This window comes from Asparagus officinalis, chromosome 3, assembly GCF_001876935.1.
Source record: "Asparagus officinalis chromosome 3, Aspof.V1, whole genome shotgun sequence".
NCBI classification, from domain to species: Eukaryota; Viridiplantae; Streptophyta; class Magnoliopsida; order Asparagales; family Asparagaceae; genus Asparagus; species Asparagus officinalis.
The window spans coordinates 77655309-77724125 of NC_033796.1; the positions used below are offsets into that span (position 1 = coordinate 77655309).

The following is a 68817-nucleotide window of genomic DNA, read 5'->3' on the forward strand; positions in this document are numbered from 1 at the left end:
TTACGAGAAATGCGAGATGTCTCCAATGCCGAACCATTTTTTGAGGGATGATAGTGATGATGAAAAGCCTGATCCTCATTTAGCTAAGTACAGTTCAAAAGCATGTAACCTCATGGAAAAGTAGGGATACAATCTAACACTTGGAGAAGGACTTTGCTTCGGTCGAGGTCCTCAAGCTCTGATTAAGGCTGCGTATGTCCCAAAAGGAAAACCTGATAATTACTACGTGTACAGAAGAGGTCTAGGCTATGTCTCTTCATTCGAAGATGAATGCTGCTGGCAAGTCATTGGCCAATTAGCGAATAAAGACTCATCTGATTCTTCAAATTAGGACTCTGACATCAACATTGGAATGATGTTCAAAGGCATGATGTCGAACATGGCCATTGTCGACCCTACCACATCGAGGAAGATGACCAACTACCAACTTAGGAAGATCCTTGGATCCACCACCTAAATATCTAATATGGTGACCAGTTCGAACAAAGAGAACCTTCCACTGAGGAGGAAGTGGTCCAAGTAAACATGGGTGACGAAGCCAATCCGAAACCTATATTCGTCAGTGATAGCCTTCCAGCAGACGAGAAAGAAGAATTGATTGCTCTCATCAGAGAATATATCGATGTTTTCACCTAGAACTATGAAGACAAGCCAGGACTTGATCCGAACGTGGCGATGCATTGCCTAAATATCAAATCAAATGCCAAACCCGTCAAGCAACAACAAAGATAGTTTCACCCACAAATTATGGAGGCGATTGAGGCTGAAGTTAAAAAGCTAATCAATTCAAGCTTCATCTGGGAAGAGCAACATTCTGATCTTCTCGCGAACATCGTTTCGGTTCTGAAGAAGAATGGAAAAATCAGGATCTACATCAATTTCAAAGACTTAAACACCGCCTGCCCGAAATGTAATTTTCCTCTCCCTATCATGGATGTCATCATCGACAACACGTGTGGGATTGAGAGAATGTCATTTATGGATGGATTCTGAGGATACAATCAAATCAAGATGTATTTGAGGATGAGAAACATACTGCCTTCAGGATACCTCTCGACGTCTTTTGTTACACAGTTATGCCTTTTGGCTTGAAGAATGCAGGCGCTACATACCAACGAGCAATGACAAAGATTTTCTAGGAACACCTCTGAAAAACCATCGAGTGCTACTTTGATGATCTGGTCGTTAAAGATGAACCCTACCAAGTCTTTCCTCGGAATGTCCAGTGTCAAATTCCTCGAGTTCGTCGTCACTACGAAGGGCATCCATATTGACCCTGATAAAGTGAAGGCAATAAATGAATTGCAACCCATGAGAAACCTCAAGGAACTCAGGGGACTACAAGGAAGACTGGCTTACATCCGAAGGTTCATTTCGAACATGTTCGGGAAATGTCAACCATTCTCAAAGCTCACAAAGAAGGGCGTATCTTTTATCTAGGACGATGCTTGTCAGAAGGCATTCGAAGATATCAATGCATATCTCTCAAATCCTCCTGTTCTTGTAGCACCGAAGTCGGGTAAAGCATTCTTGATTTACATCAAGGCGATGAACCACTCGTTAAGTACTTTACTTGCACAGGATGATGACAACGGTCACAAGCAGACAATATATTACCTAAGTCAAACTTTTGTAGGTGCCGAATCTTGGTACCCAATGATTGAAAAGGAATGTTTCACGTTGGTGTTCATCATCCAGAAGATGCGACACTACCTCATTGGGCAGACAATTTACGTCATCTTTAAACGTTAACCCAGACTGGGTTTTCATGACACAACCGGCCTCTATGAATTAGCGGTTAGCAAAATAGGCCATTCTCCTATCCTAATACGACTTGCATTTTATGCAACAGAAGTCGGTTAAAGGACAGACAATTTATGATTTTCTGGCAGCTAACCCTACAACGGATACAACCGAATTATATACAGATTTACCCGATGAAACCCACAAAGTCAACACTACCTTGCATCAACAGGTGTGGCAATTGTACTTTAACGGGGCTTCCAGAGTGACTAATATGGTAAGCGTTCCTGATAAGTCTAGAATTTTTGCGGGAGTCAGAGTTGTCCTAGTTTCCCCAGAGAAACATGTGATACCCTGAGCCTACTCATTGATAGGGAAATGTTCTAAAAATATAGCCGAATACAACGCACTGCTCATGGGACTCAGTTTCACCAAAGAGTTGGGGGTCAAATATCTTGAAGCTTTTGATGACTCCCAACTAATAGTCAACCAAATATGTGGAGAGTACGAAGTCAGAAATCACAGCCCGATTCCGTACCACAATGCGGCCGTCGAGATGAAAAACTCTTTTGAAGGATTTTTTATTAAGTACATCTTGCGTCCCCAAAATGCATATGCAGATGCACTGACAACCTTAGCAGTATCTCTGACATAACCTCCCAAAACAGAACAATTGGTCACCTTGAGAACTCACCAACTCTTCATACCAGAGTGCGCCCTAGATGCCAAAGAAGCGCACGCGACCAGAATTGAACTCGAACCCTAAGACTGACGTTTCCCTATTATCGAATATGTCTTGCACGATATTTTACCAGAAGACATAAAAGAAAGAGACTCAGTTCGGCGAAGAGCACCGAGATTTTATTATAATACGATAACTCAGACGCTGTATCGTCACACATATGACGGTTTGTTACTCCGATGTCTTTCAACCAAAGAGGCAAAGGAGGCTCTTAAGGAAGCGCTTGAGCGGAATCTGCAGTATATATCAGCCCGGTCCCAAGCTCTATGATCGTCTCGGAAGAATGAGATATTATTAGCCAACCATGGTCAAAGATGCGGTTGACTATGCCCGACGGTATCACGCGTGCCAAGGGCATGCAAATTACATGCACCAACCCCGGAGCACTTGCACCCTTCATCCACTTCATGGCCATTTGAGACATGGAGAATAAACATTGTTGATCCTATCTTCCCACCATTGAATAAAGGTGACCACTTCATCCTGACGATTACTGACTACTTCTCTAAATGGGCCGAAGCTATTCCGCTCAGAGAAGTAAAGACGAGCAACATCATCGCGTTCATCAAAAACCATATTATTTATCGATATGGTGTTCTGAGGCGAATCGTGCATGACAACAGCCATCAGTTTGTCAGTAACGCCTTCATCAAATTATGCGAGAAGTTCAGGATTGAAGACGTTTCATCAACGGCATACAATCCCACTACAAATGGATTGGCTGAGGCCTTCAACAAAACAATCATAAAAATTTTGTCGAAGCTCATGAAAGATAACAAATAAGATTGGGATGATAAACTTGGAGAAGCTCTTTAGGACTATCGTATGATAGTCTGCATGCCTACTGATACAACCCTGTATTCCCTAGTATACGGAAGTGAAGCCATCATCCCATTAGAGATTCAGATTCCCTCCTTGCGTATTACTCTCACAACATGGATGACGAATGATGAACAACATCAGAAACATCTTAAAAGAACTCGAGACGTTCGATGAAAAGCGCTTAGAAGCCTAGCAACAAATTTAATTTTATCAAGCCAGAATCTCCAGGGCTTTCGATAAGAAAGTCCGGCAGCGAAACTTTAAAGAATGAGACTTGGTCCTTGCCGTTCGACGACCGATGATTCTCAATTCCAAGAAGAAGGGAAAATTCCAACACAAATGGGAAGGTCCGTTCATGGTAGAAACATTTTACTCGAACGACGCATATCATTTGGTTACCGAAAACGGTGATAAAATCATAATGCTAATAAATAGAAAGTTCCTAAAGAAGTACTATCCCTAGTAAGTTCGGGATAACCTATTTGATGGGAAGTTCCTTGAGAATGCTACACATGGTATTCTTAAGGATAATCCAAAACCTATCGATTCTTAATCATTATATATATATATATATATATATATATATATATATATGAGTGCAAATGCACAAAACATGCATGATATATAAATCTGGAAAATATTTACCAGTAGAGAGATAATGATTAAGAACCTCCCACTGTGACTATTTAATCATTTACAAGATGATTAAAACCCTTCCACTGTGATTTTCAAAATGCCTTTCGTTGATATAAGATTCAATAACTTTATCAAGTTAATCTTCCCTCACGAAGTTCCCACTGTGACTTTGAGGTCCCTCAAGGAAAAAGCATAGTCCATCTGCCCACAGGCCAAACCCTTTCTCGGTCATCAGTATTTTCATGATAACCAGGATTTTGTTGCAAAGTGAAAGATAACAAGAATCTTCTTTTATTCGTCCATAATCCTTGGTTGATTTCAATCGTTAGGATCTATTCCATCCACTCCCACTGTGTTTTGGAGCCTTCTTTCATCGAGATGAGATTTGATGGTCCCATTCGATCAATCTTTCCTCGTGAAACTCCTACAATGCAGTTGTGGAGTACTTAATGATTCATGGTCCTCCACCACAAAATTCCTCACTGATCAAATCAATTGACAGTGAGTCCACAAAATTCTTTCGACTGAGTCCATCCAAGTTCCCACCATGTCTGTGTACTTAACACTCCTACTATTAAAGTCTTGGCACAATACTTGAAATCTCAATCTGATGATCTATGGTGATCATTGAACCCCCTTCGTGTCAAGATCTTGTCACTTGGCACCGAAACCCCCACTGAGTGATCTGTACAAGTCAACATTCCTATAGTTATTTGTATCTTCACTCCCACTGTTTCTTAGTCAAATCTTCCTATAGTTACGACTAAAGCCAAAATCTCCTCTTGATTCTTTTAATGAACGAGAGGTCCACTTTCCACTTTCAAATCCGGATTTCCCTTTCGATAAATGAAAGGCCTCTGCCCAATTTGAATGATCAAACCTATAAAAGTTAGGGTCGTCTCAATCTTCCACTTAGTCAGACCTTCTCACGGTTTCGATCAAAGTTAGAATTCCATCTCGATAAATGAGAAAGTTGTCTTCCGATAGTTAGGCTTATCCAAATCTCTTTGATTCTCGGAGTGGAGATCCCACTCTTAGTTTCACCATCCAGGAGTCTTAAAGTGGAGATCCCACTTTGAGTTTCTTTCATAGGAGATACAATATAAAATTCTACCTCTCCAACATCATCTCGATAAACGAGAAAAATTGGTCTTCAGATCGGGTAACCAATCCGATAAAAGTTAGGTTTATCAAAATCATTTCGATTCTCAGAGCGAAAATTCCGCTTTAAGTTTCTTTTGTATGAGATAGAATATAAAATTCTTCCTCTCTGGCGCAGGGTTTGTTTTTACCCCTAAGAGAAGACAGGAAGATAAAATATAAAATTATTCATCTCCAGCGAGGGGTTCATCTTTGCCCCAAGAAAAGACATATCTTTCCACTATATAGATAAGTCTACGTCTAACACGAATTGCCAGTTAATCTTTCGCTGTGAAAAAGACACCAGGATTCATGCCTGGGGGAATTTGTCTCAATCCCTAATTAGAGACATGTCTGTGCCTAACACGCGTTGCTGGGTGGTCCGTTCCCATAAAAACGATCAAGTCTACATATTCAACATCGTAGCACCAAAATCCATGCCTTTTATATATGGGGGGACTTTATCTCAATCCCTAAACAGAGATAAATCTACGCCTAACATGCGTTGCCAGATGGTTCATTCCCGTGAAAATGACGAAGTCTATGTATTCAAAATCATAGCACCCAGTCTAAGAGAGTTTATTCTCTTAGCACGACGTTACATATGAAACAGTTTTCAATAATTCACATGCTAGCCCGATTCAAATGGTAATCAGTAAAAGCACGCCAAATCCATTGATGACTAAGGGTTTGCCAAAAATTCTATGAACACCCCACAATGGATGATTAAGTCTATGTGTTCAAAATCATAGCACCCAGTCTAAGAGAGTTTATTCTCTTAGCACAAAGTTACATGTTAAACAATTTTTAACAATTCATATGCTAGCCCGATTCAAACGATAATCGATAAAGATACGCCAAATCCGTTGATGGCTGAGGGTTTGCTAAAAATTCTATGAACATCACGCAAGGGATGATTAAGTCTATGCATTCAAAATCATAGCACTAAGTCTAAAAGAAATCATTCTTTTAGCATAACATTACATGTGAAACGAGTTTTAACAATTCACATGCTAACCCGATTCAAACGGTAATCAGTAAAGGCACATCAAATCCGTTGAGGGCTGAGGATTTGACAAAAATCCTATAACTATTGTGATTATTTGTCCTAGATTGGATAAAAAAGTCATAATAAGAAGGAGAACGCCCTAAGTAAAAGACTTTGTTCCATTAATAAAGTCAAGTTAAATGAAGATGCAAAAGTGGAAGCTATCAATCCAAATACAATCCGCGACTGAGTATCTGAAGTTCCAACATAGAGAGCTCAACTTAGCCTATAGCTTAGCCTAGATGGAATCTTCGGATGTATCTAGTATCTTTGCAACTTCGCTTCTCAACTTAGCCAATTTCTCCTCTCCAGGCTCTAACTTCTCCAGTGTCTGTCTTCAAGAGTTTTCGACATATGCTAATTCATCTTTAAGAACAACACGAGATTCTTTGGCATACTTCAGGATCTTTTCAAGATCGGCTATCTTTTCGTCGGTCAAGGCTAAGGAGCTGAGTAATTAAGCCCTAGCCTTGTCCTTCCTCGAGAGATTAGCCTTCATCTGCATAACAGAGAGCCCTCTTGTACCTAAAGATCATCTCCAATGGATGCTCTGGTATCATACCACTTCTTCAGCTTGGACTCCAACTGAGTATCAACAAACGAGGAAACACCTCTAGTCTTCTGCTCCCCCAACTCTTGGGATTCGCATTCCAGTACAACGAGATCTACGATGAGAGAATCAACTATCTCAAAGTACCCTCCTATCTTATCATCGTCATATGGCGGTCAAGAGATCACCTAAACTGATCAAAACAGTATCCATGATGAACAATCATCTTCACTATTTTGCCCAAGAAGGTAAGGAAACTCTCAAGATCTATACGGAATATGTCCTTATCCGGATCAGTATTAGATAATAAGGCCATGATACGCTCATATAGAGATGGTAGAAGCCCTGCAAGTTATTGTGTAGAAGGATAAGAAATTCTAGAATATTGTAGGCGAAACTCAGAGCAAGTTATGAGTTTGCCAGCGCTAGCAGAAGTCCCTTCAGGTTGGTGTTTTGTACTTGGCTCTGCTAACCTAATCTCGGGAACTCTCAGAATGGTGGTAGGAATAACTATCGTCGGTATATAAATTCCTTCAGGTGACCTCACGATGTTTGTGTCCATCAGACCTTAAGGAACAGTAGCCTGAAGTTGAGAACTAGGCGGCTGAACCGTAGCCATGGGTCCCTCCAATGATGAAGGAACATAACCCTCAAGCAGGTCAGGAATGCTAATGACCATAGATGTATCTACCCCAGTGACTAGTCCTATAATTAAAACTCCACTATGGTTAAGCAAATAACTAGCGGGACGTAAGGATAAGATTCGTACCTGTAGATGAACCAGCATCAATGGTTGGTCCTGCAACCTCTACACCTGGTCCTCCCTGCTCCAACGTCTTAAGAGCCTAAACTGTGTAGACTCTAGTTGATGTATGAGTATAAATTGTGTTTACACCAGTTAACACGTTGTAATGAAGGTTAACGCTGGTCAACGCGTTGTGATGAAGGTCAACGCTGGTCAACGCGTTGCAATAAAGGTCAATGCTGGCTAATACCTGCAATGAAAATTAGCGCGTCGACAAATTTCACCGAAACAAGGCTCAAATCAATTCCAAGCCTCAAGATGAGTCGACACCTCCTGTGCCAACTCGAAAGGTAAAGCCAGTCGACACGAAGCTTGACCAGATGAGTCGACATGAAGCTTGATTAGATGAGTCGACACCTCCTGTGTCGACTCGAAAGGCGAAGCTAGTCGACATGAAGCCAGACCAGATGAGTCGACACCACCTGTGTCGACTCAAAAGGTAAAGCCAGTCGATACGAAGCCAGACTAGACGAGTCAACACCTCCTGTGTCGACTCGAAAGGTGAAGCTAGTCGACACGAAGCTAGTCAACACCTCCTATCTGACAAGTCGACACAAAGCTCGGCCAAACAAAACGATACCCCCTGTTTCGACTTGACATCTCAACTAACCAGTATTAGTCGACATGCCCTGTGATTCTTTAAGATTGTATGATAATCCCAAGGAGTTTAATCATAATTCAGATATGAATCCCTGACGAAGATAGTCAGTTCAACATCGACTCAACGACATGAGCAAAAATTAGAAATCAACATACCAGTTTCAGTTTGAGACTTTGACAATAGTCAGACGATAAACACAACGCTGGAAGAATTTTAGCTATTCAACAAAATACTGAATAGACTAAGAATCAAAGAAGTCAAGAATTGAAGCCAATTATAGGTCCATTTATACCGACTGAAGGTTGGGTTTATCACATTCAAAGTATTTCAGGCTCTTCTATAAAAGAAATGAAACTGAAACACTTTAGAAGGGGTATCTGTAGGCGTTAAAAATTGCTTATAGGTTCCCACACGTAGCTCGAGATGAAGAGAAGATGATGAACATCATTATTCGAGTCAAGGGGAATTATCTGACGTCGACAAGTGCATAAAGTGAGTCGACGTAGCGTATGAATCAACAGGGCGGCAGAATAACGAAAAGACGATTCGATCAGGAGTTACATTTCACCCACAAAAGACGAAGCGTCACTCATGTCTCGTCCACCCCATGTGTGATTGACCCATGGAAGATTATAGATCTCTTCGCTGGCTTTTCAATGCACTTTAAATTGCATCATTTCGAGTTCGGACTGGGAAATTACAGGAAAAATAGTCAAGGCGCGCTAAAACGGCGTTTCGGCCAAAACTGAGACATGTTTTGTGTATCGGCCAAGGCTGAGACACATATTGTGTCTTGGCCAAGGCCGAGACATGAAGTCTGTCTTATGCCCTGAAACATTGTTTTCGCTAATAACAGTCAGGATTTTGGCATATTTTGATCCAAAGCCTCCCCAACTAATTTGAAGCTTTCTTGGAATGTAGTTAAGCGGTTACAACTAAAGATGAGAGCAAATCAGCCATTCTTATCTAAAAACCGAGCTTCTAAAGCCTATAAATATGGCCCTAGAGCCTTCATTTGCATAGATTCGGAATTCTCGAGTCTCGGCGAAGCCTTGTCGAATTGAAGAGAGAAGAGCACGAATTTTAGAGAGGAGGAAGAGATCTTGGCGAGTTTTTCAGCAGAAAGAGAGGAAGAGTTTGAGAGATCTATATCCGTTCGTCCATTTCCCTTGAGAAGAGTGATTGTCTCGCTGTTGCTGAGATAGTCACTTTAATTTTTTGTCTTCTTTGTGAGGCAATGAAATATTTATTCGGAACTAATCAGTTGGTGGTCCATGGATAAACCCCGGCATCGACAAAGATCTTACGTAAGCGGAAGACCGATAAACAATCTCTCTGCGTGTATTCTCAGGAAAGTTGTAATCTTTTTATTTTCATTGTGTAAGGAGACTTATAAAAAGTCTTTTTTTTGAACTTATTATAACGACTAAAGTTGTAATGAGTTCCACAGTGAACAAACTAACTTTCGATGCGAAAATGAGGACCTGAACAAGACGGATGATCCTAATTACTGTACGTACCACAGGATGATTCATCATCTCACCTCTAAGTGTTATGTCCTTAAAGATAAAATCCAGGTCCTTTACGATGCAGGGGTCCTGAAGAAAGAAAAGGCGCAGAAGAAAGTGACTACGAATATGGTCACTTTGAAATTCGGGACAAACCTCCCGGAAATCCAGGCGCCGGCAGGAGTCGTGCCCATCCCTAAGGTGGAACTAAAAATCATCAATGCTGATCCTCATAATCAGCGAGAAAAAGGTTTGATGCCACAAACCTTGCCGTCAGGGCAAATGATGTGGGTCCATCCTAACCTTCTCAATGATGAACAATGGACTTCTAAGCCCTCAAAGAAGTCCAAAGGAAAGGCAAATCTCTGCAACGTCATGTCTGTAATTCTGAACAATGACAAAGTTGAAGCAGCAGTCCTCACCGATTCAGATGATGAGACGGCTGTGTTGGCTACTAGGGTAGGGAAGGACTTTGCTAAGGACTACCCCCAATAGCAGAAAATCTATCAAAGCCACCAGCAGAGCCGCGATGCAACAAGGAACTAATGAAGGAGACTCCTGTAAGCTTAAGTAGTCAACCTTTCCAGTTCGATGTACTTACTCAGTGTTTGCGTCAGAAATCAATTTAAATGTTGAACCCATTACAACGTTTATCGTTTACATAGATTCAAAAGAGTTAATCTTTTTATAAGATTTCTCGTTACAACGAAAACAAAAAGAGATCTCCTAAAAACACACACAAAGATCATTTATCGGTCGCTGCTTATGTGAGATCTTTACCTTTGCCAGGGACGCGTTAGCCTGTGGATCACTAATTTACAGATCCAGATTGATCGTGAAGAAGGCTCAGTGTTCTTATTTGTTTTTAGAAATAAGAACAGAAGTAAATAATCTCAGCAAAGTAGGATTAATACTCTTCTCAAGATCAAAACAACAGTTTGATCTTAAGGGAAGGGGTGAAGGCCTGTAGATCACTTAAAATATTCCTCTTTATGCTGAAGAATTCGCCAAGATCCCACCTTTCTCTCTGAAAATCGTGGCTCTGCTTTGAAAATCACAAGTTCTCTCGTACGTACGCCAGCCCTCTCGATTACCCCTGCATATGGATGTTGGGGGTATTTATATGCTTCAGACGTCGTGTTTATGGATAAGATCACATGATTTGAATGTATCTTCAGTTAATAATGACTTTTCCGTGTTTAAGGATACTCCCAAGGCAGTTAGGAAGCTACTGGAACGCACGAATCCCTAGAAATCCATCAGAAAATGTATCGGCGCACCCTCCCTGTGCGAGAACAATTGTGTGTCTTGCACATTGAGTGCGAGACACACTATTATGTCTCACACTTTGTGTGTGAGACACATTATTGTGTTTCTCTTACTTCATTGTTTCGTCGTTTTGCGTGCTTTGTCACTTCTTCGTTTAGTCTTTTCGTGCGTTCCTTTGCTTTGTTTTAGCATCAGATGATCTTCTTTGACTTAGATGATTACGTTAATCATATTCTCTTCGTCTTGATTTGTATCCGGGAACTTATAGGTAATTTTTGACGTCCACAAATACCCCCTCCAAAGTTTTCAGTCTCCTTAGTCTTTTCTCGAGGAGTCTAGAATACTTTGGATCAGATAGGTCCTATCTTCAATTCTTAACTTCTTCAGCTTTTAGTCTATTCAGTATTTTATCAAATAGTTTGAAATTTTTCCGATGCTGCATTTATCATCTGTCTGTTGTCGAAATCTTGAACTGAAATTGGTACGTTGATACCTGAATTAACTCTCGTCATTGAGTTAACGTTGAACTAATCATCTTAGTCAGGAGTTTATATCTGAATTGTGATTGAACTCCCTAAAATAATTCTTTTACCTGAAAATTATCCTAAGCCTTGTTGTAGTGAAATTGTTGATGCATTTACCGGCGTTGACCTCCGTTACAACGTGAACACAGTTTATACTCATACGCTAACTGGAGTCTACACAGTTTAAGCTCTTAAGGCGTTGGAACGTGGAGAATCAGTTTATACTCCTATACTCATCAGAGTTTTAGGAATCAGTTTAACCTCATATACCCGTTAGAGGTTCAAGGAGATGCAATTTATACTCGTATACTCATCGGAGTGTGAATACGTACCTCAAATATGTCAAAAACGAGTTAAAATGGGTGAAATCATACACGAAAATGACCGTAGGACCCACCCTGAGTGCGAGACACATTCTCATGTCTCGCACGTGTGCGAGACACACGTACATGTCTCGCGTACGAGACACAAAAATGTGTCTTGTGTGCAAGGCGGTCGTGAGGTTTGGGGGAGTTTTTAAGTCCGATTTTTTCATCTTTTCTCACTTTTTTCTGTTCTTATGTTCCTCTCCTACTCAAATTCTTCTCAGTTCTTCATAAAGGCTGCGTTTGGGAACTTGGATTTGGATTTGGAATGTTGATTTAAAATCGAAGGATTTGAAATCTAGGATTTGAAATCTAGGATTTGATAGAATCTTTTGTTTGGATGCCTTTCCAAAATGGAAGGATTTGAAATCAAAGATTTGAAATATAGTGTTTGGATACACTTTATTATACATGAACTTGGATTTCAAAATTGGCGTTTTAAGGTTTATGTTAAGGTAAAAGTTAGGATAAATTTCACAAAGCCCCGAAGTTTGACAAAATATCTTCAGATTTTCCAGTAGCTTATTTGTTAACAAATTTTTAGCAATGATATCCAAAAACATTATTATCTTCAAACCATCACCATTTAATTTCATAACAAAAGGAACAATGCTACCATCAGCTGGATCATAGAATATCAATTCCAATATATGTACGTCATAGGAAAACAAAAACTTTCAAAACAAATATGGATGATGGATCCATATTTAAAAAACTCTCTTTTCTTTTCAATAACAAATAAAATGAAACTACTACTCCTCACTGACACCTGAAGAAAAATCTAGATATTACACAATGGCATTGGTTGCACTAGCAATCGTAGGTCACAAATCACTACACTCCTTTCCAATTGCCCCAATAATTGCAGATATTTTGGTTCTGACCTATACTCATTTCCACGTGCAGTTCCCCCTAGTCTCAAGGAGTGGAAAGATCTGAAAACTGATATCAGACTCAAGCAGAGACTTAAAACCTACCAGAATCACAATCCAAAATATATCAGGAGGACCCGAATCCTTCGAACTCGCCGCAAAGTTTTGCTACGGCCTCAACATCGACCTCATCATTGCTAACGTCACAACACTTCGCTGCGCAGGCCATCACCTCCAAATGACCGAAGAAATTTCGGACAGAAACTTAAGAGCCTCAGTCTGAATCCTATCTCAAAGAGACAGTCTTCACCAGCATCACGAACTCCATCTCGGTTCTCCATCGTTGTCAATCTCTACTTCCAGTAGCCGAAGATATCGGTTTGCTTACTAGAATTGTATATGCAATTGTCAGCAATGTGTAAAGAACAGTTGACTTCAGGTTTATCGAAGCTCGACCATAACAAGACGACTCTTGTTGTGAAACCTCATGACTAGGAAAAATCGATAGGGATTCTAGGCCTTGAGTTTTTCCAGCGTGTTGTTTCTTCCCTGAGAACAAAGGGTTGTAAGCAAGAAACAAATAGAGAAGCTTCCAATGAGAATCTAGCTTGGGCATCAATAATTTCAAACTACATGGAAGATAAAAATAAACAATATGCACTATATATTTTCATGTATATGCAGCTAAACTTGTGGCTGTTGGTTATGGCATAAAGAAGCTGTAGATCATGATGACCATCATTGATGATCTTGTGTCTGTCAACAGCCTTATTGAGGAGCGTCTTACAGTTGAACCTGCAAATGAATACATTCAAAGTTGCGACATTGTAGCTTTCAACAAGATTTAAACCATTATCGGAGTTGGCCAGCATATGGGGGATGGGGGAAACATTAGCGTCTGAAGTCTTAAAAGTTACCATAGTCGTTTTGTTTCCGTCCTGAGTTTCAATTTCAATGGTTATCAGTACTCATCAAACAACAATAACAAAACTAAGTAATCTACATACTCATCTTTCGACCTGCTTCTGCTCCTTAGCGTCATCCTTCATGTGCATCGCTTTTGGATAGATCTCCCCCACAAAAAGAACTACAACCTCCATCAACTAACCACTCAAAAAACTTGATACAACTGCAAGAGAAGACCAAGCTAGTCAGTGGCCTAAGTCTAACATTAATCCCAAAGATTGTTACATAATCCCATTCCACAAATCATAGATCTCAATCGTTAAGATAAGAAGATGACAAATCATAAACAATATCTAATTAAATAGCAACATGTAAACAATCGGATACATAATATGGATACCCATTTGACCAATTAAATTAAGCTTTCATAGATCAAAAGCCAAGAAACCCATATGTATACTAAAAAGAGGACAGAGCAACAAGAAGGCTATATAATCCCTTTCTTCACCCCTTTACCCCCTCCACACCACAAACCCCAACAAAATAAAACCATAACCCATCACAGACCAAAACACAAACAAACAATAATCCTTTTTTCCAACATAGGAGACGAGGTATCAAAACCCATCTCTAAACTCCAAACTGATCTAATATACTAGCATTACCAAAACATTTAAAAAAAGGGAGATTTTTGAGGATCAAGATCCATTCACCATCACTTTGCCGAAGGGCATTCCCTCGCAAAGTGCCCCGTTTCCCATGTCAGTGTCTCCAAACAATATAAGTGTCTCCAAATAGGCTGTTTGTTTGAACGAATGTGAATTAGGAAATCTGACAATAATCTCCACCGCGACCTGTGACGTCGACGGCCTTGGTGCGGCCGTCGTCGCCCTCGCTGATGCTGAACTCGACGGACTCGCCCTCGCCTAGGGTTCTGTAGCCCTCGGATTTGATCGAGGATTGGTGGACGAAGAGATCCTCGCCACCGTCGTCAGGGGGGAGAGAGGAGACCTAAACCCTAGATCAGATCTAGGGCTTCGACGAGAGAGGAGAAGGAGAGAGAGGAGAGATAGAAGTTTGGCGCTGAGGGAGAAATTGAGAGTCGGGATCGGGGGGCTGAGAAATGAGATCGGGATTTGGTAAATAACAGGGGGCTGGGTGGGATTTGAAATATCTGTATTTGGGCTTTTAATTTCTCCTATCTCAAATAATTTGATTTGAAATCTTAGCCTAATTGAAAATCCAAACTAGAGATTTGGATTTGAAATACCCTGAATTTAAAATCCAACGCTCAAATCCAAGTTCCCAAACGCAGCCAAAAGGGATTCCCAAGTTCCTCTTCATATCCATCTCTTCGAATCCGAGCGAATTCAAGAGGGTTCTCATCCTAGGGTTTTGGCTTTTAGATTTTGAATTTCAAACACCTGTCGTGGTTGCACTTCTTCAAGGCTTCATTTCAGGTAAGACTTGAACTTTATACCGTTGATTTTGGTTTCCTCCCTCAATTTAGTTCGGTTCTAATCATCAATTCCCCCATCTTCCGTTGAAATTGGCCCCAAATTATTGATTGCCCCTAAATCGTTGTAGGCTTCTCCACTTTGATTGTGGAATGGAGATCTAAAGGGGAACTTAGGGTTCAAGCGAGGGATAGAATGGAGAAAGCAATGGACGACGGCGGAGGAGAGGCTGGAGCAGGAGTGGAGGGCAAGGCGAAGGGCTGCAGCGGAGGAGGACGGGGGGTAGCCCTAGATGAAGATGAGGGTGGTTTAGAGCTGGCAGAGGCCTACTCTTGACTTTTTTTTTAATTGAAGATCTCTAATTACACGAGACTAGTAGTTCCGTATTTTGTAAAGATAATAATTAGCAAAATCGATCTCTTTTGGCCAAGTGGCCAGAACGATATCGATTTTGCTAATATTTTTTAAGTAGTCTGTTTTACAAATTTCTCCTTAAATCTACTAGGGTATTTATGTGAAAAGTAGGGAAAACTATGAGGTAATTAAGTGCTATTTAGCCTTATTCCATTGATTTATATTTGAAGCCGCAATATATGCTATTTGATTGGGGAGAATCGTAGTCGTCCATTTGAAGATTCATGGCGTTTTATTTTTATTTTTATTTTTTGCCTCAACTTTGGATCACTTTTCACATAGCCTCCTAATCTTTGCTTTTCTCACATAATTCTCCTTAACTTTGGGGGTCTCACAGAAGAATTTTTTTTCACTGGACCTCTGTATATAACTAAAATTTCTTTGAAATAAAGACCTAGAGTTTATAGAATGGAATATGTTGCTTGTAAATGTTAAAATTTGAAATTATTTGGAAACAATATATTGGAAGATCCACTGCAAAAAAAAAAAAAAAAATGTTCAGAACATCTCAGAGTCCGTGACGGTTATATGAAACCTTCTAAAGTTCAAAGGTTATGTGAAAATTAAGTCTTTAAATAAACTTGAGAACTTTCATAGGAAATTTTAAGGCTTAATTGCCCTTAAAGATTCTGTAGAGTTTAATCTACTTTGTAGTTATCCTCACTTATTATTGGCAACACTTATATACCTAACATTCTTAAAACTTGAATTTATATATATGCACTCACTTATTTTGTAGTACTAGTTGGAATGCACGTGCAATGCACGTGGTTTTTTTTTAAATTTATAATTTTATTTATAAAGTTTTTTTTATAAAATTATGGAAATTATGGCTACATAAAACATAGAATAACGCCAATTAAAACAACTGACAAAATATATTGTGTATCTGATTGCACTTTTTTAGTGAAGATACGTGGAAAAATTGTTCAATGCAAATTCTTGAATCATATTTTTCCGCAATCATCCAACATATGCAAAAAAAATTATAATACAAATAATTTTTTCTATCATTGCTTATCCAGTTGCATTAGATGCACGCAGCTTGTCAACATTTTCTGTAGTTAATAGCGCACCCTTTTTTTGTCTTTTTTACAATCTTAGATTTTCCAAATTGTTTAGTTAGAATTGCAGATTCATCATCCTCCAGCTTTAGTAGGACCCTCTCGCTTAATAGGTTTTGTTTCCTGATCACTCCTCTCTCCCTCTTATTTCCCTTAACTATTCTGCAAATAGCACACACGCAACTCGTTGGCCCGAGATAAATGGTTGTCATCAGTTTACAAGAAATTTGCACAACAGCAACTGCAGAATTATCCCAAATGGATATTAGTGTGAGATGTAATCATTTTGGTAAATTAAGAAAATTAATAAGACTCCCTCTGTATAATGGGATTCTTATATAGAGGTCATCCTAATAAAACAAATAGAGAGTGCAACCTCATTCGCTAATAAAAACAAAAGGATTATAAAATACAGAGGGAGCTCTTATTCCATTTTCCGCAATCGTCCAACATAAGTCAAGCATATAAAATATGATGCCTATAATGCCAACCTCATCAAAAGGGTCATCCTAATAAAAGTCAACCTATAGAGTTGTGTTGGCATACTCGCAAACAAAATAATCTTGCCAAGCAAGTAATAACAATGCTCATGCTTACAAAGGTAAAATGAGAGGCCAAAGATGGAAGGCACTAAACCATACATGTATTTCAAAACACACCAACATCCGAAGGATGCAAGCATGTTCACTACAAAAGTATTAAAAAGAGAGTTGCTTGCGCAGAGGTAAACTAAGTAAAAACATTACATGTCATGGACCTTGTAGACTGTCAGCGCCACAAGTAGACATATATATCATGATTCATCACATTAGATTCACAACGCAAATAACAAATCATACGACAGCCCAACAGCACGGGGCGTTAAGATAGGAAACTTTTGCAATGTATATATAACCTAAACACCACAATTCTATGCGGTATCTAGTAAAGTTTCACCGACACGAGATCTATGAACATCCATTAAAGCAACCAGACCGCAATGAGGAAACATACTCAATTGGGCATGACGTCGAATACTCAAAAGGGCCCATCCTTCGTAGGATCAGTGACTTGCAGTTCGCACTGAATACCATCCAACTCCTCTTGAATTGCTTCCGTTGGAGCGCTTGCATTAGAGCATCTACTTCTCACCCTTGGCTAATGTCTGGAGATCTTCATGCAACGGGAAACACAAATACAAATCATTACGCCAACCTAAAATCCATATATTATAGCAAAAATTTAGTATTTACCAAGCAATGAAGAAGAACTCTTTCTTCTGGGCAGTTCTCCCTCGGCTGACAAAATCAAAGTCATAAATACGCATTATTGACATTCGTCTCGATAAAGGATGCCCAGTGCAAAATCTCGAGTCTCCAAATAACTGCGGTTAACCAAAAATACATCCTAAAATCCAGGCCAAATGGTTTCCCCCAAATGAGTGTCCACTGGAGACCTACTAAAATATCTTGCAGGTGGCTGCTGCTCACCTGGGCTGCCGATTTGTGCGCCTCGCACCTGTTGTCGTAGCATCCAATCCAGTATGTCAGAATAATGAAACTTTTTTTTTTGGGCCCGCCGCGCAAGGGGCAAATGGAAAAAAACACGGTTTAAGGCTAAAAAGGACACAAATTTCAGCCAATAAAAAGTAATAAACAAACCTGGAGGTGAGCTAGTTAATGGTGAACCCACTGGATGCCTATAACTTCTGGTTTCCTCTAGTTCCATATCTTGGGTCAACAGCTGCATATAGCTAGAATCACAAGGAATACCACTCAGAACTATGGAGACAAATAATAACTTAGAAACTTTAAGTAAAACATAAACAAAAATCCAGAAGATATAGGAAATAATAGACAGAGAATTGCGCCAGAGGACTGACAGAAAATAGAGAGAGACTAACTAATTTAGAAGCGTCAAGATAATCTATTCAGATCACCCATTTCTATGTGTACATAAAGATTCAGTTGAAATTAGAGAGATTGGGATGAGGCAATGTATTGTTACGTCGTTCATATTGATAGCTACAGAATATGGTGAGAGAGATGATAGACGTAAGTTTGCTCGTGAATCCATTACAGAAGTGTGCTTTATTGGTCGATAGTGTGTGAGTATTGATACATTCGAAAGGAATAAGTGCAGTGTTTGTTTGCTTAGTATTCGAGAACTGATAGAAATCACTGGTTTTGAGTATTAAGTATTACTTTGCAAAAAGTTGTCTTGTAGTTTAGTAATTCTTTGGAGATGAGATAGGCATTCTTTGAAGTAATGTTTAAGGTGATAGTGCAACCAACCGCAAATAGTTCCTGTAATGGTGCTGTAGAGGACCTGAGCTAGGTTGAGACTTACTTATATCATAATAGATGGAAGGAGATAGGATTGATGCCGAGATTTCTCGGGCACATTATGGTGATGTTGAGAATCAGTGTAAGTAGTGTTTGCAAAATGTTTTCAATAAGGTACATAAGGTCGTTTCTTTCATTAGATTTGATATTCACTAGTGCGCAGTGGATGAGCGTTATTATTTTGGGTTATTGTTTATTGCAAACTTGATATGAAGCTGGCAGGCAAATAGGTTTTCCATTGTTACTTTTCATGCTAAGGATTCGTTTGCTATTGTATGTTGATCATTTAGTATCCGATGAAACGCGTTGGGTACGTAAGTATGGCAGAGAGGTTTAGAATTTTACTGAATTACACTGATCAGGAAACAGTGTGGTGCCTGGAAAAGCTGCACAGCAAGCTCCCATTGTTAGCCGCTAATGCAAATCATTTGGTATTATTTTTCTAGATCGTTGGGGATGCGTGAATTCTTGTAGATATAGCATAAAAATGTTGAGAGTTCACTGGAAGATTATGACTATATAAGGTGGCAAATCTACCAGCACATATGGAGAAGTGGTGTTTGTATATTACTGCCAATGTTTTGAAACTGAAGAGGAAATATTTGTGATTATATAGGAGATGACAAGTCAAGCCAAAGATAATCTTTTAGAGATTTAGAAGGAATCGGTAATCATCATTGAGGTAGAAACTCTTGTTCAAAATTGGATAATGAGCATTTTTAGGGCTTTTAATCTTCATCATAAGAACTCGAAGAACACTTGAGCATCATTAGCAGGATTGATTCGGAAAAATATCTGAACATACTGACTAAATTCATGAGACATCATTAAGTCTTTTCAAGTTTGAATCATATTGAAACTTTACAAGAACAGCAGGAGATGCAGGTCTGGCAAAAATGACAGAATGTGATTTCAATCCATGTGAATTTGGGATTAATTTGTATATAGTGTCACCAATTCGAGAGATTCATTTACACGGTTTTCTTAATAGACTATTAGCATGCCTGATTGTAAACAGAATAAGAAGGACATAGGAATCGACCTTTGCCTAATCCATGCTAGGACATTGAATACTCCATGTAAAGATTATCATTTATTGACAGAGGTATTATCTGGAGTAGATGAATGCAATCCATATAGTCATAAATACCATCTATATTATCAGGAAACTCCAAGTCTATGAATCATCATCCTCTGGAGAGATTCCAAGATTTTGTGTGAAGCTTTCTCAATGACTTGAGTATTTAGAGAATGCTTGGGAGAAGGAATGTTTTTTCCTTAGTTGTATGTTTGATGAGTTATGAGAGCTAGTGGAGATATTGTCGGAAATACCTCCCTTCAGCAAAAATCACTTTCGAGCATCACTACTCAATATAGTCCTAAATTGTTGAATACTCATAGAAACTTGATTTTTGAATGATTTTATAGACGCAATATTACATGGCAAGAACTTGGCATTGAATCAGAATATGTGCATGTTGAGGATGGTGTCACATTAGGATTAGTTGTGATAGGATAGGAATGGAAATACCAAGACAATTATAAAGAACATAAAAGAATTCTTGCGGCAAGTGCTCTATAAGATCTGTCAACTTAATTATACTACATAGAAGAAGCTTTGGAAGAAATATAGCAGCATCTGGAAGCTCATGAGGTGGACTTTTATTTTAGATATGATAGAATGCTTAGCTTTTGAATTTGTCTCTCCCTGCTTGATATGACGGAGGAAATACATATTCACTGCATGCCGCTGAGTATAGAGGCTTGGATATAACTATCTGATAGGTGCATTAATGGTAGATGTTGAGTAAAAGAAGGTTTTTATAAAGTCTAGGAACTAGTACAATTATCGAGCATCTCAGGTGTAGTTCTTTAACCAGGCATCTACATACAGGAGTCTGAATCTGATTATGGCATGGCCGTTGTTAGTTCTGGTCATACACGATAGATCAGAAATGTCAAGCTGTTTATATTCAGCATGAACCCAGTTAATATTAGCTTCTTGCTATAGAATGTTTCGACAAGCCTGGAGTTTAACATAATTTAGTCGGAGTTTTCTTTTTCCTTTGAATCGAAGGTAGAATGGAGAGGCATCATTACTGAGTTGGCATCTGTAATAACGAGTAGGACTGCTTATTTTAGCTCTAAGGAGTTGGTTCATAATATCATGAGTGTGTATTTTGTATCTCACCTCTTTAGGGCTGTCGGTTAAAGTTTCTTTTAGGTTTAGGTATGGTAATGTTTGAACATGACATTAAGCCTATGAAAAAAATTCCGGGATCTACCCAAAAATTTGGTGTCTAGACAGGTTTAGAAGGTCAGGAATGTTTATGATCCACGATAGTTTGCTAAAATCTTAAAAGATTTTCTTTTTCCCTCATATAATATATCACCGTATAGTATAGCGAGAGTGCAGGAGAAGTGATCAGAGGAGCAACCGTATGAGATAAATAAGCGGGATAAGAGTAAACTGCTGAAATTGTTCGGACCCTCATATTATCTAAGACACTCTATCCAATCTGAGGCAATTGCTTGGTGTCGCGGTTCTTGTTTTATTACTACCATGAAAGTACAGTTTCTTTGGATGTGCAGCAAGTTCTGAGATATGAAATCACTGGAAGTCTAAAGTATACAGTGTCTGAGGAAGAAAATGTTGACTCGTAACGATCTGCATGTGTCTAAAGCTGGTCTGCATTGATCAAATTGATTTTATTTTAGGGGTCGAAAAGAAGCGAACTACTGATAAGGTCCATTCTTATGAAAGTGAAAATCATAAAGAAATATATTACTGACCTGATATATATCATAACTCCTTTAAAAAGAGTGAGTTGTGAAAAAAGGAACTTTCTCGATGGACTTTATTACCGCTATTCCTTGTTTGATATTAAGATATCCTAATCTAAATAACTAAAATTAATTATCTATCTTAATTAATTATATTATATCACTCCTTCAAGTTCTGTCTAATAGTCACTGCTAAATTCAATAATTATTCGTGAACTCTACATATATTATTTAATTTTAGGTGGATGGAGGGGGAGTGATACTTAATGAGGGGCAAGTTGCATTTATATAAACTATCCGTGGAATGAAAAGAAACTAAGAATTATTGAAAATGTCTCTGGACCTCATAATAAGAAATTCTTATAGCGGTTTTCTTATAATGATGTATCTAATAATTGGCATGTTAATAAACTATTCGATGGAAAGTAAGAAAAATAAGAATTATTCTAAAATTTGTACTTTGAGGTTGTTACAAAATTTATAGTAAAAGCATTTTAAATGTGTTAAAGTTATTCGTAAGTCATTATATGCCATGAATTGTGAGGAAGATGAGGCATGTAAAATGTAACAACCGATCAAAAAGAAGACCTTGAATTGCATCTCTTATGAGAAAAAGATATATAATATAATCATCTTCCTGAAGCACAATAAGTAGTGTCTCTTCATGGCTCACATTTTATGTTTGGGGTGAATGTTGTATGCTGTTTCTGTGTAAATGTATCATATCTAATAATTACGTTATTTAATATTATATTATTGCATGCGCATGCATATATGCAATGGTGTATGTTGCATGAGTACTAGATGTGTTGGTGTAGGTATATATGGGTTGCTGTGATGCATGCATGGATTGTACAACGTAGTGTCATAAAACTCAATATGGACATATATCACATATGCATATGTATGTATAAATGTAAGCGGAATTGTTCTTATGTAATGTATGATGATGGATGTGTGTATGGTGTATAGTATATCTGAATTTCTTGAAGTAACTTCGTTCATCAGATTCAGTCTCATAGATATCGAGGTGAGGAATAGAAGAATGTTAGATGCAAAGACTAGTATTTCCTGAAAGTTATAAAATAGAGCCATTGAAGCTATAAAATAGAACCAAAGGGTTTTTCAATTTCTATTAAGATGAAGCACCGATTTTTGGCACAAAGAGTTGTCTATCAGTTATTTAAACAACTGGATATTGATAATGTTTAAATAAAAAAAAGAACTCATCAAATTGGAATAAAATTGGATCGCTGATACCAGGCAGGGAAACATTCATAAATAATTAACAGGAGTTTGAACTAATAACATGTTAAGAAAAAGAGAATTAAAGAAGATTAGAAAGGAACAACACATTTAAGTTGTATTGTATGAAGACTCCAGTTCAACAATCATTTGAATCAGGTTAAGCTTAGGTTATAAGAAAGACTAAGCCCGATCACGTGGTATATTATAGAAATATGAATATGCACGTTAACTAGTACTCTTATCGTCTTTTGTATAAGTATGTGAAGTTTTTTATATTTTCAATGATATATTCACGTAAAGAGAAGAGCATGATTATGTACATGTTCAACTCACTGGCATCGATAAAGCCTAAGAAGCTGTGAGATGCATTATAAAATAATTTCAGAGGCAATGACACTATAAAAATACCGCAATCAGGATGGCTGTAAAGGTACAGAGACAATATTGGATTGTACACTCTAAGGGAAATTGGTAACAAGATCGAAACTTAGAATTTTTTGGCTCCTCGAATATATGCAGTGTAAGACAGAGGCTGTGATTATTAGCGTTAGCGGTATAATAATAATTTCTAGGCAATGTTAAAGCCACATAGTAGATTTAATATATTAGGGTCCATAGAATACTTAAAAAGCATGCTTTAGAAGAAAAAGGAGACTCTCACTCTTCCGCTACCAAAGGCAACACGTGATCTTGGTGACTAAAAATGGATTGGTATGCGCCATCAGGAAATCAGAAGTACAAATTAGGAGAACGACAATAAAATATGAAAGTGAGGAATTCACTGGATGTCTGGAAAATTTAATAAGTCCGATGTATTGTAGAATAGAATTACGAGATAGGAATATATCAATGCTATAGACAAAGTGGAAAGATAAGCAAGTTACTAATATAGACATCATAGATACATAATTGACAAGTTGTCAAATGAAATTTTGGATATCGAATTAAAAAAGAGTTTGATCTCATAGAAAACATTCACTCAGTCGCAGCAATTTTCATAGAATGATCAATCATATAGCATTAATAGAGAAACCATAACTTATTAGTTATTAATGCTTGAAATGAACGAGCTGAAACTTTAGGGTAGAATTCAAAAAATCCTGTGGTCATTCACTATTTTCATATATAAATACATTGCTTACCTGATGATACGACAAAGGACAATATGAAGAATATGAAATGCAAGCCTGGATTCGGAGCAATCCTTGAGAGCTATGTTTGAATTAGAAAGAAGGGTGAAATGGTAATATATAAACAATAAATAATGAAGGAGCAAAAAAGTAAAATTCTATGTCTTTTAACAGATGGCAAATTCTTAGACAAGGCGTAGGTATGCGATGGCAGGCATGCGGAGAGAATTTGATTAGGGCAGTCATCATTTGGAAAATGTTATTGCTTAGATGCGTGGGACGTCGTAAGTAAGAACTGAGAGTACGCGTAGAAAGGGCGGAGAGAAGGCGGAACCTAGAGAAGATTTGAGGGTAAGGGATGATAGTGGTGAATTTGGATGTTCAATCTTAAAAAGTATTTACCGGCAGATGAGAATGGGCTGAGGAGAGGGGAGAGGAGGAACTGAGGAATCTTTAAGGCTTGTGATTTCTCTTTCGGATTTGTAAGGGATAAGGTTGGTCATGTAATTATTCGTCTATGTGTACATAAAGATTCAGTTGGACGCCCCTAGTTACCTGATATTATGCACTTTAATACTTTGAGGATTTCTAGGCCATTTTGTTCAGAAAATGTTAAAAAGTTTTACCATTTGCATCTAAATAGCTTATACCTTTTATACTGAATGAAGTGTTTAACTAAAATACTTTAAATCAAAATCAAGACCTCCAACAATGAGGTAACCTTCTCCAATCCTTGCCATGTTTCGCGATAAGTTTCGTAGAACCGCTCGAGCTCCTCTTTGCTCCATTGAGGGCCAAGCATGTCAGATAATTTATTTTTCTGTGAATGTGAAATGACAAGAAAAATGTGGAAAGTTAGCAAACAACTTCTGTATTAACTACAGCAGACGATCAGTTCTAGAAAATAAAACTTGGAGAATAATATTATGTGCAATAGATATTCAGGGAATAAGGCGTAGAATGCTTCATCTCATCTAAATCAACCAAGCGATCATCACATATTGGGAGGCTTTCCTACCGGCAATTGAAAGAAAAGAGAGAAATTGAAAAAAGAAAAATGTTAAAATTATTAGCTTGGCATAAACCCAAGAGTTCCAGTTTGAATAGCGTAGCTTTTAACAAGATAATGCAGGTGTTTTTCTAATAATAAAGTATAAATAATAACAGAGTAATGAGGATTTCACCAAAGATAACAAGAAGTAAAATAAAGTATAAAATAATATAACAGAAACTTTCCAAAGTTGACCCTAATTTTGTCAAAAGTCCAAGCAAATGAGTAAGAACTGTAGGGATTGGCCTCAAATAACATACATCAGGAATATACAAATGAAGCATGTGATAATTGCATTTCATCAATATCGAAGATTATATGCAACTGTACAATTCTCAGGGTAATACAAGAAGTAATAAGTTATCTATCATCTTTCAGAAATAAGATAATTCCCTTCAGTCATTTTGGTTAGAGATATGAAACAATGCCTACTAACAAAGGCCTGACACTAACTAGCAGTCTGAACTTCACTTTTATTAGTATGCCATATTTATCAGAATCTGTCTCAATGCTGCATCTGTCGACAAAAAAAGAAGAGCATTAGAAAAAGAAAGCAATAACTGAAGCCATCATTAATATGATAATGATGAAAGTACCATTGAAACTTCTCCAGCTACAGCGCATGTCTTGAAAGTTAGCGGCTGAAAGTCTCATTAATCCTGACAACAAGGTTTCGAAGTGTTGGGAGCCACAAACACTACATAACCCCCAATTATCAAGATAAAAGTTTGGAATTTAGACAGAGCAATTCTCTAATTAGAAAAATAAAAAATAGACATGGGCATCAAATAAAAGATCTCATTAGAACCACTTTAAGGTTTGTCGATTGAATCTGTAGAAAATTGGAGAATTAGGTCAAAATTATTAGAACAAAATGAGAGGGCTGAAGGAACCTGAAAGGCGATAGGGTGAATTAAGCATAACTAAAGATTAGATCTAGGGTTTAGTATAGGGAGTGAATACGAAGAAGTCATACCTTTCTGAATGGCAAATTTCTGAAAACTGTGTAGATGAATGCTGAGGGCTCGCGTTGATGATTTGGGCATTAAATAGACATCTTTGAAATTGATGAGTGGCTTGAGTTCTAAGAATCTGCTCCAACCGTTTCTGTTTCCTCGCATCGCAAAACAATTCCACATGCTGTCCATAAAAGCAGTAATAAGAAAAGAAAAGAGGAAGAAAATCCAGATCAGATATTATCTGACATGCAAACAAAGAGGAAGACATCCAGATTAGATTTATCACCTTGCACACTGAAAGCAGATTACTTTGATAGTCAGGAGGCAATTCTGAGATGTTAACACATAAGTATCACAAAAACACAGAGAAAATAATTCGTGAAGGCCTATAAGGTTAGAACAGCAGCAGCAATATCTAAGCTAAAGCCGTCAGCAAGTAATTGACAGATACAGATTTTAGTGAGCAAACAATGTATAGGAGAACTAAGGTCAAATCTGGCATTGTAAAATGGCTGATAACTTTCCCAACTATTATTGGCTCGTGTCCGCAAAAGAGGAAGAAAATTTTTTTTTTTTTTTTGGTCAATGAAAATTTTTATTCATTACCAAGGTATGAAATGAATTACATATTCCTAAATAGCAATCAGAGCTGAATTAGCTCCAGTCCCTCAGTGCCAATCTCTCTATGTGTTCCTTTACATGAATTGGATTATTTACATTCAGTAGCTTAAGAGTATAAACTGATTTTTAGTGCACGAAAGAAGAGTGTCAGAAATCACGTGGCACGTCCTCGGGAAAATCCTGAAATTTCCTCTCCTGCGCAGAGTATATATACTAGATGCTGATAGAACCATCCTTTTAAGCTTTGCTTTAAACCCAGTCCCTTTCAAACTCATGCTAACCAATCTGAAAGATGAAGCAGTCCTACCGTCTTCCAGTTGAAGCCAATCCAGTCGGCATTGCTTTTATTCCATGGACATGTCGATGAGTTATGAACATTCAAAGAATAATGTTTGCAGGTTTCTCTTTGATTAGGCATCAGAACAATAGAAACATCTGATTTGAATTAAGTATCTCATCTTGGGCAAAGGCTCGTCTTGAGTTAATATCTGAGATGGAAGCCAACCATAATATGAAGGAATGTTTAGGATAGTGCAACCACCGCCAAATAGTTCCTGATAATGGTGCTGAAGGACCGTGGCTGGTTGAGACTCTTATATCATTAGAGAGATACTGAATTTATCTCCAGTGGCAGGGCAATTATTGATGACGAAATCAGATTATCAGTGTTATCAATTTCAAAATCTAACAAATCCCTTACTTACTTGCAGAAATTTGTTTCGGTTGAAGGTTAATTTGGGGAGGGGAAATTTTTTCAGGAACTCCCTCTTTTAAAGGGTAAATAGATTTATATATCATAAAGTTTTAAAAATGTACACTTTTGTACCCTAAAGTTTCTAAAGTTTGCACTTAAATACCCTCAGTTATGCAAACTTGAGAGTATTTAAGGGCAAGTTTTGAAAGCTTTAGGGTACTTAGTGCACATATTCAAAACTTTAGCTAACCCTTCACAGGAGGTTAAAAATAATTTAGTTCCATTTGGATTTGATAATTAAGATGAATGGTGAAGTTTTTTGTATTTAACAAGTAAAGAAGGGTAAAGAAAACTAGTTGCCATAAATATCCTAAAATATATTCCTTTTTAAAAATTTTATTTCCTATTTTAAGAGGGAGTAACTCTTAATCCTCCTCTATAGGTGGATGTGTTAACCCCTCTAAATAAGGGGTTAATTGACTTTATCCTGTGTAAAGGGTTTGTTAATCCTTAGACCAAATTAACTCATTTGGATGGTTGAGGAGGGTTAAAACCCCTTTAACCCTTCTCTCAACTCCTAGCCCAACGGGGTATATAAGTGCGGGCAAAAGCAAGTAAGGGTATATAAGTGCAAAGTAAGAGAAACCATAAGGTATCAATTAAGTGCAAAGAAGGAGAAACTATAAGGCCCTATTTGGCAAAGGATTAAGGAATAGAGAATGAGAAGGATTAACATAATTAGTTCATTCGATAATCCGAGGGATTTAATTATTAACCCGTGATATAAGTTTTATTTTATCCCTTGTGATCATTTTTAATGTTTGGGAATAACAAAATTTTGACTATTTTCTTTATAATTAGAGGCCCCGTTTGGTAAAGGATTAATGAAGAGGGATTAAAGAGAAGGATTAACATAGTTAGCCAATTCGATAATCCAAAGGACTAAATTATTAACCCGTTATATAATTTTTATTTTAACCCTTATAATCATTTTTAGTGTTTGGGAATAATAAGAATTTTGGCTATTTTCTTTATAATTAGAGGGGTTAGCTCTTAACCCTTCTAAATAGGAGTATTAGTAAACCCCTCATTTTGAGGGGTTAACTCATTTTAATCCCTCTAGAGGGGTTAGTTTAACCCTTCTATATTTTTTATGTTTGGCAAATTATGGAGGGTTAACTCGCTTTAACCCTTATATACATTTTTTTGTGTTTGGCGGGTTAAGAAGGGGTTAAATCTCCTTAACCCCTCACTTAACCCTTTGCCAAACGGTACCTTAGCGTTTTTAATATTTGATAAAAGTTAACTGTGGTGATTCTTAATAGGGTGCTGCTATATGGACCCCAAATAGGGAACCCAAGGGGGGACATGTGAGGTGTCCCCCTCGGAATGCATGATGCACTGTTCATGCATTTAGAGGGGGACACCTCACCTGCCCCCTGTTTCCCTTATTTGGGGTCCCTGAGGCATTTTTGTTCTTAATATTACATTCGTCATCAGATTTTGTTGACGTGACAATGATCTGGCACTGTCATGTTTAGCAAAAAAATTAGTGAAATCACAAGTTCAACATACACGTTTGTATGAAACTTACAACTAATTTTTGCTAACGTGTCAGCCACGTGATCTCGTCAACAATATTTTACAGAAGTTTGCAAAAAAGAACATAGATTGATGACAATGATAATATTAATGACTGTGTGGTTGATGATTTCTAAATATTAATGATCCGAAACGATACTTTGGCTAGCACATAAGGGGCCTACAACAAAGTTTTGCCAAAAATCTATATGCATTATTAGATTATCCATCATTATTTTAAGTCTAATTTCTAGTTAAGTCCAATTTGATTTATGTTAAGTCTAAATTTACAGAAAATCCTCAGCATTAAAAAACAACAAATTATACTCAACCCTAATAACTTACACTAAACTCTCAACAAACCTAGATCTACCCTAACAAGCAAAAATTAGGATATATAAGCAACGCTAAAACGAGTGAGTGTTTATAAGTGCAAGTTTTGAAAACTCCATTAAGAGTATATAAGTGCTGACACAAACAAGTGAGGGTATATAAGTGCAAAATAGAGAAAACTAGACGATATTTAAGTGCAATTAAGCCATTCGAAATTAGTCACTCAAATCATTTAAATTGCTACTACATCCTCCGAAGTATCCTAATTTGTAAATTCAATGATTCAAGGGTCTAATTTAATAATATTAAAGGTGTGAGGGAGTCAACAGGGACTACCATCGCAACAATACTAGCAAATACTTTGCATAAACCCTAGAAACCCCCCCCATTTGGATGGTTGAGGAGGGTTAAAACCCCTTTAACCCTTCTCTCAACTCCTAGCCCAACGGGGTATATAAGTGCGGGCAAAAGCAAGTAAGGGTATATAAGTGCAAAGTAAGAGAAACCATAAGGTATCAATTAAGTGCAAAGAAGGAGAAACTATAAGGCCCTATTTGGCAAAGGATTAAGGAATAGAGAATGAGAAGGATTAACATAATTAGTTCATTCGATAATCCGAGGGATTTAATTATTAACCCGTGATATAAGTTTTATTTTATCCCTTGTGATCATTTTTAATGTTTGGGAATAACAAAATTTTGACTATTTTCTTTATAATTAGAGGCCCCGTTTGGTAAAGGATTAATGAAGAGGGATTAAAGAGAAGGATTAACATAGTTAGCCAATTCGATAATCCAAAGGACTAAATTATTAACCCGTTATATAATTTTTATTTTAACCCTTATAATCATTTTTAGTGTTTGGGAATAATAAGAATTTTGGCTATTTTCTTTATAATTAGAGGGGTTAGCTCTTAACCCTTCTAAATAGGAGTATTAGTAAACCCCTCATTTTGAGGGGTTAACTCATTTTAATCCCTCTAGAGGGGTTAGTTTAACCCTTCTATATTTTTTATGTTTGGCAAATTATGGAGGGTTAACTCGCTTTAACCCTTATATACATTTTTTTGTGTTTGGCGGGTTAAGAAGGGGTTAAATCTCCTTAACCCCTCACTTAACCCTTTGCCAAACGGTACCAGAGAGGTTAACTCTTAATCATTCCAAATAGAAGTATTAGTAAACCCCTCATTTTGAGGGGTAAGTTCATTTTAATCCCTCAAGAGGGATTAGCTTAATCATTTTGTATTTTTTGCGTTTGGCAAATTATGGAGGGTTATAAGTCCACTTCACCCATCACTTAACCCTTTGCTAAACAGCACCTAAGGTATTTAAGTGAAATTAAGTGAAATAAAGGCAAAAATTAAAGATAAATTAGACTTTCCTTGTGTTTTGTCATCCGTGTTCCCGATGAGCAGGATTGTTGACCAGTTCCCCTACCTGGTTTAATTAAACAAGGAGGAAAGCAAATAATGATTCTACTATTTTGACAATGGGAAATTTCCAATTTGGAACGGTAATTAACTCCTCAGAAATCTCAATGAAAAAATATGTGAAATGCTTGTAGACTTCCCCATTCGTACCTGATCCCCTCTTCTTTTCCAGTCTTTTCCCAAAATGTTAACAGAGGTAAAATAGTTTTTAAAATTTTAATAGTTCGCCGCTTGAGTATAAAAGTGAATGAAGAAAACAAATTGGCCCAGAAATTACTAATTATAATGATCTGGGAAATAAAATTTAAAATGTCTATAGTATGCCACAGTACAAAATTTTATATAATATAAAATTTTATTATTAAATAGGTAAAAATGACAGGGAATGATACATCAAGGTAATACATTCTGCCTTCTATGCAAAATACAACAGTATCACAGTTTGATTCAATTTCCCATTTTTGAATAATATTCAGTAAAAATATGAATGAACATCTCTCAATCGTATATTGTTACAGCAAGCAATACAGATTCAGTACATTTACATTAAATGAGGGTTGCAACTTCTAAGTTGCATCCCAAATTATTCTCATCCTAGAAATTTATCGGACAACTCATGTTACAAGAGCTTATATCGTCCAAAAAACCAATATTTAGAACTACAATCACAGTCAATACCCATCAACAACCAACTAAAGCACTGTACAACACATCAAAACTGTGATCTTCTTCACCTCCTGTGAGTGTGCATCACTCTCGACGTTCCTTCAAAAAGATCCAACAAGCATCTCTCAAGATCTTCAGGACAGTATTTTATGTAACTATCGCGATGTCTCACCCCATCAAGATGGCTTGCATACCTCCCCATGAATGTTCGATAAGCTTGTAGCACCTTCAATGATATCGATATCTTCAGATCATCTCTGAGCTCGATATTTGGAATGTTCCAACCTGTTTGCGCCCTGTAAACCTCTTCAAACGCGAGGTTAAAACCTCTGAACCTCTCCTTCAGAACTGTCCTTGAAGGAGAGCTCGACCCATGGCTACATATGCCTTCGTCCTTGAGGAAAGAGAGAACCGAGATCCACGAAGCCCGTTCATAGTTCATAGCATGCTGACGAAATTTTCTGCTGTATGCGCGAATCCAATCGTCACCGAGGATTGAACGAAGGTCAGAGTTCTTTACCTTCTGAACTATGTAACATAGGTTGTTCATCATGTATAGATGCTGGAGAGCTGTATCTGTATATAGCATTGATCTAGCTTCAAGATTGGCTTCGAGAATCAAGACAATCGATTGGAGATGATGCATCATTGGAGCAGAAGAATTAGGGCAGTCCTTTTCATCTTCGTCATTGAGAAGGAGATTTAGGGTTCCACTATAATCAGCAAGGGTCCTCATATAATTCATGACATATTTTGTGAGATGATGGACTCCACCACCAGGAAAAGGGGTATTTGATGTTTTCTTTCTTATTGCATTCTTGAACTCGGTGAAAATTCCAATTATAAATTTGCTCAATCTTAGCAAGACCTCGTGGCACTCCATCAGTATCAAAGAACCAGAATCTCCCGAGTACAAGGATTCTACATCTGCAAGAAGATCTTGCAGCCCCTCATACATATCGAGGATTCTGAAGAGCTTTTCAATCTCCACGGGTCCAATTGCAATGGCTTCACCCAAATTGAGAAATCGGAGAATTGATCCCTTTGAGGATTCAAGGAAGCAGTAATCTCCGACAGACTCAGAACATTCACCAAAGATTAAATCACTAAGTCGCCTCTCACTAGCAAGATATACTCTTATGAATACTTTCAATGCTCGATTCCATCTTTTGATCAGAGTATTTAACGCAGTCCAGTCCAATTGGATGACTTCTTCAATGCTCAGCCTCTCCACTCGAAGAATCGATAAGCAATCATCCAATGCCTCCCTTCTAACAGCTATAAAAGCTTGACAACACTCCTTGTCATACTTTGAAAGAAACATCAACTCCGCTATGGTTCTAAGCTCAAAAACAGCATCTGGGTGGATCAAATCGATCACAAACTCTTCTGAACCCCGACTGCTCTCAGTCCGTATCTTCCCTTGAATTGGCTCCTCATCAAAAGAACTCGATGAGAAATCATCGACTAGTTCATCTTCCGTAGAACGGAATGACATATGATCAGGTTCCAGAGGTTGTCGGTATTGAACTAGAAGGTGGATAAACTCATCCTCAAGCCTGGACATAGCTGACTGAAGAGTGCTGTGGGCATGACACAGGATCTCTTTTTGTTCCTCTCCCAAGTTTTCAGTAAACAGGCGAACTTCATCCACAATTCTCAAGAAGAGAGCAGCTTCCTCCGGATCTCGATCCCATATCATTGATTGATCAGAATCCCAATTGACGATCATTTCGTGTAAGATGCCAAGGCGCTCTTCAGTGCAACCTAATCCTCTTTCTTCTGCAAAAAAATCTCAGTGTTAGACATGATTCACACCATCTTAAACAACTCCATCATTCTTGCTTACTGATCTCTCTTATTCACACAAGAAGAAGGGGGAAATTCTACAAATATGATGATCAAGGAGTTGATTATTAACACAAATTAGAATAAATTGAAACTCTATGAATTACTTCTAAATTCAAGAGACAATGAAATCAAATATTGGCTAAAAGCTAGTAGAGAAACAAAAATACCCATAACTAAAACTAAGAACAAAATCCAGGGGAAAAAAAATCCAAAAAAACTATTATTCACCCAAAAAAAAAGAACCTAAACTACTTGATAACCAGTTCAAACCAACTGCCTCATGTATACGTGACATGGTTCATGATAAGACAATAAGCCAATTTGCGGTATAGGGTTAGATCAAATAGAGGAAGAAACCTTAATTAGAGACGAAGATATCCACAAAGACAAGGTTTTTAATGTGGGGTACAACAATTATTTACCCTGATTAGGGTGAAATTAACAAAAATTAAGAGATTAAAGCAAGAATTTAGAAAGATAACTGACCAGAGGCATCTCCTTCAGCCCCCATGGCGATTCCTTTTGCCCTTCCACTTTCTTCTCCTCCTCTTCTTCTTGATGATGTTTGTTTCTATTGTGCTGTTTGACTACTTCAAGTCAGACCTCCCTAGTTGTAAACAACCCCCTTCTGTTGAACTTTTTCTCATCAGACCCTGTGAAAAAGATATTTCCCGTAAGTTTAATTATTGCATTTGTTACATAATAAATTGAACAAGGTGTCTTGTCCACTATTGAACCAAACACCCCCTAAACGAATCTTATTCTTTCATTCAACTCTATTTGCCCATTAGTTGTTGATTATTACAATATTTTTTAATTGTTTGACTAATTTCATTGATTTTCTTTGTTTAATAATTTTTTTTTTGCTAATTCTTTGTTTTAATATTATGTCTTTGATGTACAAACAGACTCGATGATGGTGAAGTTCTTCAATCATAAGGTTGGAATTATATCAATAATTAAAATTTCGAAGAGATAAAAGTTTGCAAGAAGGGAGCAAGTCGCCAAGCTAATGGTGCCAGCCAAAATTTTCGAAGGACTAAAGTATAAATGACCCTTATCAGATGGGACTACGTACTGGGCCCGCAAAAATAAGTAAGTTGTTGAAACAGTTGGTTGCATTTATTAGCAATTGCATCAATAAAATTGGAGTTATTTTAATAGTCATTGGATCGATCTATAAGACGACTCTGATTAATTACAAACGGTACCGGTCAATTCAGTCATCGTTTGGACTTTGGAGGGTCTAAGATGGCGCCCGTGACCTGGCCCCCCTGGTTCAAGGCCGGGCCGGGCCTGATTCAGGTCGGGTCGAGTCAGAATGAATTGTACTTACTTCTTTGATCATGAGACTGAGACTGAGACTGGACTAGTAAGGTTTACGATCTGTCTAGGTGTGCGCCGGGTTTGACTCGGCTCATGACCCGTGGGGTCGTGGGTCGGCCCACGGGTTTTTCGTTCAACTTTTTTCCTATTTTTTTTACCTTTTTAATTATATAAACTTGTATTTACAATTATAGAATTATTTCTAATTTATTTTTAGTAATTTAAACTTGTATTAAACTATTTTTAACATTGTATTAAACATTTTAATCCTTCCAAGTAGACAGTAGCAAACTTAAACATCACTGCTTTGTTTTTCAATAGGCCAAAAATGCTCATGAGTTAAACACGTATGACCTTTTGGATTTGTTGGCATCTAGCTACAGACCCAAAGGGTTAAAGAAACATCTAGATTAACTAAAAATATATCATGGGGCAAGGTGGGTCGGGCCGGGGCAAGTCGGGCGTGGGCCAGGACAGCGTGGGCCAGGCCTATACTTCTTTGACCCTGGGTCTGGGGCTGGATCCGGTCCGGCCCGTGACCCAAGTATATCATAGGCCGGATCGAGCCCAGCCCACTAAGGACCCAGCTGGATCGTGACCCACGGTGGGCTGGGCGACCCGGCCCATGCCCAACCCTAATTTTAGGGAGTGTTTTGACAACTTCGTAAAATTGGGCCAAGAATGAACCATGCCCAATTTTGTGTTGTTTCTTGTTTGTCAAAATTCTGGACTGGATCTGATCCTATTTTTTATGCTAAAATAGTGTCACTAAACTAGTTTTGTTCTGGGCCATGAGGGTCTGATTCAAAACAAAACTAGTTTAGCATAAAACTAGGTCAGAACCAGTCCTGACCCAGTTTTGCTCCGTTTGCCAAACTGACCCATACCTTAGAAAAATATCTTCGGTGCATTCAGATCATTAGGGAGAAATTGGATGTACAATATGTCAACATGACATCAGCCCATTATTCATTCTGTTATAATCATGAGATAAACAAATAAAATGAATAGACTTATTAGCACTGTTAGGTTGGACCATGACCAGGACTCATGGACCAGAATGCAAAGGTCTATATTCTCATGACGTTTGTTCCCACTTTTTTTTTCTGTTGAATTTGCATAAAGAGAATAAAACTACACTTAATTATTGATAATCTCCAACGCTCTTCAAGTGTTATTTATTTATGTTTATTTCCCTAATGTGCATCATCGTCATCATTATCATCTTGATGTCTGCTGCTTTTTTCATAATAAAATACACTTGATAATTAATAGTCATCAACACTGTCAGGTTGTTTGTTGGAAGCCTTCTTTATCCTCATCAAACACCCTACATGCAGTGAAATTACTTTCTTTTGTGGGAAAGGTCCGAAAAAATTTTTCCTAGATTATATATAAATATTAGAAGAGATATTTTTTCCCTGCTTCTTTCATAATAAACCCTCGCTCATCCTTAGAGCAAGTGCATCAAGCTCCTAGTTAGGAGTCCTAGTCACCAAGCTCTCAAGATCTCTCAAGCATTTTAGAATAAAAAATTAAAAAAATAAGCCTTGGGAGGCCCTTCTTCTTTTATGGAGCTCCAACAAGCTCCTAGTTAGGAGCTCCACCAATATCAAAAAACCCCTCTTTTATTTTAATATTTTACCCATTACTCAACAGTCATTTTTCAACTCTAATTGCTCATTTATTTCATTTACCAGATCTTTGTATCTATTCTATTTTATTAAATTATTAAAAAAAACAAACAAAAGAGACTGAGCCACTTAAAATTCTCATCAGGAATACCAAGCCCCTTCTCATCTCCCCTCATCTCAAAAGAGACCTCTTCATATCCCTAACCCCCAAACCCAGACCTTGAGACCTCTTCATCTCCCGTCGAATCAAATCCACGCATCTTCATCTCCCGTGTCAAAGTCTCTATTTTGCCGAGGACTTGTCGATCGAAGCTCAGGCCTTGCCGATCGGAGAGGGGATGACTTGCCGATCGGAGATGGTCTATCAGGTTAGAACTGGTCAAAGTCACTATTTTGATTAATCGAGCATTCTTCATTTTGGAAAAAGTTAGATTTTTTGCTTCTTTTTTTGGGCAGATTTTGATCACTCTGCAATTGTGTTTTTTTTTTTTTTTTTGGGGGGGGTGGGCGCGGGGTGTTAGTAAATCTTGCCACAACTTGGGAGCTCTTCAAGCGCTCCACAAATTTGTGGAGCTCTTGGAGCTCCCAAGCTCTCAATGTCCATGTCAGCCTAAGGAGATGGCTTGGGAGCTCCTTGGCGAGCTTGCTTGGAGAGGTTGCAAACTCTCCCACCGCCACATAGGCCTTGAGAGGGGGCACAAGGAGAGCTTGCTGCCCTTGCTCTTACTACAACAACGACTGCTTCATGTGTGCTTCTTCCATGATCTCGATATTTTCTGCCTTCTCGATCTTTATGGTATCTGCTATGCTTCTCTAAGTTCTCTTCACCGTACTTATGCCTGGGATGATCTTTCTTGTTGCCTTTTTGTTGGGTCTTTACTTTTTGTTTGTCAGTACCATTCTATATCAAATAACAATATTCTTGCAGTGAAATTTCTTTGTATCGTGAGAGAGGTAGAGCCGTAGAGGTCATTTAATTAAAAAAGCAAAAGGAAGATAGTATACATATTAAATAATAGACTAGATGAATTTTCCCTGTTTATTCGGAAATAGAGACCAGATATGATCATCTCCATGAGTTGGTTGCGGTTTGGAGTCTTGCTGACAATCACGAGCACAATTTCCGTAGCCCACACTTGAAGCAGCCACCTAGCTAGAAACTAGAAACGGAGCATCTGCAATAATGAAATTTAGGATGGTTGTCGATGCTTACATTTAGAAGGGAAATTCCCTGAGGGTCTAAACCCATGGGATAGGGGAGGGGACATGTGAGGTGTCTCCTTCCTATTGCTCCATGCACTGTTTATATGCATGGAGCAATTAATGGGGAGGAGACACCTCACCTGTCCCCTGGATTTAGGTTCCTATAGCATTACTCCATTTAGAATCTTAAAAGCAGCATCCTAAATGCAGCGTTATCAACATTTAACTGATAAAAAAAGTAAATACAAAACAAACATATGCAAGAAACCTGAACTGTTTTAGTGTCATGACATCGGGATGCAGCTGAGGCTATACTTTAAAGCAAGCGTTAAGTGTTTTTTTTTTTTAATTTTTGAAAAGAACACTTTCATTAATGTTCTCCACACACGCACACAATTCATGAATTTAGGTTAATTTCACAAAACCCTCCTAATCTTTGTATATCTCACATAACTACCCCTCGAACCATGGGATGTCTCACTAACCCCCACCAAAATTTTAGTTAGTCTCACCCAACCCCATTGAATGTAATTTACAAATAACTAAAAATTTATCGACATGAAAAACTCAAACTGAGGGAAAGGAGTATGTTGCATGTAAATGATGCTAAAGTTTAGGAGAAACATTTAGTTGTTTGCAAATTACAGACATAGGGGTTAGGTGAGATAAATTAAAGTTCAAGGAGGTTTTGTGAGACTCCTATAGTTCAAGGGGGTTATATGCAACACCCCAAAGTTCAAGGGGGTTTGATGAAATTAATCCTTAATTTATTTCAAGTTGTACCATGAAATTCAGAGTTCATGACACTTTCTTGAATTTACCCTTTAAAATAATCCCTTAATGACTCCTAGTACCAGGTCTGTATTGGCTTCAAATTTTGGCAACCGTTTGACTGAAATCCACATGTATTCTTCTATCATCAATAACTATATTGTCCATTTGTTTGATTAAAAGCAGTGGATATAGTCAAGGCCATGATTTGATAACTAACAGACTTTCAATATCGTACTGAAAGTGATAATATACATATACATACTGCTGCTGCACTTACACCATATATAAAAGAAGAAAGAGATGGGGAACTTATAGATTACAAGCTATAAGTGAGTTGGATTATGATGGTTTCCTAGTATTCATACCTTTTTTAGAATAATGTAATTATAGAACTAAATGCAAATACGAAACTTATGAAAGATCGTTACTCCCGCAGTATGGAAAAACAGAAGTTAATTCCCTAAAATAAGTAATGATGTGTTGCTTTAGGGGTTGTTTGGTTCGCTATTATAAGGGGTGGAAAACTCAGAAAACCCCTCCACGTCAGATTTTTAGCCCTCCACGTCAGCTTTTTTGTTTCCGTCCATTTCTTTGTGCCGCTTTGGTTCGCTCGAATGGAAGAGGGAAAACTCTGCTGAAATCGCCGCCAACTAAGATTTTTTTCCCTCTCCGATTTCCTTCCCCAACCAAGTGAAATTGATGAAAACTCTGCCACGTCAGATTTTTTCCTTCTCTGCTTTGTTTACAAAAGTTTTCCTTTTTTTTTCTATGCGAACCAAACACAAGAAAAATAAATACATTGGTTTCCCACTATTTTTATGTGCGAACCAAAGCAAAACAATCTATTTCTTGGAAAAGTTTGGAAAATTCAAAACTTGTGTTTCTTTACATGGAATTGCATTTCTCTATATCAAGGAAACGAACCAAACAGCCCCTAAGAGATAAGTACTCCAAGATGAAAAGGTTCCTAAAAAAAATTAAAAAATTTAAAAATAAGAGAAAAACTGGAATGAGCAGTAATAAAAGGATAAAAATGATAAAGGTCAAGGGAAAAAAATTACATTATCTTGTTTCATAAAATAAGTTGAGTTTATAGACACTAGTAAAAATGGTCCAACCCAAATAGGTGAAACTAACCGTTGGAGCTGCTAGTACAAGCCCCAACGGTTATAGTATTTTTTCCCCTAAGACTATCTCCAGCAGGAGTCGAAATTTTAACCTTCTCTCTCCTGCCACATCACTTTATTCCCCCTCCACATAATTCAACAATCTTCATTTTCTATCATCTCTACAGCAGAAGTTTTTTCAAAAGATTTTTACTTTATTTGGGACCCACTAACCCCATCACTCCAACATATATACCTCACCTTATTTATTCATTTCTTTTTCTTATTTCATATATATTACTACTACTACTATTATTATTACTAATATAACTCATTTATTTATAATTATAATTTTTTAATATTTACATAAATAATATATATTATTAATTGATATAAGGTGTTGAAAACTCAGATTTTTTTGGTGTCCAAATTACACAAGACTAATCTCTATTTATAGAGGTGAAAAAATAAAAATTATTGATATAAAAATTATAAATTAATTCTTAGTATTTATCTCCCAAAATATCATTTAAAAATTAGAAATAAAACAAAAAACTCCAACCAATCAAGCCTTGACACATGGCTTGATACATGAGCTCAATTAATTTCACCCCCAAAAGCCGGAGGTGAAATTTTCACCCATCCCAAACCGATTTTCCATTTCATCCCCAAAAGCCAGCAAAAAAACCCCCAAAACCCACCTGGTGGAGATAGTCTAAGGGGGTGTTTGTTTTGCTTTTTTTTTGGGATATGATAGTTTTGGGATGTAAAAAGTGCTTTTTTGTGGTTTTAAAAATCCATAACTTTGTTTGTTTTACTTTTTTTTGGGATATTGAATCCCTAAATTATAAAACAATAATATTTTATTAGGATTTGTGAAATCCTCTCTCTTGTTTCCATCTTTTTTTTGGGATATAAGGTTTTAGAAATCGATAACTTTGTTTGTTTCAAAACCAATTTTGGGATATCAAATCCCAAAATATTAAAAACTATTATATTTAGGCATTTGTGAAATTCTACACTTGAGAGAGGATGTGGGTTGGATATTGATGTATTAATGCTTATAATATAAGATTAATATAAGATTAATATATTATATATAATATTATAATAATATAATATTTAATATAATACATCTATATATATATATAATTTAATATATATATATATAATATAATATATATATATATATATATATATTGTATTATATATATATATATATATAATATAATATATAAGGATTGAGATCCTCAGCTCTCATCCTCAAGTTTCCGCCTAATTTCGTTCGCCAGCTCAGCAACAAGGCTCGCCGGAACTGCGGCAACATCGGAATTGCTCAGGTCGCCGCGGCCTCTTGGGCCAACTCGCCGTCTGCCGATGAGGAATCTCTCCCTTCCGCCTGTAAAGAACACACTCTCCAAACGGAGCTCATAGGCCTGGGAATTGAAAAGTTAGATCTTCAAGGGAAAGTTGTAGTGTCAGGGTTCATTGGTTCACATGTGCATTTAGTAGCTAGTGGATTGCAGATGGGGCGAGTGGAACTTCGAGATGTCAAAAGCCAAGAAGATTTTGTACAGAAAGTCAAAGAAGCTGTTAGAGATAAAACTCGAGGTGAGTGGGTATTTCTTCAAGTGCTTCAATCTTTCAATGAGGATGAGGAACTACCGGTATCAGTTAGACAAATTTGGTTTGATTTGAGAGCTACTGATGCATTCTCTGAGAAAATTGGAGTCAGGATTTTTGGTTCTCAATTTACTTGGCACATGCTGGTCTCAGGACCCTTATTGCATTTATGGTTTAATACCGTATCAAGGTTTCTGCCAAAATTACAAGGTGAAACTGCGCCTGAGATTTTTGCCCGGTTGAAGAGAGACCTGACTCCTACATTACTAAGTGGTGTTGTATACTGGCCCATGTGTGATTTTGTCACGTTCAAATTCACCCCTGTCCACTTACAGCCTCTTGTCAGCAATTCCTTTTCATTTCTCTGGTCCATTTACATCAAATACATGGCAAGCTTAGAGGAAGCTGTTACAGGGGAATTGATTTCCAAAGTTTGCCAGTATCATCATATTTTTGGTGGTGTAATCAGTTTTGAGCTAGCTAGAGGCTTGTTAGAGACCGTAAGGTTTCCTACATTTGACCTTGAGACAAGGTCCAAATTAAGGGGAGGGAATTGTCAGGACCTGATGAACAACCCTGTCAATTGCGCCAAAGACCTCGAAAGCTTGAAGACTGATGGCTTGAGAAGCTGGGGACTGATACACAAAGTGGCCTGATACGCAAAGCCTAGGGAGCTATCTGCAAGCACTTATAATTACTGAGGTCCTATATGAAATGTCCAGCTCAACAACTGTATAACTGTTTCTGTTTTCTGTTTGTTTTCTGTTGTGGGCTGTGTGCTGTTTGTGCACGTGCGCAAACTTCAACTCAGAGGTTAGCTTGTATAAATAGGGAATTGTACAATTGAGTATGATATGAATGAAATTAGAGCTCTGTTCTTCTTCTCAACTCAACCCCTGTCTTCATTCTCTCTCAATTCTCCCAATTCTTTCTATCACCATTTCCCTTAAGTTTGTTTCAGGCTCATCATGGCCAGAATCATCCCCAAAGGAACCAATCGAGGATTCAGTCCCTCACAATTGGTATCAGAGCAAAGGAGGGTTCAGATGGAAGATGCTCTCCTTCAACAAAGCTTCATCGCTCAACAACTATCAACAAAGATGGAAGAATTTTCTTCTCAATTGTCTTCTCAACTGAATTCTCAGTTTCAGAATTTTGTCCAAGAATTCAAGAACTTCAAGAATCCATCACTCGACAAGATGTCAGAGCCATCCAAAGTTCTTCAGGAGAGTGCAGATCAGGATTCTCCATCCAATCGAGTCCTCTTCGTCACCATTCACACAATGATCTATCCTATAACGAAGGAAGTGTTGCATCAAGTGTTTTCTCCATATGGGTTTGTAGAGAAGATCGTCACAGTTGGCTTTCAAGCTCTTATCCAATTCCAATCACAACAAAATGCGGTCGAAGCAATGAATTCTCTACAAGGGCGCTGCATTTATGATGGTTGTTGTCGACTAGCCATACAATTTTCTTACCTCAATGATCTCGGCAAGGAGCAGGTTACCAAAAGAATCCATAGAGGTTCCAAGAATCTTGGCCAAGAAATCTTGGGGTCGGGACCAAAGGATGATCATCAAACCTATTCCAAGAACATTTCTGTTGCTTCCCCAGCCTCTGTTGAGAATCCTTCAAATTTTGCAAGAAACAAAGGAAGATGGCCACCTGGGTCAAAGGCAAGTGCGAAGAGTACTGATGTTGATGCTAAAGCTCAGCCACCTGTTTCTGCATCTGCACAGACAGAAACTTCAGGAAGGAAATGGAAGTCACATATAAAGCAGCAAAAGGAACAAGACACTGCAGGAAAATATATAGATGGAGAACAAACTTTGAAGGACATGGATTCTTCACTGAGGTCTACTTCAAAGGCACCTAGTGTAGATCAAGCCGATTTGGATGATAGTGTCAAGCTAAGGTCTGGAAGGAAGCACCCTCTCAAGACAGAAGATATATCTCATACTCCTGATAACAAAAAGAAACAGGATGCAAGCCTTGTTGGTTCCAGTAGCACTTCCAACCCTACCCCCAATCAAGGAAGTAAACAGTTTTTGCCTAACATGGTTACAACAGATGGTGAATCAAGAGCACAATTGGGTGTTCTGAAGGAAAAGTTCAGTCTTGAGCTTAGAGGCATGCAGATCTCCAAGAAGTCCACTCCAAGCGTAAGAGCGATGCAGTCGCTTAGGGAAAAGTTACCAGCAAATAAGGTTAAAGAGGAGTTTCTAAAAGCTGTGGCAGAAAATCAGGTATTGGTCGAGGTTTCGAGAAGAGGAGTATCTCCTTCTATTTACCTTTCACCCCCGAGAAGGCGGAAAAAACCAAAGCTCAAGAAACCGCCATGGCCATCCTCAAACAAGAGAGAGCCAAAGCACAAGAAACGACCATGGCCAATCTCAAGCAAGAAAAATCCAAAGCTCAAGAACCCACCGTGGCCAATCTCAAGCAAGAAGAAAAAAACCAACAAGAAACTGCCAGTTTCGAACGTTTCAGCCATGGCCAGCAACACAGTTTCAGCCATGGCCGGCAACAGAGCCAAGAGAATCAGCAGAGGATTGAGATCCTCAGCTCTCATCCTCAAGTTTCCGCCTAATTTCGTTCGCCAGCTCAGCAACAAGGCTCGCCGGAACTGCGGCAACATTGGAATTGCTCAGGTCGCCGCGACCTCTTGGGCCAACTCGCCGTCTGCCGATGAGGAATCTCTCCCTTCCACCTGTAAAGAACACACTCTGCAAACGGAGCACTAAGTGGTGTTGTATACTGGCCCATGTGTGATTTTGTCACGTTCAAATTCACCCCTGTCCACTTACAGCCTCTTGTCAGCAATTCCTTTTCATTTCTCTGGTCCATTTACATCAAATACATGGCAAGCTTAGAGGAAGCTGTTACAGGGGAATTGATTTCCAAAGTTTGCCAGTATCATCATATTTTTGGTGGTGTAATCAGTTTTGAGCTAGCTAGAGGCTTGTTAGAGACCGTAAGGTTTCCTACATTTGACCTTGAGACAAGGTCCAAATTAAGGGGAGGGAATTGTCAGGACCTGATGAACAACCCTGTCAATTGCGCCAAAGACCTCGAAAGCTTGAAGACTGATGGCTTGAGAAGCTGGGGACTGATACACAAAGTGGCCTGATACGCAAAGCCTAGGGAGCTATCTGCAAGCACTTATAATTACTGAGGTCCTATATGAAATGTCCAGCTCAACAACTGTATAACTGTTTCTGTTTTCTGTTTGTTTTCTGTTGTGGGCTGTGTGCTGTTTGTGCACGTGCGCAAACTTCAACTCAGAGGTTAGCTTGTATAAATAGGGAATTGTACAATTGAGTATGATATGAATGAAATTAGAGCTCTGTTCTTCTTCTCAACTCAACCCCTGTCTTCATTCTCTCTCAATTCTCCCAATTCTTTCTATCACCATTTCCCTTAAGTTTGTTTCAGGCTCATCATGGCCAGAATCATCCCCAAAGGAACCAATCGAGGATTCAGTCCCTCACACCGCCCTCGAGGCCGCCATGAGACCGACTCAGGTATTGAATCTCTCCTGCAGTTTGAAACCCTAGACCGATCTGATTCTCGTTCTGTTAGGGTTTGTTGAAGTGAATTAGGGTTTTGATTTTGGATCAGGTTCGGACGCACGAATCTCTCCCTTCCGCCTGTAAAGAACACACTCTCCAAACGGAGCTCATAGGCCTGGGAATTGAAAAGTTAGATCTTCAAGGGAAAGTTGTAGTGTCAGGGTTCATTGGTTCACATGTGCATTTAGTAGCTAGTGGATTGCAGATGGGGCGAGTGGAACTTCGAGATGTCAAAAGCCAAGAAGATTTTGTACAGAAAGTCAAAGAAGCTGTTAGAGATAAAACTCGAGGTGAGTGGGTATTTCTTCAAGTGCTTCAATCTTTCAATGAGGATGAGGAACTACCGGTATCAGTTAGACAAATTTGGTTTGATTTGAGAGCTACTGATGCATTCTCTGAGAAAATTGAAGTCTGGATTTTTGGTTCTCAATCCACTTGGCATATGCTTGTTTTAGAGTTGATACAGGAGTTGCGAACAGTTGTCCTTGGTGGGAGTTTTTATAAGCAGCTTATCGATATTTCACAAAAAGCTAGCAGAATTTATGAAAACAATTTTGGTAGAAAAAACTCAAGTATTGCGGAGCCCTGGAAGCCTATCAATCTTAAGGCAGCATATTATCCTGAAGCTGTAATGATCTGTGTGAATGAGGAGCGGATAAATGGAAAGAAAGTTTATTGCAAAGTCAGCAATGTAGTAGAAAAAGCTAGAAAGCATCTTTTAGCTCTTGGCTGGAAGATTGAAACTAGACAAACGGAAACAATTGTAAGGGTTCATTATATTTCACCTGAGGGGAAATGCTATCATTCTCTTCGCAAAGCTTGTTGTTCTTTGCTGCAAGGTCATCCAAAGTGCGCAAAGCCTAGGGAGCTATCTGCAAGCACTTATAATTACTGAGGTCCTATATGAAATGTCCAGCTCAACAACTGTATAACTGTTTCTGTTTTCTGTTTGTTTTCTGTTGTGGGCTGTGTGCTGTTTGTGCACGTGCGCAAACTTCAACTCAGAGGTTAGCTTGTATAAATAGGGAATTGTACAATTGAGTATGATATGAATGAAATTAGAGCTCTGTTCTTCTTCTCAACTCAACCCCTGTCTTCATTCTCTCTCAATTCTCCCAATTCTTTCTATCACCATTTCCCTTAAGTTTGTTTCAGGCTCATCATGGCCAGAATCATCCCCAAAGGAACCAATCGAGGATTCAGTCCCTCACACCGCCCTCGAGGCCGCCATGAGACCGACTCAGGTATTGAATCTCTCCTGCAGTTTGAAACCCTAGACCGATCTGATTCTCGTTCTGTTAGGGTTTGTTGAAGTGAATTAGGGTTTTGATTTTGGATCAGGTTCGGACGCACGCGATTCGGAGGGCGCATGAGAATATTGATAAGACGCTTAAGTCGGCTAAGGTTATTCTCGGTCAGTTTGATCTCACGCGTCAGGTTCGTAGAATTTTTGCTTGAAATTTGAGTTTTATTGTTTTTTTAAAAAAATCTGAACATTAATCCTAGATTAGACCTTTTTTGTCAATGTGAAACTGAAATTTTCTTTTGAATTTCATGCTGTACATGTTGTTGGTTATGTTGTTGGGTTTAATTATGTGGTGAATTTTGAAGTAGAGTTGTGGAGTGGAAATTTCTCATTTTGATGAATGGGAGTTTATGTAGTGGGTTTATTAATATTTGCGTCTATAATTTTAGGATTTTGAAAGATGTGGTTCATGAAGATATGGAAAGTTAGTTGTAAAAAAAAATACTTGAAATTGAGGTCTTCAAGAAGAGGTAAACAGTAGATCAGAGTGGATTTGCGAAATTGGGCTACGACAACAACCTCAACACATTAAAACCTTTATCCCAACCTTTTGGATTCGTCTACACGAATCATTTCCTTCTAGTCAGCTATTATGAGTCATCTCTCTGTTAACTATTGTCATCTCGTTCTTAAATTATTTGCTTTGAATCAAATTCTTCAAGCCTATCTCTGGTCCTCTTTGCCTCAATAATTATAATATAATAACGTCTCCTAACTGGTTCATTTAACGGCCTAATTGTCAAAAGTCATGTTCTATGTGGTGTTTCCCAGCTCAGTTAGGCTTATTTTTGTGTAAAGTCTCAGGGTAGTGATTAGTTTGTTCTTGAAATGTGTAGGCTGAGTCTAAGATTTTGAAGGGTCCACATGAGGATCTTGAAAGCTACTTGGAGGCGATCGATCAGTTGAGGGCTAATGTACGATTCTTTAACTCCAACAAAAGCTTGAAGAGCAGTGATGGGCTGCTTAATCATGCCAACAATAATGTACGATTCTTTAACTCCAACAAAAGCTTGAAGAGCAGTGATGGGCTGCTTAATCATGCCAACAATATGCTAATGCTCGAGTTTATTTCAGATGGGAACTCTCAGCAGCAGACATACTTCCTACATACATGAAGTGTTGTTACATAGCCTTGTACGACATCACGAATGAAATTGCCCAATATGTATTCAAGGAACAAGGATGGAACCCTATCGACTCTATAAAAAAAGTAGTAAGTACTTTAATGAGTAGACCTTAAAGCATTTATATTTGTTAATTTATAAAATTTAACATATATATTACCTCTCTCATTGGTCAGTGGACAAGGTTATGCAATGCATTTCTATTGGAATCAAGGTGGCTGCGATCAAAGCAACTTCCAAAATCTGATGAGTACCTCAAAAATGCCATTGTGAGTTCAGGAAGACCATGCAATAATTTATGACCGATCTTAATTTTCTAATAAATAATTAAGATATCTTAAATCATTGACTTTCGACAATATAGGACTTAGTGCTGACCATTCTGAGAGATTATAGTACCCATATAAGAATGATGCTATTTATAACTTACCTGACCAATATAAAGAACCATTGAGTTGGCACTTTTTGTAGTTATCGCATAAGCTTAGCACATGTAATCAATATAAGAATTATGCATTTATGATACTAGTTATTACTTTTTGCTATTACATTGAATATCTTTCCTATCTTGGCTATTAATCTCAATGCATGAAGCTGAACTTTAATACGGGAAGGATGCACAGGTATGCTAGAGGAAGGATGCTTGGATGGGGAGGGAATGTAGCGGCCGCAAGAGAGATGCCACTGAAACATTTCAACACTGAAATTTCTGAGGCGAGTTGCAGCCAATTCAACACTAATCAAGCTCACTCTGCTACTGATGAATTGGCAGTTCAAGGACAATCTACAGTCAAAACTGTGAGCCTATTACACGAAGGGTTCAATGACAATTTTGAATGTTTTTTATATCCAAGATGTCATGTTTGTGTGCCAAAGTTTGGTTTATTTTGGAAGTGTTAAGTGCTATGTTTGTGCACCAAAACTTTATATATTTTGTGTTTGTGAGACACTCATGTAATTGTTCACGCTTCTCATGTGCACCAATTTTGTAGATTGTAGTTTGTTAGTGCTTGAATTTATGATACAAGTTGTCAATGATTGTTACGTGAACAAATATTTTTGTGGTATATGCAACAGGTTGACTTGGGAAACTATTGAACTAGCATGTTTATATGGTTGATGTTTGTAAACAATTTGGGATGTTGTCTATGTTTAATTGAAACCTCAGCACATTTTTGCACCAACGGGTGGAACCGTTGGTGCAAACATCAGCACCAACCGTTGGTGCAAACATCAGCACCAACGGTTGGAACCATTGGTGTTGATGTGCGCACCAACGGTTCCACCCGTTGGTACAGTTTTTTTTATATTTTAAAAATTAAAATGAAAAAAATATCAGCACCAACGGTTGGAACCGTTGGCGCTACGAAAAGAACCATTGGGGCAAACTTTGTCCTAACGCAATTTGTGCCAACGGTTTTTTTTTTTTTGCCCCAACGGTTTCAATCGTTAGGGACAATATCTATCCCAACGGTTTGAACCGTTGTTTCTACTAGTGAGAATGTGCAAGAGGGTCACTTCGTACTTAAAATGTCAAATTCAGCCAAAGAGTGAGCTAACAAATCTACAAATATATTATGGGAGCACGGGAACATACACATACCATATAAGTATCATAAGCGCAACTCTCATCTGTTAGGATCCTCTAAACTTGGCTGAAATGAAAATAAGATCATAGAGGGAAGCTGGGTGAGACAGATATGCATGAGCAGAAGAGAAATTAAAGGGAAGAAGGTCGAAGCCTCGAGTCTGCTTAATGCGAGGATAAAGTTTAAGCAATATATCATATGAGAGGTAATAAACTCAATCAAATCTACTTAATGATGTGATACAGGAGATCAAGCATTGGATGAGACAAGAAGAAAAGCATCCGTGTCGACTCGGACTTCAGATTAGGAAAGAGTCCTTTTGATTATTTCCTTTTTGATTAACAGTTCTTTTGGTTATTTCCTTTTTGATTAAAAAATAGTTTTTTTGGTTATTTTCTTTTAGATTAGGAAAGAGTTCCTTTTTGGTTATTTCCTTTTAGATTCAGACTTTCTTTTTTATTAGAGTTAGCATAGATTTAGTTGGCTATAAATAATAGTTCCATTTGTAAATCAAGTAATTAACTTTCAATTATTCTATCAAGAGGATTGTTCTCCATTGTTTTTCTTCTCAAGTTTGAGAACCTAGGGCTTGTGGATTCAAGCTTGTTTTCTACCTGCTATTGTCAGGGCTCGTCGACATCGGAACGATATCCGATCGGCCTCCTCGTTTCTACGTCTGCGTCAAGTGGTATCAGAGCTTCGGCTTCAACATCCTCGACAACGGCAGGTAACGACGCGTCAAGTGGTATCAGAGCTTCGGCTTCAACATCCTCGACAACGGCAGGTAACGACGAGAAGGACCTTTCTCTACAAGATCTTTCTGCAAGGATGAATTCTATGGATGAAAGATTTGGCACGTTGGAGGTGTCTCTTCAGAACCTTCAACAAGTCATTGAAGGACTTACCCTTCATTTCAACAATGGGAATAATTTCGCCGATGGTCTTCACCTAAGCGAACCGAGAGTTAGGCTATCCCGACATCCAACCCTGTATAATCCCCAACCCCCTCCAGTTCATCCCCCTCCATATCAATCACGTCCAAACCAAATCCCTCCATATCAGCCCCGACCTTATGGCAGAGGTCAAGGCAGAAGCTTCAACCATCGTCGGAACTATCATCGACAAGGCAGACATCACCATGACCAAGAGTACCAGATGAAGGTGGAACTCCCCTCCTTTGGAAGAAATCTGGACTTAGAGGTTTTCTTGGATTGACTATATGAAGTGGAGAAGTTCTTTGAGATGGCTAATATACCGAAGCAAATCAAGTGAAGTTTGTGACATATCGTCTCAAAGGAGGAGTCGCGGCATGGTGAGATCAAACTCAAAACACTAGGCGACCAAGAGTCTGCTAATGCAAGGATAAAGTTTAAGCAATATATCATATGAGAGGTAATAAACTCAATCAAATCTGCTAAATGATGAAAAGAAGTGGTTTAAGCCTCAAGTCAGAATGAGATCTGATTGTGCTCGCCTACATTCAAAAAGATGCATGCAGTTGTCTGAGGACACCTCACGAGGAGGCAGCATCGTCAAGGTCTAGTAAGGAGGAGGTGCGGGTGGAGACAAAGTTGACTTTGCCCACTGAAGTCAATGTCAAAGGCGTTGTCAAAGAATATGCTATGAAAATGAATAATAATTTCCAGTTACTTCTTGCGTGGGATCTGGCGGAGGCGGGGAACTGTAAAAACGGCGAAGAAATTGTGAAAAACATGAAGAAAAACCCAAAACAGACTCCACTACACCCTGGTGTGGTGTCTGCCATGGGTGTGACAGAATCTGCCTTGTCTGCCATGGGTGTGGTCTACGCCACACCCTGGTGTGGCAGAATCTGTCCTGTCTGCCATGGGTGTGGTCTGCGCCACACCCTGGTGTGGCAGACTCGTTTTTAGAATCCTCCTTTGTTTGGGAATCCTCCTTTGTTTGGGATTGTGTTTTATTATAAATAGGACCACGTTTTTTAGGGTTTCTTAAGGAGAGAAAAGGAGAGAATTAGCATTGTTTTGAGCACTTTGAGAGGGAGATATTGTGAGGGAGTTGAGAGCTTTAGTTAGGGTTATATTTGAGTGATTTTGTGAGTTGTAACTAGTTGTATTTCTCCTCCATATAGTGAAATCTCCCCATCCTCTCCCCGTGGATGTAGGCAATTGCCGAACCACGTAAATCTTTGTGTTTGGTTTGATTTGTATCGTATTTTGGTGAATTGCACTCGTGATTTGGTTTGGTTTTCTTCTCTCATCACTCATCGACTCGTTTGGTTGTCGAGCACGCTTCCGCACGGCGCGCAACAAGTGGTATCAGAGCTCGGGCTACGCTTGGGCTATTTGGAGGAGTAGATCAATTTGGAGGCTCGTCTAAGGCTTCGTTTGGTGATAAAGGTGGGATCTTTTGGTAAAGACTCTATCTTTTTAGTTTGGATTTATTCTTCGTTCGTTGGTGCGTTGAGAAAGGATGTCGGGAAAAGAAGGTGCTTCGGGTGTCGAGGGTGGTGCTTCTGGCGCGAAGACCATTCAGAGTTTGAATATCCACTCTATGAAGATAGATGTGGAGAAGTTTAATGGCACAAACAATTTTGAATTATGGAGATGCGAGGTTTTGGATGCGTTGAACGCGCAGAATTTGGAGGATGCATTGGAGTTAGATGGCAAGCCAGATGAGATTGAAGAGAAGGTTTAGAAGAAGATGAATCGAACGGCGTGTGGTGTGATTAGGTATTGTTTGACTCAAGATCTAAAATATGATGTGATGAATGAGACTTCTGCAAAGAAGATTTGGGAGATTCTCGAAAGAAAGTATCTGACAAAGAGTGTTGAGAACCGCTTGCATTTGAAGAGGAGACTATATCGTTTTCAGTTGAAGAAGGGAACCTCCATTAGAGATCACATGAACCACTACACAAAGCTTCTTGCGGATTTGGCGAATGTGGATGTCATGATTGAAAATGAGGACAAGGCGTTGCTGTTGTTGAGTTCCTTGCCCGACGAGGAATATGAGACCTTCGTCATTACTTTGATTAATGGTAAGGCAACTCTTTCGTATAGTGAGGTCACTGCTGTACTTGTGAATTATCAGCTTCAAAAGAAGGATAAGGAGGCTTCAGTTGAGCCGGTAGCGGAGGCATTGATCGCAAGAGGGAAGGGTCCAAACCGAAAGAATTGGAAGTCACAGTCTAGAGTAGGACATCCTACAATTGGAAAAGATCAGTGTGCTTGGTGCAAGGAGACTGGTCATTGGAAGAAAGACTACCCAAAGCTCGACGAATGGATGAAGAATAAGCATAAGGGAAAAGGGAAGCAACCATCATCAAAAGCAAACATCGTATCGGATGGTAATAATTCTGACTCTTCTATTTATTCGCTTTCTATCAGTCCTACAGATAGCTATTCGAAGGAATCTGAATGGATGTTAGATAGTGGTGCGACCTATCATGTGTGCCCTAGAAGGGAATGGTTCTCCAGTTTTGAGAAGCTGGATAGTGGTGTGGTGTACATGGCTGATAACCGTGCATGCCAGATCCTTGGGATAGGAAGAATTCGCATCAAAATGTTTGACGGGGCTGTTAGAGAGTTAAATGATGTGAGATATGTTCATTCTTTGAGGAAGAACTTGATCTCAATTAGAGCTTTGGTTGGAGAGGGTCTGAATGTTCGAATTGAGGACATGGTTCTCAAGATTGTGGAAGACTCTCAGATTGTGATGAAGGGCGTCAAGAGGAATAACCTGTATTACTTGACTGGAGGTATAGTGGCAGGTGGAGAACTGACGACTTCTGTTGATTCGACTAGACTGCGGCATTTGGGGCTTGGCCATTCCAATATTGATTCATCGCATAGATTGAAAGAGGGTGTAAAGACCTGCAATTTAAAGTCCAGTGAACATGTTGATGTGAGCAAGAAGACCGAGGTGAAGTGTGGCACCTCTATTCACCGTGCTAATGGTCGTTCTAAAGGAGTTTACGTGGATGTTTGGGGGCCTTCCAAGTGGGCATCATTGGGAGGTAATAGGCGTTTGGTTTCCTTTGTTGGTGACTGTTCTAGGCGTGTTTGGGTTGTAACCAAATCCCCTTTGGAGAAAGTCCTAGTAGTATCTAACAGATTGAAGAAGTGTGTGATAGGCAGAAAGGTGAAGGTACTCCATTCTGATTTTGATGGGAGGTAAAAGATGGACCTGTTTTTGCATTGGAGCAGAGCTCACGGCATTTCGAGACACTTCGTTGGAAAGAAAATCTTGGGGCAGTTAGACAGGGTGACAAATTTGGAGAACCGTGCCTTGCTGAAGGAGGATCGGTGTTTGTTGTCAAACAATAGTTTGCAGAAGAGATTTTGGACCGAGGCTTCGACATATTTGGGTCATCCTATTAAAGAGTTGTCAACTGCTGTAATTGGAGGTAAAGCTCCATTGGAAGATAGGTCTGGTAGTGTCACTTTGGTTGAGGCTTCGATGATGGAGCTATTTGACTCTCAGCAGGTGAAGAGTTTTAGACAGACCTTAGATGTATCGCAGCGGGTGGAGTTTGATGCTACTCCACATTGGGTGAAGATTACTCCAGATCATACTGTATTATTTGGGATTCCAGCTGAGGTGACACAGCTTAGGGATCATTTGGATTTAGGTGCAGATGATGAGTTGGGTTCTGATTCGAATGCAGCTGATAGATGCAGTTTGGATATGGCCATTGGTTCACCTCAAGTGGAGGTGTTTGAGGCCATTGGAGGTGCTATCAGCCGCAGAGTTGATGATATTAGAGAAGGGTTGCGAACTCTTCTATTGGTTTGAGTTCATTCGCGGCCATTTGGATGAACTACGGGCGACTTAATCCCTTGGGAGAGGGGGTACGTAGGCAACCATATTGGTGCAGCCGAGTTTGGAGAGACGACACATTGGTGCTCATGTTTGTGTCGGCTCAGTATTGGGAACACTTCGCCGAGGTGGAGAATTATGAAAACGGCGAAGAAATTATGAAAAACGTGAAGAAAAACCCAAAACAGACTCCACCACACCCTGGTGTGGTGTCTGCCATGGGTATGGCAGAATCTGCCTTGTCTGCCATGGGTGTGGTTTGCGCCACACCCTGGTGTGGCAGAATCTGCCCTGTTTACCATGAGTGTGGTCTGCGCCACACCCTGGTGTGGCAGACTCGTTTTTAGAATCCTCTTTTGTTTGGGAATCCTCCTTTGTTTGGGATTGTGTTTTATTATAAATAGGACCACGTTTTTTAGGATTTCTTAAGGAGAGAAAAGGAGAGAATTAGCATTGTTTTGAGCACTTTGAGAGGGAGATATTGTGAGGGAGTTAAGAGCTTTGGTTAGAGTTATATTTGAGTGATTTTGTGAGTTGTATCCCGTTGTATTTCTCCTCCATATAGTGAAATCTCCCCATCCTCTCCCCGTGGACGTAGGCAATTGCCGAACCACGTAAATCCTTGTGTTTGGTTTGATTTGTGTCGTATTTTGGTGAATTGCACTCGTGATTTGGTTTGGTTTTCTTCTCTCATCACTCACCGACTCGTTTGGTTGTCGAGCACGCTTCCGCACGGCGCGCAACAAGAACTACTAAGGGAAAGATAAAATTAGGATTTATTTAATTGAAGGGTGGGGATATAACGTGGGGTTTGTATACGATGCTAGCCGCTAGGATCACAAGTGGATTTGAAGATAAGTCAACTTATATGCCTTTAAAACTCACACGCAAAATAGAAAAGACAACTCTCATCCTAAAAATATCTCTTACAGAAATGTTTTCATAAATCATAAAACTATCATCTCCCTTTCATCTGAGGCTTAATTTACTAGTAAAAAACAGAGTATCCTATAGACGTAAAATTCCGTCTAGGAAAGTCAAATTTTCATCTAAAAAGACTATCCTAGACAGAATTTCGTCTAGGATGTTGGTCTAGTAAAATTCAGTCTAGGATGCAGTATCCTAGAAGGAATTTCCATCTAGAAAGTATCCTAGATGGAATATCCTAGATGAAAATGAATTCCGTCTAGTTTGCATTCTAGACGGAAATTCCGTCTAGGATACTTAATATCCTAGACGGAAATGAATTTTGTCTAGGATGCATCCTAGACGAAAATCCCGTTGGACGGATAGTAGGTATCCTTTCTATGATACTTATGCTACAGTATTTTTTTTTTTTTTTTCTGCTGCTGCATTGAAAACAATGGGTAAGCTTGAAAACAAATAAATTCAAACACATTCTAGTCCATTTCAAAAGTTAAACATTAATGGTTTGTTTTGTATACAACAAACATGCAGTTTGGCAATACAACATATCTATATAAATAATATAGTGCAAGCAATATGTCAACATGGATTTAAAATAGGAGCTCAGTTTGTCGACAATAGCATTTTCACTTCGAAAGAAAGATAGCAATCCAAAGTAGAACAATGAGCCCTAAACCAACAAGAGGCCTACCAAGCATATTACACAATTTCTCTTCTTCCTTATCTTGAACTTGATTTGGTGAACGGTATGTCGCCTCCACTATATACCTAGAGATATCGGCTTCAGACAAACCTGTGCTTAGATTCCCAATCCTCTCTTCCAAAGCAAGCAGTACCTGCACCAACCAAGCAACTAGTATTTATAATATACTTACTGTACTGATGGTAATAAATATATTGGTGGGCCTTGTCACCTATGCTGTGTGTGACTGTGTGCTTATGTGTGTATACATACCTGTATATATTACATACATACATATACATATATATACGTACAGATACTTGCAAACATGCACCATCATGTACACGTGCACATGCATTCGTTGGAGTCACTTAGAGGGCAGGCAGGCATGTGCATGAGTGAGTATGATGCTCTAATGAAATTTAGAATGAGTTTACTAGCTTAGTTCTCTCCAACAAAACTAACATTCTTTACTATAATATTTCAAATTCCTTTTATGAGGACAAAGCTACTGACTAAAGCAACTTTTATAGAGGTCAAGTGACCAATGATATATATGAAGCCTGATTGATATATACAAAGCCACTAAACCACAGAATTTTGGGCATTTTACCACTCTGTGTAACAATATGAACATGATTGATATTTATGCCTCAACTTTGAGGAGGGATGTTAGAATAAGTATTTTAGTCATGCATTACATTCACGTCTTGTTAAGTACTATAGAATAGAAAGCAGCTAAATAAAGCTGAAAGTGTGAGATGTAGTGTAGCAACTAGCATGGAATGGAGACAACATTTGCACGTAAATATACCAAACCAAAGATAGCAAAGTTATCATATAAGAAATAAGATTTTCAACAACTTACTTAGCATTCTTGAACTGATAGTAATACGATAAAAAACAGATAATGAAAATATGATATATTTACTTACCTGTAGAATAGAATCTATACCAAAGTCACTTCTCCACTGGAGCATGTCTGACCACACATGAGTTGCTTTGTCAACATTATACCCTCTTGCCTTCAGAAATCTTTAAAAAAAACCAATTAAAACGTCTAAATTATGTTTAACCACCAATATATATATATATTACCATAAGCACATAGTCACACACATAAGCACACAGTCACACATAAGCAGTACCTTGCTTGTAACAACTACATAAACTCAGGTGCATTGTATGGAAAATAAAACATCCTTCATTTTCAATAGAATGATCTGTAAAATGAAACATACACTAGATGTTCTGTACGCAACCGAGTCACATTCTTCAGCTTAGGCATACAATAGTGCAACTTAATTAATTATCATATACTGGTAAGCATTTCAATGAAATTATTGTTTAAAGTGTATAGCATACCTGGCAAATGAACATGCAAAAGTGTTTGCACTCTCCTCTCATTGGGCAAGCATTACAATTTGGCTTGCTCTTTGTACAAAAAACCTGTATGAAGCATCATTATCAGTTACTAGTAGAACATATGGAAATCAGACAAAATGAACATATAGCATAAACAAAGAAAAACATGCTACCCACAGAATTCATTTGGTTACCAAGAGCTTATCCATCTACTGAATCTGTAAAACATAGCAACATGACTCCGTTAGATGGGCAAACATACAATTGTTTTATTCAAAAATATTAAGCAAGAGTCATGTGTCCTCTTTCACTTTAGTTTGTATAACACTTTGATTATCAAAGTGTCATAACCTTAAGCAAGAGTCATGTGTCCTCTTTCACTTTAGTTTGTATAACACTTTGATTATCAAAGTGTCATAACCTGATTCCTCTTTTGAGATCATTTTGTGTCATTAGTTTGTATAACACTTTGATTATCAAAGTGTCATAACCTGATTCCTCTTTTGAGATCATTTTGTGTCATACATGTAGGGATACCCTCACAAGGAATCTTGATATGTTATTGACAATCTACAAATTCATATATTACATTCTAAAACACATGTTTGGCCTCCACATGCTTATGAAGAAGAAAGCATACAATTTAGGTGTTCTTGCACATCCACCAAACGGTCTTGTTTAAGAAACCATTCAAATTAACATTCACCATCTCGTCTTGTTTAAGAAACCATTCAAATTGCACTTGTATCGACAAATGGTCTCTAAACTGCTTGATTTAAATCACAAGCTGTGTAAAGACCATTAAAATCATGAAGAAAACTATACATCTGCCATTAAAAAAGGTGCATGCAACATTTTCAAGCGTAAATTGTAAAGTCCATATGAGCACGCCATCATGAATCAATAAAAGGTAGCAAAGCGCTTATGAATTTGCATAATTCTTTAAAAATGCTAAGATCACCTTGGGAAATAAATTCAAAGTCATTAATTGCTTCCCCTCAACCGAAGCAATAATTATCAGCAAACAACAAAAGCTATATCAGTCAATTAAACTCTTTCACACTTCCCTCCAAATCTTTCCAAAAATAGAAACATAACACTTCAAAACTTTGGGTTTTCTCTAGATTTGTAACCAAAGCAAGATCTTGGTAGGAGAGAGAATCTAAGGACAAACACAATATCTAAATGGTAATGAAGAGGAATATGGAGATAATAAGTAACTAATCGATGTAAAGTATATAAATTCACTTCAAATTTAAACCCAGAGTAAAAGAGAATATAAACAACAGGGCATTGATCTGAACATGCTTAAACTAATATTAAGATTGTCATACATACATCAAACCGAAAAATTATTCAGACCCAAACTAGGTATACCCATCTAAACCACAAACTAAACATTGAAAGGATTAAAAAACTCATCTTTTTAAGCCTCCTGCGGATCCAGAGCCGGGTTCGTGATCTCACCCGAGCCCGCACCCGAATCGAACCCATCAAGAAAGTTCAAATCCCCAAACTGCCCACTCGACTGCAACAGCGAGTTGAAGCTCCCGCTGATCTCCAGCATTTTATCATCCGGGTCGGTTGCTAGGGGGTAGATGGTGGCGGGCACGGGTTCGGGTTCATTTGAGAAGCGGGCTACACGGATCCGAGTGGGACGCTTGTGTGTGTGTGTGTGTTGGTGGGGGGGGGATGGGGGGTGGTGGTTAGGGGTTAGGGCGGAGGCTGAGGCGCCTGGAGTCTTATAGGGCCCACCGCTGATGGGGATGTGCGGGAGGGACGCCCTTGGCTGGAGGCGTGGAGGACTTGAAGGGCGAGGAATGGATCGGGCGGGTAATAGGGAAGGTGGAGAAGCTTGAGGACGGGAGGAGAGGATGTAGGAGTTCATAAATGGGGTCCCGGTGAGGAAAAGGAGAGGAGGCGGGAGAGGTGTGGAGGCCGTGGGGCAAGGAGGGAGTAGAGGAGGAGGGAGGGGTCGCGGTGAGGAGGGAGAGGGAGAGGGAGAGGAGGGGAGGCGGTGGAGGGAGGAGTAGGATTTGGGAACGAAATTTTGGGAATAAAATTTGGAAAGGCCAGGTTTGAGAATTTAGGTGGGGAAACAAAATTTTGGGAGGGATGAGCACACCCTTGTGGGACAAAACATCCAAGACGGAAAATTTCCGTCTAGGATGTATCCTATACGAAAAATTTTCATCTAGGATGCTAGCTTCATTTAAAAAAAATAAAAATACTAAAATCATCTAGGATGCTATTATAGACGGAAATTTTTGTCTAGAATATTTTTTCCTAGACGGAATATCCTAGACAGAAATTTTTCGTCTAAATTAACAGTAAACTAGACGGAAAAAATTCCGTCTAAGATATTCCGTCTAGGATATGGAATTTTCTACTAGTGATTTATTTATGAGAAAATCCTAATCCTAAAGATAACACCAAATAGCAGCTAGGAAAAACAATCATAAAAATAGATCCAAAATAGTACATAACAAATCATATAGGAAAGAAGGAAAAAAGCATAAAGTTAGAAACATTATAATAGATACACTTCAAGTTTAAAATAATTTATAGAAATGCCAAATCGCCCTCTTAACAGAGGTCTGGTCTTGAACAAAACTATGCCTCGCTTACGATAGCATTGGGTCTGCACAGTACTTCCGAGTATGGGACGACTACAATCCAAAGAAGCACTCTTTTTCTTGTGAACACCATGACTAATTCTTCAGTTCGCCAGAACCTCTAGTACTTAACAACTAGAATTATAAAAGAAGAAGAAGACATGAGATTTCGTTTTTCTGTGTGTTTCAAATGATCAGAAGAAGCCCTTTTATAAGGTTCATAGGAGACAAAGATTTGAATTCCAGTTATTACAATGTTTGTAACGTCTGCAATAAAACCTATTCAATCCTTGTAAAGTTTGTAACATACAAAACATTTAGCTAGTTTTAAGTGAGCACGTGCAAAATGTTTAAGCTCGTTTAAAGATAGCACGTGCAAAAAGAGCACGTGCATGCACGAGTGTCGCCCGCACGAGCCCGCTCGTTTGTTCGCACGCTCGCATATATACCAACGCAAGTATATAATACTAACACCTTTGTTATATTATGTATAACACACGCGTTAATTTAAACCAACTAAAATGCATTCAGTTAGCCAATATGGACTAAAATTCACATACTACCTATTAAACACATTTTAATTTTCATCTATAGAATCCAACCATTAAATGATATCTTTTCATAAAAACCCTCTAACATTCATTTATTTCAACAATAGCTTCTCATATAACATCAAATAGTCTAAACTCTTATATAAATACAACAATAACAAAGTGATTATCCTAAATGTTTGAGTCAGCTAGACTCTTATCTAAATGAACTAAAAAATTCCCTCTAACAAATTTATCTAACTAAAAGATTTCTAAAAGATAAAATCTTAACTCTTCTAAGGTCCCGAACAATCTGGTTATTCATGCCATTAGACCAAGAAATCTTGAATCCCATCACCTATTGTCGATAGCATATTTGCATAATCATGTGGGCCCCCTCAAACCATCATATATTTCCTACGAACTGGTTCGAGGTACATTTGTGAGTCGATTCCCTCTAGTACACAAATTGGTTCCCCAAAATTAACGTACCACTTACAAGTATGTGTGATGCAAAGTCAATTTACATACACATGAACAAGGCGCAATGCACTTGCGCAATCGAATGAGCACACTGCACACATAATAAACAAACAAGATAAAGTGATGGTGGGCATCATGGAGGCCTTCGATATAATACACAAAAGTGAAAAGGAGAAGCTCTTGCATGAATAATTTGCAACAGGTACATGTAGGCTGTAAAAGCTGCCTTAACAGCAAAAGGCCTAAGTTCTGCCTGCATACTTGACTCGCCTAGCCCACCCAAGAGCTGGGTTCGCCAGTACAAGCGAAACTCGCCCGCGTACATGACTCGCCAGCACGAGTCAAGCCCATGCGGTCGCCAAGGTTGCCTAAGCATCCAGGCAATCCGCTAAGCAACCGGAAACTCGCATGCACATTAAACTCGCCTGCACATTAAACTCGCCTGCACAAGTCAAGTTTTCTCAAGAGCCAAAGTCGCCTGCATATCCAGGCAATCAGCCATGTGATCGACAAGTGCCAGACTCACCAGAGTACTAGGCGACTGCACTGTCACATACGGGGATGGGCCTTCCCATTCCCCACAACGTGAAGGGAAGGAGTACAACACTCTAAGCCCATCAAGTGACCGCTAAAGTGACCAGTCAGATCCATGCAGTCGCCAAACTCGTCGACATACTTAACTCGCCTGCACGAGTTAGGTTCATTTCATTGCCAAGCTCTCCTGCGCATTTGATTCGCCTGCACGAGTCAAGTTCGTCCAAGTGGTTAAGAGTCACCTGTACGACCAAACAATCAGCCAGGCGATCAGCAAGCTCGCCAAACTCGCTAGAGTACCTAGCGGCTGCACTGTCGCGTACAAGGATGGGCCTTCCCATTCCCTACGATGTGAAAGGAAGGAGCACAGTACTCTGAACCCATCAAATAGCCGCTCACAGTACAAGTGAGAGGCATTGTATCTCTCAACAGTACATGGTTAACTCCCATGATTCAAGGGAGTGACCATGTAGTCCCTTCTCTATTTAAAAGCTTCTCTCGGCCACAGGAAAGAGGTCAATGGCTGGCGATCTGTTGCTCAAGATTAATTGATTAATTCAATCAGTCAGCTGGACCATTAGCTCTCAACTCTCAACGGAGTTGATGACCTACTCTTTGCATTATCTTTACATTGTAACACCTCCTTCTAGCTTCTGGCCTTGATCGCCATCGAACTCGGACTCGAACTCGACCAACACAAGCTTCTACTGCGTACTAAAGCTCCATTGTAACCTCGATCGAATCGTCCAAGGGAAGCAAATTCGGTGCGAGAACCGAGCGAGGCATCCTATCGCTACCAAAGTCCCCACGTTAAACAAGGAGGGCATTCCCTCCATTTCTGTTGTAATTTTAATTCATTAGTTTGTAATAAGCTATTCTTATCAATACAAACAAGATCCCCATTTTGGGAAATCAATTTTTACCCCTACAGAAGATGGCGACAACAGTGGGAGAAACTATTTTCTTAACCGAAATGGTAGTAGCGCAGTTCGACGAGGTTACCGTAGGGACAACCATGGAGTCCCTCGAAATCGAGCTTGACCAAGCCAAGTATGAAGAGTACTTGTCTGCCTCCTCTTCTGGTGGTAACGCGTCCCACAAACGCCACAGAGTCGTGCGTAGAAGCCGACTCCAAATGGTCGAAGCCTCCGCACCTGAGGGCTCTATCCGAGTCATGGCAGGGGAACCTCTTCCCTCCAGATCAACCAAGGCTGAGCCGCCGACCAAAAACACAGGGGAAAGACCGCCAAATGGGTCAGCAAATGACCCTCACAGACCCCAGCTCGGGAAGAGATGGTGGTTCACCTTGGCACAGACCACGCCGTCACGGTCCGCACAGACGCTCCTCTCTCTAGAAGAGCCCGTCAGCAGCGACGACAGGCTCTCGCCCAGCAGGAGGCCCAAACCTTCGTCTTATATGACGGCCTGAATTATTATTCGGGTCTAAAAAATGCAACACGAAGAAGCAACCCTCCCAACGCTGAGGGGCTCACCAAATCAGGCGAACCCTCACATTCAGGTGAACCCTCGCATTCAGCCAAACTTCGCTTTGATCGTAATATCTCCCATTTCAACGGGTCCGGTATTTCCGACCAGCTCGACCACTCAGGTGAGCCGATCAGAATGGACAAGCCCGCCAACTCGGGGGGACTCCGTTTCTCGAGTCACATCCCTGACACAAACAGACCTAGATCAGGCGAGCCTCGTCGAATCTACTCGACGACTAAGCATCGTGAGCGAACGAGTCTTAACAACAAAGGCAAAATGGTAGGCGAAACCTCCCAGACTCGCCTGCATGGACAAAAGGTCGAAGTTCGCCAATAGGCTGGAACACGCCCGAGCGCGATGACCCGCCTGTCAAGGCGAACTCGCCTAACTCCAATGCTCAACCATTCCGTCCAGTGTACACAAGAAGGTCCATCTAAACCTTTTTCATGCAATCACTTGGTTGACCCTTCTGGCGTTGGGGGTCGTCACCAACCACCTGCAGAAGATCACCGGGGTTACCTAACTCACAAACGCGTCATACATGAGGCGGATCCTCAGTGTCACCGTGAAAGGTTTATCCAAGCAGTACTCACTGACTGCCAGTGTGTAGAAACAGCAAGACCTTCGGTGTTCGAAAGGCTTGCTCAACAACCTTCCAGATCGAGATCTTCTTGTCGAAGGCGTAGCCACCAAAGAAGGCGCACCGTTGATGATTTAGAGCTCTCGTCTATTACGGTCAACGTGACGGGGAAGGATAAAACTATACTTCCAGATTCTCCCGACTAGCACTCATTCCTGGGACCCGATCACCCGCTTGTTCAACGTGAGCGGGACAGTATATTCTTGCACACACTCGTAGTCGTACGGGAGTAAACATCCCGCTCGATTATGCCCTCCTAGCGCCCCCTTCCGATGGTGAAGAGTAAGTTTTCTCAGCGGTAGCCACGTCCCAGACCTCACGCTCGAGCCACGGTGAGCTAGCAAGGGTTCACATGGCTGAGACCTCGAGTGATCAGATGATTGCCAAAAAGTTTGAAGAACATTAGGTCGCCATCGAGTCCATAAGAGTTATGTTCGAGCAACTTCTAAACAAAAAGAAGAAAAAGAAGAAAGCCACCCGTACCCCGCGGAAGCCGGCAAGAAACAAGGAGTAGGAACCCACTCCTAACCAGATGACTGAACTGGAAGATAATACCGATTCGTATTCGGATCACTCTTCCAAGATGTCATTAGAGACGCCACGCACCGGGGGCACTATCCGGGACAGGAGATTCGACGAGTTCCAAAACTAACTCAATGCCTTAAAGCTCCAACAAAACATGAACAAACTGGGGGTTGTCAGACCATACCCTATCGAATGGGACATAGACCCTACCCGACAAAGTTCAAGTCCATCAGCTGGGTACAGTTTGATGGCAAGGGCTCCTCCTTATAGCACATATACTACTTTATGGCTCAAACCAGATTCCTCACCGGGAACGACGCCATTCTCACCCGGCTATTCATCGGCACCCTCAAAGGGGTAGCCTTCGAATGGTTCCGTAAGTTGGAACCAGGCTCTATCAAGTCATGGGCTGACATGGAAAGGCTTTTCCTGGCCCGCTTCTTCGATGATGATACAGAGGTGTCAATGGCCACCCTCTTTACTAAGAAGCAAAGGAAGTCGGAGTTAGTCAACGACTTCGTAAAGAGGTTCAGGAATCAATCGGTGCATTGCCGAGACCAAGTCTCTGAAGCTACACTGATCGAGATGTGCTGTAATAACCTTTCGATCCATATTCTGTCCAAAGTTGGTGCGGTAGAAACCCGAACCTGGAAAGAACTCGTTCGCCAGGGTGAACAGGTTGAGAATATGATTAAGAGGCTCGAGGCCGAGGAGCCTCACCCCAAAAAGGGAGCTGCAGAGCCGAGCATGCCTAGGAATCCCCCTCGATCGAGAGGAAAGGAGATCAGGACCGTTGACTCCGCTCCGGCCCCCAAACCAGCCCAAAAGCCAAAACCTAGGCCGTTTGAACAACGTCCCCCGAGGCAATACGACTTCAGGGAAGACCAAGTGGTAGCAACCCTTGACACACTCCTCAAAAGTAGCAGGATTAAGTTATCGGAAGTGACCAAGCCTAAAGAGGCAAACAAGACCAATGACTCGAGCTACTGTGTGTACCACAGGTTCCTTGGACACCATACTTCCAAATGCTATATCCTCAATAATAAGCTTCAAGCCCTATACGACGCAGGGGTTCTAAAAAAGGAGAAGGTACAAAAATAGGTGACCACGAATATGATCACTCTAAGTTTTGGAATGGATCTCCTAGAAGTTCAAGCGCCGGCAGGGGTAATTCCTATTCCTAAGGCAATACTAAAGGTTACTAACAATGATCCTCACAATCAACAAGGAAAAGGTTTAGTGTCGCAGACCTTGCCATTAGGGCAGGTGATGTGAGTCCACTCGGACCTCCTCGGCGATGAGCAATGGGCTTCAAAGCCTTCGAGGAGGACCAAAGGTAAACCTTGCAACACAGTCTCTGCTATCCCAGATGAAACTAGACGGCAGTAGCCGCCCTCACCGATTCTGATGAGGAGGCCGCCATCCTAGCCACTAGAGCGGGCAGGGAATTCGCCAAGAATTACCCTACAAAGGCAGAGGATCCGGCAGGACCTTCCAAGCGACCATCTGCAATGGCCCCTCCAAATCCTGTCGGGCTGAACTTGAGTAGTCAACCCTTTCGGTTCAACATACTCGCGTAATTGAAAAGCATCCCAGCCAGAATCACCATGTACAAACTCCTACGTCTGTCTAGACCTATTCGGGAAGCTCTACAAGAGGCATTGGCCGACTTAGAGGTTTTCGCCACGCACTTCTCATCCACAAGGGAAGAAGACATGGGGAAGAAGTGTTTATAGTGCTATCAGGCCTCCGAACAGCGGGTCCCTTGCATCACATTCACCCTGGAGGACATGCAAATCAAAAGCACTTCTCACGATCGACCCTTGTACTTCACGGGGTACATCGGTTCCTCCAAAGTTGATCGAATCCAAGTTGACCCGGGATCTACGCTGAGCATTATCCCCTTGAAACTTATGCAATAACTGGGGGTCCCCAAGAAGTGTTTTTCTGTGACAACCACGACCATCTTCGGCTTTAACGCCACCGGGACGAGGCCGCTTGGCAAGATCCGCCTAAAGTGCTGTATAGGCGACATGAAGACAGAGGTCACCTGCTATGTCATCGATGCCGAGCCTTCCTATAATATGCTTCTGGGACGACCATGGATCCACAACCACCGCATAGTCCCATCCACATTATATCAATGTCTGAAGTACGTAGACGGTTGCGATCAAGTAAAGACGATGTTCACCGACAAACAACCCTTCAAGGGGGTCGAGAACTACTTCACGGATTCCCTAACCTCGATTCGGATGACCCATCACCGACTGAAGAATCCAAAAGTGGTAATGAAGCAGATAGCGAACCCGAATACGGCGACAGCCTTGTCCTGAACAATTTCGAATCAATTGTAATCGTCTACAAAAGCCACAATGTAACCAACGCTGTTCAGGCGGATGAGATTATCTTGAATGAAAAGTTCAACTTTGTTTACTTGTCATCTTGCCCGACATTTGAGGATGACCTACCCGATGATTCGATGTCTGGGCTGTACTCGTATGTTACGAAGGGACAAGCAATTGAGTCTTCACAGGCTGTATTCTTCATGCCCGCCCAAGATAATTATCAAAAAGATATTATCTTTGGAAGGATTGACCACCCCTTGTGCACGTTGTGGGATGAATTCGAAGAAGAAGAACCTGTACCCTAGTTTTTGTAATACAGTCAAACTGCGAAACGTATGATAAGGAACATGGGCTACGACTTCGCCTGTAAAGAGGGTTTGAACTATGGCAAAGGACGGAAGACGGTTATCCGAGCCGCCTACGTACCTAAGGGAAGACCCTCAAACTACTTCAGCAAGACTCGAAGAGGCTTAGGTTACACCTCCTCCTCATCAGAGTTATACTACAACTTCGACGAGGACTCTGATGACGCCCCCTCGGATAATCAATCATCAACATACTCGGCATGGGACTCAGATGTCAGCGTGGGAGACCTGTTCAAGGACCTCACAGTCAACATGACTATGATGGACCCTACTGAAATAGCAAAGGACGAACAGATCCCGCTTTATGATGAGACATAGGACCACAATACTAATGCTTAATAGAACAGTGGCTTCGAACAGCGCGAACCACCCACTGAGGATAAGGTCCTCCAGGTAAACATGGGTGATGAGGTCAATCCCAAACCCATATTCATTAGTGACAGTTTACCTCCTCAAGAGAAAGAAGACCTTATATCCCTCATACAGGAATATGTTGATGTCTTCGCCTGGAACTATGAGGACAAGCCCGGGCTTGATCCTCGAGTCGCCATGCATCGTCTCAATATCAGCCCAGATGCCAAACCCGTCATACAGCAACAAAGGCGGTTTTGTCCAAAAGTCATGGAGGCCATCGAGGCCAAAGTGAAGAAGCTAATCGAGTCTGGCTTCATCAGGGAGAAACAACATCCTGATTGGGTGGCCAACATTGTTTCAGTCCTGAAGAAGAATGGCAAGATCCGCATCTGCATCGACTTCATAAACCTCAACGCAGCCTGTCCAAAGGACGAATTTCCTCTACGCATCACAGATGTTATCATGATAACACGTGTGGGTTTGAGAGAATGTCCTTTATGGACGGGTTCTCAGGATACAATCAAATCAAAATACACCCCGAGAATGAAAAACACACCTCATTCAGAACTCCAAAAGGGGTGTACTGCTACACAGTCATGCCTTTCGGACTCAAGAATGTCAGTGCAACCTATCAGTGCACCATGAGTACGATCTTTCGGGACGATTTACGCAAAACAATCGAATGCTACATAGACGATCTGGTCGTGAAAAGTCATAGCAAAGACGCCACCTTCAAGATCTGAGAGTAATGTTCAAACTCATGCGATCTCATCAACTCAAGATAAATCCTACGAAATCATTCTTAGGGATGTCTAGCGAAAAATTCCTTGGATTCGTCATCATGACGAAAGGAATTCATATCAACCCCGATAAGGTGCGAGCTATCCAAGAGCTGTAGCCGCCCCGGAATCTCAAAGAATTAAAGGGTCTCCAGGTCGCTTGGCTTATATCTGCAGGTTCATATCGAATCTTTCGGATAAATGCCAACCCTTCTCCAAATTAATGAAGAAAGGCGTATCCTTCGTATGGGACGAACCCTGCCAACAAACATTCAACGAGATCAAAGCTTATCTCTCCAACTCGCCCGTCTGTAGACGGTAAAAAAATACCTCTGATGAGCCTACAGGAAATTCGCCCACAAGAAGTCGCCTGCCTAAGCCGCACGTCGTCAAACGTGCTCGGTTCCAGATTCGCCTAATGATCGGCTCGCCTGCACGAGATAAGATCGGTTAGGAAAGCGGAAGTTCGCCTCTTACGCGACTCGCCTGCCCGAGTCCAAAGACGAATCCGCCTGCAATCTCAAGGCCATTAGTACAGCTGGGGTATCCGCTACCCCACGTGCTGGGATGGGCCATCCCATCTCTCTCGACCCGAAGGGAGAGGGCACAGTACCCTCAGACCGTCAAGCGGCCGCTCACAGTACGAAGGCCTGGACAGGTGTCGAGTCAACCTGAGCATTCATAAATGCGACTCACCTCGGCTGTCTGAGTCAAGAGCTGGATCCGCCGGCGCTCGGCAAGTTGGCTAGACCCACTCAAGTACTGTGCACCTACTTCACCGCCTCTCCTGACCGGAAAGGAGAAAGCACTGTGCTCAAAGCACGTCGGACGGTCACGCACAGTACGAGTGATCAGACAGACGCCTCATCACTTTGCAAACTCATAAATGCGGTTCATTAATGCTGGTCAGGTCCACTCGGATAGCAGACGGCCGTTGCCTCATATACAAGGATGGGCCTTCCCATTTTAGGTGACAGGACATAAAGCACAATCCCTCGAATGACCATTCATGGTATCGAGGAGCAGCTAGACGTCTCTGAAGAAGATGTGGTCACATCCCATAATTCAAGGATGAGTCAAGCTGTCCTTCTTCCATTTAAAAGCCCCTTCCAGCACACTAGAGAAGAGGTCGCAAAACTTAAAAAAAGTAATTGAGACCAAGCTGTTAGCAGATCCTTGCATTACAGCACCACTGCCTAGTTCTGAGCTCCGATCGCCGGCGAACTAAGCAGACCCGAACTCCATCGATTCGAGCTTCTACTGCGAACTGAAGCTCTCCAGCAACCTCGATCGAACGGTCCAAGGGAAGTCGACACGAGCATCGAGCGAAGTGTCCTATAGCCACCTAAAGTCCCCACACAAAACAAAGAGGGCATTCCCTCTGCTTCTGTTGTAAACATTTGATTTGTTAGTTTGTAATAAGCCTTCTTATCAATACAAACGAAACTCCCTATTTCCGGGAAATCAAATTTTCACCCTACAGAAGATGGCGACTACAGTGGGAGAAGCTGTTTCATCGAGTGAAATGGTGGTGGCTCAGTTTGATGAGGTTGCTGTCGGGACGACAGTGGAGTCCCTAGAAATCGAGTTCGACCAGGCCAAGTACGAAGAGTACTTATCCTCCTCCTCCTCTGGTGGCGAGGCGTCCCGCAAACGCCACAGAGTCGTGCGCCGAGGCCGACCTCAGACGGTCAAACGCCACAGAGTCGTGCGCCGAGGCCGACCTCAGACGGTCAAAGCCTCTGCACCTGAGGGATCCACCCGAGTCTCGTCGGGGGAACCCGCTCCCTCGCAATCGATCAACGCCAAGCCGGAGATCGAGCGCAAATGGCTAGGGTCTGCCAAATGGGTCGCCAAGCGATCCCCACAGACACCTACCCCGAAGGGAACGCCGGTTCGCTCCGGCACAAACCACACTGCCACAGCTCGCGGTGACGTTCTCCCCGCTGGGAGAACTAACCAACAGCGGCGGCAAGAGCTCGTCAGACAGG

General features: G+C 39.9%; 3 protein-coding genes and 1 long non-coding RNA gene across 5 annotated transcripts; 2 read left to right on the forward strand and 2 right to left on the reverse strand.

Moving 5' to 3' along the window:
- LOC109834362 (exocyst complex component EXO70B1-like) lies at positions 31062 to 33726 on the reverse strand. The gene is made up of 2 exons (XM_020402370.1): positions 33624 to 33726; positions 31062 to 33068 (listed from the first exon to the last, which is right to left on the reverse strand). The coding sequence occupies exons 1-2, from the start codon at positions 33646 to 33648 to the stop codon at positions 31351 to 31353; spliced, it is 1743 nt and encodes a 580-aa protein (XP_020257959.1). The 5' UTR covers positions 33649 to 33726; the 3' UTR covers positions 31062 to 31350.
- LOC109835313 lies at positions 45428 to 46796 on the forward strand. The gene is made up of 3 exons (XM_020403293.1): positions 45428 to 45619; positions 45717 to 45812; positions 46518 to 46796. The coding sequence occupies exons 1-3, from the start codon at positions 45428 to 45430 to the stop codon at positions 46794 to 46796; spliced, it is 567 nt and encodes a 188-aa protein (XP_020258882.1).
- Positions 54612 to 57843, reverse strand: LOC109834363. Of its 2 annotated transcripts, none has more exons than XR_002245545.1 (5): positions 56660 to 57843; positions 56346 to 56519; positions 56169 to 56252; positions 55739 to 55838; positions 54612 to 54957 (listed from the first exon to the last, which is right to left on the reverse strand). It is a non-coding gene; the product is annotated as an uncharacterized LOC109834363 (long non-coding RNA). The 2 variants fall into 2 exon arrangements; XR_002245546.1 differs by lacking the exon at positions 56660 to 57843 and adding an exon at positions 56590 to 56614.
- Positions 63269 to 64084, forward strand: LOC109835314. Its single transcript, XM_020403294.1, has one exon. It carries the CDS (start codon positions 63269 to 63271, stop codon positions 64082 to 64084), a length of 816 nt encoding a protein of 271 aa, XP_020258883.1.

Bases quoted from the DNA above. Each gene is read 5' to 3' on its own strand.
- LOC109834362 (XM_020402370.1), bottom strand. From the start codon at position 33,648: ATGGGGGCTGAAGGAGATGCCTCTG. The intron at 33,069-33,623 runs GTCAGTTATCTT...ATTTTTTTGCAG, and splicing joins GGCTGAAGGAGATGCCTCTG to AAGAAAGAGGATTAGGTTGC.
- LOC109835313 (XM_020403293.1), top strand. From the start codon at position 45,428: ATGAAATTAGAGCTCTGTTCTTCTTCTCAACTCAACCCCTGTCTTCAT. The intron at 45,620-45,716 runs GTATTGAATCTC...ATTTTGGATCAG, and splicing joins CCGCCATGAGACCGACTCAG to GTTCGGACGCACGCGATTCG. The intron at 45,813-46,517 runs GTTCGTAGAATT...TGAAATGTGTAG, and splicing joins AGTTTGATCTCACGCGTCAG to GCTGAGTCTAAGATTTTGAA.
- LOC109835314 (XM_020403294.1), top strand. From the start codon at position 63,269: ATGGCTCAAACCAGATTCCTCACCGGGAACGACGCCATTCTCACCCGG.